A 72,089-nucleotide genomic window follows, 5' to 3' on the forward strand; every position below is an offset into this window, starting at 1 on the left:
GGATATGTTTCTTTTTTTTCAATAATATTTTTATTGGCTTTTTTTTAACATACATTACATACAGTACATTCACTCACTCACACACACACTTGCACTTGTATATTCACAAAATAAGTATCTAAATAAATAAATAAATAAAGATAAATATATAAATAAATAAATAAAACATTTGTAGTCTTTAGTTTTCAGTTCTGTTTCCTTTCCTCTTAAACAATAGTCTGTATAGTATTCATATATGTCTCCCACAGCTGGGCAAAATCATTCTGTCTGCCCCTAACTATATACGTAAGTCTTTCCAGTCCAATACAGTTCATAATTTCCCTTTGCCACATCCTCAGTGTTGGAGCGTCTGTGTTTTTCCAGCATAGTGCAACAGCTCTCCTTGCTTGAAGAAGTCCAAAATCCAAGATTTTTGTCTGGTTAGTTGTCTGTAGAAAGTTCTTTGGATATATTCCAAGTATACAGAGTTTTGCGTTTAGCGGAACTGTAGTTCTAGATATTTCCGACAGACACGTTATAACTCCATTCCAAAATATTTTCATTTTAGGACACTCCCACATACAGTGAAATAGGGTACCTTTCTCTGTTAAACATTTAGTACAAACATCTGGAATACTAGCGGACATATGATGGAGTTTAACAGGGGTTATATACATTCTCATTAACCATTTATATTGAAGTAGTTTAAACCTTGTATTTATGGTCTGTTTTTGTGCTTTTAAACATGCCTGTTTCCACTCTGTCTCATCGATGTCTTCTTGAATGTCTAGTTTCCAAGCATTTAATTTTTCTATTGTTGAATCAGTACTGTAGTCAACTAACAGGTTATAGTATACCGATATGCCTCCCTTCTCTTCTGAGATCAATGTTTTCTCAAGTATTGATAGGGGTGGTATATACATTATCCGAACATATTTTGATGAAATGTAGCTTTTTAACTGTAGATATTTAAAAAAATGTTTATTTGGGATTTGGTATCTTTGACATAAGTGTTCAAATGAGAGCATCACTCCATCAGTGTAAAGGTCCATTATTTTCTTGATACCTTTGTTGTTCCATAACTTAAAGCCTCCATCATTTTTGGCAGGTACAAACTGGTCATTGCCCCATATGGGAGTGAACTGGGATAGTGTAGGCATACCACCCATGTGTTTATGGGCGGCATACAGAACTGAGATTGTGTTTTTGAGGAAAGGATTTTTTGTACGTTTTTTTATTGTTTTAGCATCTGAGGAGTATAAATATAAGTGTAGTGGTAAATCTGGGATGGATTCTTGTTCGATGTTTACCCATATTGGGGGTGAGGTGTTTTTAAAATAATACGATGCACCCGTCAACTGAGCTGCCATGTAATACCATCTAAGGTTAGGCATCTGGAGTCCCCCTCTTTCATAAGGCAGATATAGCAAATTGAAGCGAAGTCTAGATTTCCTTCCGTTCCAAACAAATCTGCTAAATATTTTAGTTAAATTATCAAAAAAGATATTTGGAAGTGGTAATGGGATTGTTTGAAAATAGTATATAAATTTTGGCAGGATTGACATTTTTATTATATTTATTCTTCCAATCATGGATATGGGCATATTGGACCAACGGCCCAGTGTCTCTGTTGTTTTCTCCACTAGAGGGTTGTAATTAGCTGGGACCATATCCCCAATATCGGGGGTGATCATAACACCCAAGTATTTAAAACCCTCAGTGGTTGTCGTGAATGGGGTATTTACTATGGGACTTTGTCTTTCTTCCTTATTAAGGAGCATTAATACGGATTTTGAATTATTAATTTTATATCCAGAGAACTTTCCAAAGTGTTCGATTAGTCTGCTTAGATTGGGAATACTATTTTCTAGTTTGGTCACAAAGAATATTATGTCATCGGCATATAAAGAAATACGATGATCCACTGACCCAATTTTAATACCCGATATTGCTGTATGTGCTCTTACAGCCATAGCTAATGGTTCAATGGCTAGCGTGAACAGCAAAGGGGATAAAGGACAGCCTTGTCTTGTCGACCGTTGCAAACAAAAAGGTTTAGATATATTGCTATTAGTTAGTATTTCTGCAGCTGGGTTTGTGTATAATAGTTTAATCCATTTAAGGAAAGTTTCCCCTAGTCCATACCTAGGAAGTACTTCAAAGAGGTAGCCCCATTCTGTTCTATCAAATGCTTGGCTTGCGTCAACTGATAACATTGCGGTGTCCTTTGCGTTATGCTTCTCATATAGGATATTTAAAACTCTTCTAATATTGTGGTATCCTTGTCTTTTTTGTATAAAACCTTGTTGGTCTTCATTGATTAATTGAGGCATGTACTTATCTAGTCTTGTAGAAAGAGCTTTACATAAAATTTTCATGTCACATCCCATTAGACTGATCGGTCTATATGACGAGCATTCAGTTGAAGGTTTACTTGGTTTTAATATCACAATTATTGTAGCTAATCTCAATGAATCTGGAAGTATTCCTTTATTAAATGATTCTTCATACATATCAAGAAGTGGTTTTACAAGTTGTCTTTTGAAGGTTTTGTAGAACTCTATTGGTAGCCCATCTGGTCCGGGCGCTTTACCACTATTTATTTCTCCTATTATTTTGCTGAGGTCGTTAATTGTTAATAGGCTATCTAATTCTATTTTTTCTTCCTCTGATATAGTCTGGAATTGTAACTGATCGAAAAAAGTAGTCTGTGCCCTATTTATTGTGTGTTCTGATTTATATAGTGTTTTATAAAAGTCCCTGAATGAGTTGTTAATCTCTGTTGGGTCTATAGATATGTCACCGGATTTTAACTGTATACTATCAATTGATTTTTCAGATTGTATTTTTTTAATCCTCCATGCCAATAGTTTGCCTGCTTTCTCCCCTTGATCATAGTATACCTGTTTAGTCTTCATTAGACCTTTTGCCACTTTATCAGTTGTTAGCTTATCAAAATTCGCTCTCAAAATCGATAAATCATGTAATTTTCTAAAATCATTGTTCTTATACACTTCCTTCTCAGCTTCTTTAATTTGTTTTTCTAGCAATTGCAATTCTTCTTTCTGCCGTTTGTTTTTAGAACTTGTGTAGCTAATAATTTCTCCTCTTATATAAGCTTTAAATGCTTCCCATCTAATACTGGCAGTAGTTTCATCTGTATTTAATTCAAAATACGTATCAATATGGCTTTCTACAAAGTTAACAAAGTCTGGGTCTTGTAATAATTCAACTTGTAGTCTCCATCTTGAGCAGTGTTCAAGCTGGCCCAGGTTAATCTCCAACGACACTGCTGCATGATCACTGATTACTATGCTATTATACCAGCATTTTCTAACCTTAGTCCATAGGCCCCTAGAAATTAGAAAGAAATCAATTCGTGAATGTGTTTTATATGTACTTGAATAGCAAGAGTATTCCCTTTTGTCTGGGTTTTGGGTTCTCCATATATCAATTAATCCTAATTCTTTCATATAGTAAGTCAACATTTTTCTAGATTGTGTATGGGTTGTATCAATTTGAGTTGATCTGTCAATCTGCGGTGCGGGAGCGATATTAAAGTCACCCCCGATCACATAATGACCTCCCAATGCCGATATTGTTAAAAATAGATTTTCAAAAAAAGATGGGTTGTCATCGTTTGGACCATATATATTTATAAGATTAATTTTTTGTGACAAGATGAGACCATGTAAAATGACATATCTCCCACCTGGGTCCTGTATAGTTTTTATGATTTGAAAGGGTATTGATTTATGTATAAGAATGATTACTCCTCTTGCATGGGTATTATAAGATGCATGGAATACTTGGCCCGTCCATTTTTTACTCAAATTGTTTATGTCTGCTGCTATCAGGTGTGATTCCTGTAGAAATACTATTTTGGATTGGAGGTATTTTATCCTGTTTAATACTTGTTTTAGTTTCGCCAATTTTCTCATACCCCGAACATTCCAGCTTGTAATTTTAATATTTGAACAATTTTTCGTAGTTTTATCCATTCAAGATTGTCTCAGTATTTTATAAAATTGAAGAAAACTCTTGAAAAGAAAGAAATAAATAAAAGGAAAAATAAAACCAGAAAACCAAATATAACAATGTATATAGGCAGTGCAAGTGCCTTCATCCACGCACAAAAAAACACAAACGTACACCCATACACACACAAACACACACAAAAACAGTCCCACTATCCACCCCATAAACAAACTGAGGCGCCCCCCCTCCCCCCACGTGTAAAACATAAGGGACGTTGATCCACAGATACCTGAGGAGCAACTTGTGACTTATTTCAAGTCTACAATAACGTACTTAAAAGCCCGTTAACCGTGCATCTTGAATAACAAATATTTAACTTAGTATGAATCAAATCTTAATTCCAACAGATGTATTTTTTTTAATTATTATTTGGGCCAGTATCCTCTAATCTCCCCCAAAAAATGTAATAAATAAAAAGATCTAACTGGCTCCTTTTAGCTATATGTTATCTGTATATCACAGTAGTTTAATTTCTTAAATTAGGTCCTTTCCCCTAGACCCCCTCCCCCCCAATTCCCTCTCTCAAAAATAAATAAAAATAAGAAATGAAAAGAAAACAGCAACAATCAAAGAGAGCTATATCAGATAGAGACATATAACATAGCTAGGGAAATAAACTGCAGCGAGGTTATAATGCGCAGATGTTATACTTGCAGTTCTTTTTGGTCCCTTTGGGCACCCATACTCAACAGTTGTTTATCTCCAACTGGTCACGTGACCTGTTTGTCAGCTGTTTTCTCCCATGCTGTCTTTGTTGACATCCGTGAGGGGTAGAGGGGGAGGGCAGAGAGAAAAAAAAGAAACAGATCCGTGGCTGCTTTATTTCTCCGCCGTGTGATCTTCAGTGGAAACTTTATTCACTTTGGTGATCTTGCTGTAGAATTCCTGAGCCGCTTCGGGTGTTGAGAAGAGGTGTATTTTGTCTTCATGCAGCACTCTCAGTTTACATGGATTATGGTTGAACCCACGGAAGGCGTCGATGTCGACAAAGAGCTGGGTAACTGGATTAAATCCCCGACGGATTCGAACTGTGTCCGCCGACAGGTCCTGCGCGAATGTTAGTTTACTCTTGTCGTATTTGATATCCATCTGCTTTGCTTTACGGTACACCAACTCCTTCTCCGGGGACTTCAGGAAGCGGATCAGTACTGCTCGGTTCTGGCCAGACTTCTCCGGTGCCAATGTGCGGTGGACACGTTCCAAGGAAAATGACACGTCTGGACCCATTTCTAGCCACTGTGGTAGCATGCTATTAATAAAGTCAAAGAGTGGCACCCGTCCTTGTGCCCCCTCCCGCAAACCAAACAGACGTAGGTTTAATCTTCTGGACTGGTCCTCCTGGGCCACTGCTTTGGACTCAAGGTGAGCAATGCGTTTCATGGCCGATTCCAGTGCGATTTCTGTTTGGTCCAGTGTTTCTTCCGTTTTTAATATTCGCTCCTCAGCTTCCACAATGCGCGTTGCGTTGGAGGAGACTTCTTGCTGTATATTTGTCATTGTATTTTCCACTACGGTCAATGAGCTTGCCATGGTAGTCAAACGAGACTCGATATTGTCCAACTTTAAACCAAAGTCTGCTCGGAGTGATTTAATCTCCTTCAGAACTTCGTTCACGTTCATAGTGGCGTCTTCAGCAGGAGTGTTTGTTTGAGGCGTGGTAGAGGCTTGCTTGTTTTCCCCCCTGCTGCCCTTACCAGATCGTAGGAAAAATTCACAGTTCTTGCCAGCAAGATGTTTGGACATATCCAAAGAGATCCAGGCGTTTTTGGTCGAGAAATGATACCACTATCTTAGAGTTCATACATTAATACATGCACGGTTTTACAGAGCAGTGCCGCTATGCAGCCATCATGAATGACGTCACTTCCTCCTGCCACCCTGGATATGTTGAGGCTTGATTCGGTTTCATGAAAGTGATGCTACATTAGTTACCATGGAAACTAATGCTTTGGACTTAGCCTGCTCCGGACCAGGCTAACAGCCAGGTTTAACCTAATCCTGATGTCTTTACTGTTCATTAAGCAGTCAAACTGATCCAGATTTATTCAATTATTATGGGTTTATGTTGCCTTATTTGTATCGGTCTGCATTAAAGGACTAATTTAAGCACTATATAAAATCAAACCAAAATATTTAGGCTGCACAACATCATGACAGCTTGTGAGCTTGTAGATCAGCTGCTTTTGGTGAATGTTCCCCATGAATAGGTTTGCTGTCGTGCACGGTTAAGAAGAATTATATTATATTATATTATTATTTTATTTTTTGTAAAAGTGAAAACCACTAAATATTACCATTACTCATTGTTTTACAACATATTACCATTGTAACGTTTCACCCACTACTAGTCCTACATACTTACACCTAGAAACCCCATTCAAACCTATTTAGGTTCATCCTACGGTGGACATGTGTGCCTGAAAAGGAATCTTTGAAATGTTTCATAGTTTTAGAAATATAGTGCTTTCTAATTTGAGACATTTATAGGCAGATAGTGGCACTTCAAAAAATCACTTTCACCTAGAAACTCCATTCACACTTTGTAAAATTCAGTTATTTAACTTAAACGCCCAATGCATTCTCAATGGCAATAGCACAAACTTTGGCATGCTACATGAACCCATGACCCTCACCAGTCTGGCCCCTGTCTGGACAACAACCCCCTTCCCCAAAGGTAGGGAGTTATGGCCAAATATCACAATGCGACAATATCATTATTCTTACAATATTAAGAATTCTGTTTTAAGTTAATAGCAGTGGTAAAATGTAAACTATATTTTTGGGGTAGTTAATCATTCAGTCTATCACTATTGAGAGTATGTTCTCTCTTTAATTACAGCAGCAGTATTTATTTTAGAAGCTTAAGTCCTTGTATCAGTAAGTCTTGAATAGATTAGTAAAGATAATGAGATATACAGAAGGGGGCTGTAATGCAACTATTAAGGATGCAAACTGCCTTAATACCCCATGAAGAAGAAGGATCAGTAAATCTGTGATCCACATAATGGGTCTAGAGAAAAAAGCTCGCCAAATCCGCCAATTCTGAGCCTCGCTTGGCTTTAGTGGAACGGAATAAACCAGGCTGTAAAGACCAGGATTGAAAATGGCCTAAATCCTGGATTAGTTAATCCAAGTTTCGTGAAACAGGCCCCAGGAGCCCTGGACTGGCCACGGAAGAAAACATAGTTGTTTTCTGGTCTTCACCAGGTCGACCAGTTGCGACCAGGTCATTGCGACCTGGTCGCAGCTAGGTGTTTATTGGTCGACCAGGTCGGAACTAGTTTATAGGTCGGTGGAGAGGGTTTAGTGCTTTTACGCACAGGGAGTGCAAAAGTGGCTCCCGCCCGCTGTTCACCCGAAGTATCGTTTTCGCTTGATTACTGTACGTCTCATTATGTTGATAGTACTGTACAATCACGTTGATAGTACAATCCCCGACTGTGCCAGTCAGCTTCTTTCTCTTTATAGGCCTAAAACAAAACTATAGCCACCTCAGACCTCAAATAGCTTACATTGATTATATTGCCAAAGCATTACATACAGTGTATGAAACAAAATAATAAATTAGAATAATAATAAACAAGACAAGTAAAAACATAAACAAAATTACATTGATCTATTAATTGTAGTAGACTTATAGTGTTCACGCATTGTCCCTCATTTTGTGGCAGGCTGATACATATTTTGCTGCCAACCTGGAACATTCTAACCTGACGCTGCCAGATCCAAAAAGCTTGCTACACAAATTTGTTTCACAGCTTATTTGGATCTGGGATCTCTGAGGGGGTTGAGCTAACGCAGATCCGACCCGTACCGAACCAATCAGCGTGAGCTAAGGGCGGGATATGTGCGAAACCGGATGTGAAGCTATATAGACACGTCAATATGATTGGTTGTGTTTGCACGCCCACACGGTGATGGACAGACGCTCCCATCCAATCATCTACCATGTATCTTGAAAAAAAGAAACAGCCCCGTCATCGAATTTGATTCCGCGATCCCAGATCCCAATAAGCTGTTAAACAAATTTGTGTAGCAAGCTTTTTGGATCTGGCAGCGTCAGGTTAGGAACATTCAGCTTTTTCACCTAATAAGTAGGGGATTGCCTGGATAGAGTCAAACTGTATCCTTGTTTTTGTTATTTCTATTTAGGGTAGTATTCTTCTCTAATATGTTCATATATTTTTTTCATATCTCTCTCTCTCTCTCTCTCTCTCTCTCTCTCTCTCTCTCTCTCTCTCTCTCTTCCCCCCCCAATATAGGGCTGGAGTGGTTAATGTGTATTTTGTGATAATCTCCAAACTATGAACTAAAGTTTTCAAATAATTGTAGTGGAGTAAAACGTACAATATTTGCCTCTGACCTGTAGTGAAGTAAAAGTATGGCAATCCTCAAGTGTACTTAACTGCAGTACTTGAGTAAATGTACTTAGTTACTTTTACACCACTGATTTCAACCCCCTGGAGTTCTTATAAGGAGGTCACAGCATTGATTCAGACTCAACCACGGGGGATCACAATACAAGCTGACATGCAATTTTCCATTCTAATTTCAGTTATAGAGAGCGTGCGTGCGCATGTGTTGATGGAGCTAGAGGGCAACAGCTTACATGTGGAGGTCGTCACAGGAAGCTCCAACTCCAGCTACTTGAAAACCTCAAAGTTATGACCTTTAACTCGGGACATTTCTCTCTGCATTTCTATGTCTCTGTCTCTCTCTCTTGCTCTATTCATCTCTCATTCCTGTTGGGTATTACACAAACTTTATATGAACCTCGACTGAAAGATGTCACATCCCTTCTGCACGCATACATGCATGCATGAATGCGTTTCTAAAAATCACTCACGTAGTTCTTCAGCGTCCTTTCAAAGAGAAACATTCAGTAACACAGTCACATCTCCTGCTGTGTCGAAATATCATTGTATTTTAAAACCTGAGATGTCAGCTAAATGTCAGTGTCTTATTCTGTACCTCTCTTATTCTGTGTCTCCTTCCCTCATTAGCCAGAGCAATGTTATGAAATACGTGTGTTTGAGGCTGAATCCAGTAAAAAAAAAAAAAAAAAGACACGTAGTGGCAAGAATGTTTCTATATGCCCAACTCCGAAAAGGCAGCCAAGAGTGGTCTGAGAGAACATTATGTCTGAGGCATGACAGAGCACAGGCCTGAGAGAGCATAGGTCAGTAAAGTACAAACTCACGGCCAACTATAAAATTAGACATCCAGATGTGCTCACGTTTGGGCTGCCAAGAAATGGACAGTCCACCGAGTGCAAAGAAAGTGTTTACCAAAACAAATGGTGGAAGTGGAGAGAGCACAATTGCAACATTAAGGTTAAGAACAGTTGACAAAATGGCACGGTAACACCGGGGAAGACACACAAAGAATAGAATAAGAGAGAGGTTGGGATCGTCTAATTACTGCCAACAGGCAAACAGGTTGTGTTTACTGATACTGGAACGATGGAGATATGGAAAAGAACATTGTGAAAATAGCTAACAATAAGAAGACAGGTTGCCAAAATGTCAGGATGACAGATGTGACGGAAAAATAAGTATAAATAAGAGAAGCTTGGGATACAGTCTTTTTACCCGATCAAGTGAATACTCTGTTCTATGTACTACGCATCTTGCTGAATAAACCTACTAAGCTGATTCATAGTTTCTGCCAGTTCATTTCATCTGAGTATTGTTCTCTCTGGACTTCCACAAGCTGACCTACCAACTTCACATGCTATGTTTTTCCTACTATACATCATTTATTCTTGCTAGGTCGTGGCTACAGTCACACGCGCACACACACACACGTCCCCAAGGGAGGGGGAAATTGCTTTTACAACATCACTGATGTCTGCTCAGATGGCCCTGATGGGTGGATAATAGCATATGCATGAGTGGTATGGGGGGCTGTTAGGGTTTAAGTGTAATGCTCAGGGACACTTCAACATGTACACCCAGGGTGGAACTGATGACCTTGTGGTTCCCAGAGGGCCTCTCTTCCCAATCAGCTACAGCCTGTGCGTCAGTGGACAGACTGGACACCGCCGTCTTGCATGCTTACACTTTATGTGCATGCATCCATGTTTCAATGAATGCCTCGTCATCTGCAAGGTCGATCTGGTGGGGGTGTCACTTGGGCCAGGTGTCAGGAAGAGACACGAGAAACATATAATGCATATAGCTTCTTTTATATGTCTCAGCATAACTTTACTAGGAGTTCTACTACATTAAGCTACAGTAGAACTACAGCTTCTTCTTGTACCATCGTTTAAAATGGCTGATCTTTGATATCTGAACGAAAATGCACTGGATTTTTCTCATTTTGAAGATTGTGGATTTCTTAATGGGATATTTCATTCAATAAACTTTCAACAGTGGCCTGATTGCTAGGCAACGCCTTGCATACTCCCAGCACCAGGATATGTGCGCACGCACCCTATACTATAGGGTGCGTGCGCACATATCCTGGTGCTGAGAGCACAGGCCTCCACCCTATAGGGCCTATAGGGTGGAGGTTAAAGGATTAGGATCTTCCTTGGCTGTTATCTCTGAAAAGTGCAGTGCTGTCCGTGGTGATGATGATGATCCATCCGAGGTTCGGATCTGATTTGTTTATCATATCGCACCCGACATGCAGGGCCAGCCCTCCCATCAGGCAGAACAGGCAGTTGTCTAGGGCATCATGAGGGGAGGGGGGGCATCCACCAAGCAAAAAAAAAAACCCACAGTGCTTTAGAACACAAGGAGGCCATGGTCATTTTTCAAGGGGGCATCACGAAAAATCCTGCCTAGGGCACCAAATTTCTCAGGGCCGGTACTGCCGACATGTGAATGTTTCTGCGGAAAGATAAACATCGTGAGCTACTGCTAACATTAGCCGTTACTTAGCTGGGGAAATGGAAATGAAAGTAGGCCTACCCAAATATGTCTAGAATGCCTTGGCAAGGCTTACCTACTCTTTGCCCTCTGCGCCCTCGCTCAAATGCTACTTTATTCTTTTAAACAAGTTGTTCATGTTCACATTGATTTATCAGATGGCACTAAAACCACAGACGTAGCATTCCTGAACTTTTCCTCTTAAGCAGCACTGCAGTGCCTTGATGACAGCAAAGCCCAGTGGGTAATTCCAACATGAAGCATTGTCAGTGTTTGATCGATTCACTGGCTTGTCCATGTAGACTCAGCCAATCACGTTGGGGAAGAAAAGCCTGATCTTTTGGAGATTAGATCAGTCACTGTTTATCTGCGTTGGATTAGTCATTTCTGTCCTCCAGGGAACCATTAATAAGCTAGGATCAACCAAACTCTGTGGCCAAAGACGTTTCATTTTGGAATGTCAAATGGTGTTGCGTTTTATCTAATACCGGTAGATAGGGGATTAAAGGATTTTGCTCTGGTCTCTTCACCAGCCATGTAAGTATTTGGTTATTTGAGGTCATGATGAAGTATTTATTTGGGTTTTGTTTTACTTTTCAGAAGGAGGAGACCTGACGTCAGGGAGCACGTGCGTGCATGCGCAACATACTTAGTAGTTACTTACTTAGTAGTTACTGGAAAAAGTTATTACTTTAAGTAATAAGTTACTTTAGTTACATTTCGACAGTGCTTGTTTCCCATCCATGCTGTTCACAGTGCTCTTCACTTAATTATGTATTTGCTCTTGCACATTGTGTTGTTATGTCCTTGAGGAACCTAATAAACTGTATTTGTATAGGTAATAAAAAGTTTACACAACACAAAAAAGAAAGACGCAATACAGTCTTCAAATGAACACAGTCTAAGCCAAGGGGTCTATTTTCATCCATACTAAACCCGTTATCTCTAAACTACTTTGCCTTTTTTTCCACTGTTTTGAAAAAACATTTTTGTACAGTTAAAATAAAAAGCAAGGCTTTTGCACACCTACAGGCGACAGGTGCGTAGCAGAGGGTACGGTGTCCAACAATGAAAAAGGAACAAACTCCTGCACACTGCCTTCAAATGCAGTGACCAACTTTTAATAGGGAAACAGCAACGTTTCGGCCTTCATCAGGCTATCTTTTATATAGTTAAAATAGCCAATCTACAAGCTACAACGTGTCGATGGAGATTGGCCATTTTAAGAATTCTAAAAAAGACACGGTAGTTTAGGTATCGATAAGGGGTTTAGCATGGACAAAAATAGAGCCTTAATTGGTTCCCGTTACCTCCTGACCTAGCTGATGCACCCCACATAGAAATATAAATTGCATAAGCTATATAGAGATATATATTTCCTATTTATCCACATGCACATGAACCTGAATATAGCATACATATGCAGCATATACTTGCGATATATTGGCATATGTTAATATATTTAAAATTAAACCATAGCACCACCATTAGCCATTTTACTGTCACACACCCCTTAGAAGGCGTCGCGGGGAACCACAGGGAACCACTGCTCTAGTTAAAAGCCATTCTGGTGTTATAAGGTTTTAGAAGAGTTCTAAAAGTGGCCGTTCCATGATTTAAAAAGCAAATATTAGAAATTCAGTTCTTAAGTCAGTGCAGTGAGGCCAAAACAGGGGGGAACAGGGGTATTAACGGTCGTATTTTCAGGTTCTAGTAAAAACCCTAGAGAAATAATAAATAAAATATGTACCATGTCAAAACCTGAGTGAGAGTGAGGAGGCAACATAGCAAGAGAGTGACTTTCTAAACTGACACATTTATGTGAATTTATATGTATTCATCATGTCCAGCTAATTTCTCCTCTAAACACCTGTTTAATGAGAATGTGAATCTTCTGGCCTGTGGTCTTCACATCTAAAATATCCTCCCACATTCTTTATTTATACTGACGCTGCTGTCTATAAACAGGCAGGAAACACCACAGGGATTTATGAAGACAACACCTTGAATCAATTTACGGCTGTGAACCTGTGATAGATGCACACCAGCACACCATCTGACAATACTGTGACTGTGCGTGCGTGCGTGCAACGTGCGTGTTGTCACTGTCAGGAAGAAACATTGTAAATTACCATTTCATTCTTTATTCAGATACACATTAGCTTCCAAACTGTAATTGCTGGCCACTAATCTTCCTGATTGATTGAATAATGTTAGTTAGAAATATATGTACAAAGGAGAAAAAAGGAAAAAAAACTAAACAGCTGAGGTGAATGACACTGCACCTTTCGATGGGAAATTACATTGACCTCCCCTTGTGGTCTTTTTTTTTGGGGGGGGAGGGGAGTTGCAACACTCAGTTCACACGGGTGTGATTTTTATCCAACTTGGGACTTTTAGGAATGATACTACCCGACAGTGACAGGAACTTCTATGTTGCAACCATAGATATTAAAAATATATAGATGCCTCATTGGTCGCTGCACTTTAGTTGGAGAGACCCGTCTGCAACGGGAGGAGGAAGTCGAGCGGAATCTCGGAAGGCAAGTGCTTTTGGGAAAGAGGGAGTCTCGCCTCGTTAAGAAGAAAACTTTGGCAGTCCTACACACTGTCACTTACTGCTGTGTCCCCGATCAATTCTTCACAGCCGTTATCGAGTGTGTTTCATAAATATTTAACCAATGATAAGTATTAACATAAGCTTGTGACTGAAATATTAACTACACTGGACCCACTGGAAAATACAGGTCTTCTTTTCCATTTCCTGAAAAAGTATTGCTTTTCTTCTCTTTTTTTGGATAAGGTTTCTCCCCAGACAGAGATCATTATAATGTGTGTGTTATGTGTGTGCACTGCGAGTGAGAAAGCGAAAATCTGTCCACACTCCGCAGGATGCCGGTTAGATAAATCGCGTGTGCACGTGAGGCATTGACACGAGTGTGTGGTCTGCGGGGAGTGGGTGATGCATCAATGTCTGGCGAGAATTCCATTGTGTTCTCCTGCTGACTGCTGAGGTGTTGTCACCATGGGGCTGAGGTGGAGGGGGCTGAGGTGAACCACTGCAGCATGACAACAACAGACATCAATATAGTCTGTTAACACCATTCTGGAAAATTTAGTATGCCGTAGAACAATGGTTCTCAAACCTTTGAGGACCCCCAAATTGTTATGTCATTTGCCGTGGACGGACCCCAACCCCAAAGATGAAGCTTATGGGTAGGCCTAATAGACACCATCTGGTAATCAGAAGGTCACTGCTCTGTCCTGTGACATAACCAGTATAGACGGAGTGGTGCTCTGGGCGCAGCCATAGCGGAGCTGTCACAGTAAGCGAAGAATGACACCTCAGCATTGATTGCCTACACCTGGCCTACAGGGCACCGCTCAAGTGTCCCTGAGCGAGACCCCTAACAGCAGTCATCATGACCATCTGAGCATGCAGCCATCATTGGATGTCTGGGTGAAGTTGAAACTAAATCCCCCCTGTGGGATTAATAACGGTCTACTTCTCTCTCTAAGTCTCTCTCTCGTACACATGCATGCACGAAGTGTAGTATGCCATGGAAAATTGCGCTCATACCTCACTAAACTGTCTGTCATTGTCTTAGTGTTGTACTGGGCTGGGCCAAGTGGTGCAACTGCAATGTAACCTGAAACTTTGTTATAGGTCACTCACTGCTATCTGTTCTGTGCATTAAATACTCAAATTTCCAGGGATGAAAAAACACTGCAAGGTTTTTGGCTGACATAAATCACATGCACACACGCACATGCATTTGCATACATTCCATGCACAATGCAAATGTATTGTAGAGGATTGCACAGAGACAGAGAACAAGTGCATTCATCACAGCATGTCGCTGAAACATTCACTCTGTTGAATGTTAATAAGGCTCTTGTTTATGAATACCTGTATGAATATTCATGTACAATATGTAAAGACGACATGGAACATTTCGCTCAATCCCCAGGAGCAGAATTATGAAATTGCTAATGACTCGTCCAGAAATAATATTATCTAGGCTACTGTATGACATTAAATGTATAGTCATTTGTTTGGTTAAAAAAATTAGTTTAAAGTTCTATAGAATGCTGATAGAGATGTGATGCCTGCTAGGCCATTAATGAGAACTGCAAGGAATTCTGCACTTATATATTTTCTTCAGCATTTAAAAGCCACCCGACTGCCGCTTGGTTCACCCCTTAAGACATTACCCAGAATAGGAATTATTGTGGTTAGGCAAAGACAATATGGCCTCTCAAAGGAACTGGTTTCAAGAAACAGTCAGATTAAATACCTTGTGACAATAACCACCAACAATCAAGAAGAACCACATACTGCTGCCATAGCTCACACATATGGATTCAGTACCATTTTTGAATGTCTTTAAATTTGTCTGAACTTGCTGCAGCAGATGAAATGCATTTCAGATAGTGTCAGTTTAATGCAGAAAAGTTTACCAACCTTGAAACTTCAAGTAGCCATAGACTCACATACCTGATGACACGTTCTGGTGGTGTGGTGAGGTGAGGACCAAAACGCAGGACAGCAAGGCAGGCAGAGGCAGGCAGGCAAAATCCAATAATGGGGATTTATTCCAAAACAACTGAGAAAACATCACAATCACAAACTAACACTGGACATGAAGTGACACCAAACAATGTGACATGAGGGCTGATTACACATGAGAAACACCTGGGGAAGACAAGAACATAGAACCAAAACAACTAGAACACAACATAGAAATACAACACCTAGACAAGTGACTGTGACGCCTGAATTTTAACAGCCACATTAACAAAATTACAAATTCTGCCTACTACAGTACCTCCTTAAGAATATATCATGCATGTGTCTGTACAGGTCTTGGGAAAAGAATAAATCAGTCCCTATTAATACCATAATAATACCGGGAACTGCCCACTACTGCTGGTTTAATATAACACATTGAATGGTTTAGGGCCCATGTATACATACCGGTAGGTACATCTCTGATCTTGTACGGTATGCACCACCCAGACCTCTCAGTTTATCTGGCTGTTTATGTCCCTAGAATCAGAGATAAACATGGAGAAGCAATATTCAGTTTTATGCACATTATCGTAAACAGGTCTGCTACAACTCTGCTGCCTTTTGAGATAAAAACCTGTCTGAAGCCCAGGCGGTGGCGTAACCGTCTGGGCACCCGACTGGTAATCCAGTCGCAGTGTGCCGCGGGTTCGACTCCCGAGCCCGACACGGCCTTTACTGTATCTCTCTCCCGTTTCCTGTCAGCCTACTGTCTGTCCCTTCAAAAAACCAATAAAAAAGGAGTAAGCCGCAAAAAAAAAATTAAACAAAAATGTCTGAACGGAGTGGTGCTGTGTGTGTGTGTCTCTGCATGTGCGCGCACGCGTGTGTGCATGTGTATGGGTTTGTTTCCATTGTGGTCCAAACAGACAGACAGACAGACAGAATAATATTCTATACTACTTACTTACTCCTTTAAGAAATGCTTTTTGAGTATTTTGAGTACAGTATTCATGCATGCCTGAAGTGCATTGGTGGTATATATTTGTGCATTATGCATACAGTATAGCTGTATGCCAGGGTTCCCCAATTAATTTTCCTCAAGGACCATATTTTGACTATGGTACCAGGCTGGGGGCCGAGTCGGCACGCGCAAGGTCGAGGTCTTGCCCTGAAATTAATGTTCAGGGCAAGACCATATTTGAAAAGGACCCCCAGTTTGACATGCAGAGGCTACTGACCCCAATTTAATGCCATTTATATCTGGGTCCCCCCCCCCCCCCCAGAAATGTCTTCCTGCATTTGACGCGCACACACACACACACACACACACACACACACACACACACACACACACACACACACACACACACACACACACACACACACACACACACACACACACACACAGATCTGATAAGATATTCTTATCAGTACTCGTAATATTAAAAAAGATTATAAATGAGAAAAACAAGAGGAAATGGAAACAATCTAAAGTTAGTTTGAAGAAAAGTTACATACCCGGGAAATCATAGCAGGACATTGTTATTATTTCTGTTATACACTAAAAAATACACTAATCAGTCTGATAAATCACACAGGAAACACAAAAAACAATATTCACATAAATTTAATGGAATTAAATAGGGAAAGAATGTTTATTCGTCTGAAAACAAGCTGCACACCACTATACATAACAATATGACACTGATAAATATAGTTAATACAAAAACATCGATGTTGAAGCAATCTTTCAAAAGTTCCTTTACTAGAAAATGTAATTTTCAAAGTGCTTTTGATCAGTCTATAAGCACCAATTTGGGCATTGGGACGTAGAAGAGGCCAGCCTCTGAAGGAGGTCTGTACAGAGGACAGGTGGTGATTATGTGGTCGGCAGTCTGCTCCGGCTCGTCACACTCGCATGCTGCGCTGTCTGCCAGGCAGACTGTTCATGGCCAGACAGTACAGTATAGCGAGACATTTTGTCTGGAGTGATGCCTCTCTCTGTCCCTCGGGCTGTCTGGCTGCCCAGGCTGTTCCACTGGTTGTGCCACTCTGTAATCCTGGCAGGAGGTGGCGTGGTCTCCAGTTCTGCAGTGGCATCCAAGAAGGCTAGCTACTCCTGCTGGACTCCAAGCAGAGTGTTCATGGAGTTGGAGTGAGCGCTGGTTGTCATTGGCCTGCTTGTTGTGCTTGGCTTTAGCAATGACTGCTCTGCATATGTCAAGGGGAGCGATGCCAGAGAGGGTGTAAAGGCAGGGTATGTATGGTGGACACTGAGTGTGTGTGTGTGTGTGTGTGTGTGTGTGTGTGTAATTTGACAGTGATATACTGTAAACATTTGATATTCCATTATATATAATGCATGAGGAGTCCAAGCTGCTTCTTTTCACCTGACAGGGGAGAGTTTCCCCGGACGTATAGCACGTGGAAGGAACACGTTATTCCAACCAGTTCCTTTCCCCTCCATCTGGCACCCCGGCTGGCCAGGGGGAGGTAGTATTACTGCATGTTTTTGTGAGGGTACCTATACCCTAGGGGACACGGGGAGAACATGCAAAATAGCTGTGAGGCGACAGCATATCGACTGTGCCACCGTGCCCCGTAGATCTTTTTTTTTTAAAGAGAGAGAAAGAGAGAGAGAGAGAGAGAGAGGAAGAAACTAAGTGGCATGAATTATTCATCAGAGGCTAGTTAGACTATATGCCCCGAGTCAGTTAACCAAATTAATTTGTTTGGGGAAAAATAAAAATAACTATCAGAGGAAACATTTACATACCCCCTAATCTTCTCAAACTCTGCAGTTAATTATAGCAGCTCTAGATAAGGGCCAATCTCAATACTCCCTTCAAAATCATGAATCACATCCGAACTTCGGATGCATGATCAAAACAGCGCTCATAGTTTCAGAGATAATAGCCACAGAAGATCCTACGTTGACTGGAGCTCTATGGGGGCGGTGCGTAAAAGTCCTGGTGCTGGGGGTGACGAAGGCGTTGCCTAGCAACTGGGCCAATGTTAAAAGTTGATTTTCGCCGAAACTGTTTGATATTTGGTGTAAACATGTCTAGAGTAGTACGAATATGTTCATACAAAAGCACAGGAGAGGCAGAAAGACATGCACTCACTGTCCACACACAGTCTAAATGGCCATGAAGTATCAGTATCATCATCATCATAGCTGCTGTGATATCATATGATATTGGTGTAGTGATTGGTGAGGGCTGGGATCCCAGCCTCACAGTGAGATAAGACTCATCCAACCCACACTCACATTTGCATTCTACTTTATCTTCTAGTATTGACATTTGCAATAATTATACTATAATGCATAAAAACAATCAGTATTTGAGAATGGCTTGGTGACAATATGCACTGATGTACTAATGGTTTGTTCTTAAAATAAATACTGCTGCTGTAATTAAAGAGAGAACATATACTCTCAATAGTGGATAGACTGAATGATTAACTACCCAAAAATATAGTTTACATTTTACCACTACTATTAACTTAAAACAGAATTCTTAATTGTAAGCATAATGATATTGTCCCATTGTGATATTTGGCCATAACTCCCTCCTCTGAGGGAGCTACCTTTGGGGAAGGGGCCGGGGTTGTTGCTCAGACAGGGGCCAGACCGGTGAACTGTGGGTCATGGGTTCAATAGTGCGTGAAACTTTACAATGTTAATATGTTGAAAAACAATGAGTAATGGTAATATTTAGTGGTTTTCACTTTTACAAAAAAAAAATATATATATATACTATACTATACTATACTATACTATACTATACTATAATAATTCTTATTAACCACTTGCACAACAGCAAACCTATTCTGGGGAACATTCACCAAAAGTAGATGATCTACAAGCTGTCATGATGTGCAGCCTATATATTTTGTTCTTTGATTTTATAGTGATTAAATTAGTCCTTTAATGCAGACTGATTAAAACAAGGCAACATAAACACATAATAATTGAATAAGTGTGGAAAACATCATCGGTTTGTGATCAGCTTGACTGCTTAATGAACAGTAAAGACATCAGGATTAGGTTAAACCTGGCTGGTCCGGAGCAGGTTAAGTCCAAAGCATTAGTTTCCATGGGAACTAATGTGGCATTGCTTTCATGAAACCGAATCAAGCCTCAACATATCCAGGTTAACTGGCCAAATTAATCTGGCAAGATTAACCAGCTTTCATGAAACCGGTTAATCAGGCTATAATAAACCAGGATATCTGTTGAATCTTGTTATTTTCATTGGAGTTATATTATGTTGACCCTATACAACTTCATTTGTTGAAATCTTTTGTTAATGATTTGTAACTTTTTTAAATTAAACTTACTTTGAGTTTGAAACCTGTGTTATCCTTAAACTTTGACTGCTCGGTCCCTCACAATTTTCTAGAATGAAATAGACTTGAAACGCTTACTGTTATGCCTTTAAGTATACTGCCTAAAGAAGACTCATGGTGTCAATATTAGAGACAGATCTTCAATACAACCTGCAAGAGCAATACCTCACCTCACGTGTGTGAGTGCGTGTGCGTGTGCGTGTGTGTGTGTGTGTGTGTGTGTTTGTGACTGTGCGTGCATGTGCGCGTGCTCTGCATCTTATTAATGGACGAACTGTTCAGAATATTGCCATGTGATAAGCTTCTCTGAGCAGAAACCTGATGAGGCTTTCTGATCAATACTCCTTTCAACTAAATCCCCCACTCTGCAGGACACACAGATTGATGAAGATTTTTTCTTTTGGAAATACTAACAAACTAACAAAGAATTGAAATGTATATTTTCGGGCGATTGGGCGATGTGTCGGCCGATGCTCGCCTGCTGTTAAAACGCACTGTAAGAGTGATGTCCTACACAAGAAACGAAATGGACACAGAGGTAATTATTTAGTTCTCCCCTGTTCATTTTGTTTTGCCTTTCCTGTGTTGCTCAGCTGCTTGTTTTGTTTGTGAGCTCCGTTAACCCATTAAGACCCGAGGACCCGATTATATACAAATGTCTTTAAATCCTAACAGTCTTCTGAAAAACATATTTTCATGTAAAGGACCCCCACAATTATATGTATTTGGCCATGGAGCCCCATCTCAAAATACAGGATTTTCTTCCAATAATATGATTGACATTTTCCTTTTTTTTACCAAAATATATCACCTACATAACTATTTCAGCTGGTGCAACCTTTAATAGAGTGTAAATTCTGTATTGAACGAGAAATTTGAAACATTGAATGTTACACAGCGGGTGCAACACGAGGGAGGGCGAGGTGAATTACCGGCTGACCCGGTCGGCCCATGGGTCGGCCGGTGGCTCATGGCTTGGCCTGGTTTCTGAAGAAAACAAAATAGGAAGTTTGGCTTCAAAGTAATGAGGCAAAGTTAATCTGCCAAGTTGATATATATGTAAATTTTGAGCGTGCAAAATACAGTACATTGTTATTGATGTAGATAAAGGAAAGAGAGACCGCAGAGAAGCTTTTTCCAAACATGAAGTCGGAACCGGGAAGTGGTTTGTGCCGCCTGCTGTGAAAGCAGCACGGAGTGCAGAGTAATAAAAGGTGAGGTATTATATTTATTTAGACTTGTAGGCCTCTACTAAACTTTGATATTTGTTAGCAGCAGGCCAGTCAAAAGGAAAAGACTACGAGGGGACTGTGTTGGTTAGATAAAGGGTATAAAGCCCTAGTGTGATTTCTGTTCAACACAACATGCTAGGATTGCACAAGTTGATTCTCTGGAGTGAAAATGGTCACTTGAGTAAAATATGAATCTGTTCTCTGGATGAGCACTGCTAAGAGATGTCTGTGATGGAAACCCTGCCTGGACAATCAAACCTGCTCCAGTTGAAACAGCGAGCAATCAGATGGTATCATTTCTCATGAAAACCAAGCCTAAAACATGCAGAGAGCACGTACTGTAGTAGGCTACGGTTGGTTTGATGAATTACAAACTGACAGCAATTCAGTTAACTCAACAGCACCGAATGTCCTCTCCATATCAGAGACTGGGCTGTCATCTCTCTCACTCTCTCCTTCCCTCTCCAATGTCAAATGAATGTTCTCTTTAATAATAACCGGCAAGTGGTTGATGGACATTTGACTGCAGTGCCTCTTGCTGTCTGGTTTGTTGTGCAAGTGAGTGTGTGTGTGTGTGTGTGTGTGTGTGTGTGTGTGTGTGTGTATGCATGCATGCGTGTGCGCACATAAATGCGCACAGAAAGAGCATGTAGTAGGGAGTAGGCTATTTGATGGTAGATGACTCCATTGGTTTGATGAATTACAAACTGACAACTCTGTGTGTGTGTGTGTGTGTGTGTGTGTGTGTGTGTCATAAACTGGGTGAGCATGGGGGGTGGGGGGGGGGGGGTGGCAGTCTTATCCTCTGTGACCAGGTAACTCAGGTGGTTGTGATTTCTCTTATCTAGGACAGGATGGCAAGATACTCACGGCTCTCCCACAGTGACTAATGGTCTCTTGAAACAACACACTGAGGGCTGTATTTTGCGTGTCTTAAGTACCAGGTCTTATTACCTAACTTGAGTAAACTAAAGACCTGGAGGCGTGGTCAATGCTCTTTGGCCACTCAGAATAGCCAAATGGCATTGAACACGCCTCCAGGTCTTTAGTTTACTCAAGTTAGGTAATAAGACCTGGTACTTAAGACACGCAAAATACAGCCCTGAGTCTCCAAGGTACATGAACAATATCCTATTTGATATTTCCCCATGGGGTCTTTCACCTTGAAAGTTTGTCTTAAAGGCGTAGTGAAATGAAGAAAATATATACAGTGTATATATATTTTTTCCACACTTTTAGACCACATCCGTGGTCATCATATGAACATACCTGGATGCCAAAAAATTTTTTTATATATAAAAATATTTACATGAAGCAATATAAATCATTATGAAACACTATAGGAGTTCTAGAAAATCATCAATCTGGGAACCCATCGGCAAAAAAAATAAAAACAGCGTACGCTGTTTGTTTCCGTTCTTGAGAGATTAGGTTGTTGGGTATTATATTCAACACCTGGCTTTGTGAAGTGTGAACCCATGTGCCTACTGTTCCTCCCCTTCCACCACATCCCTTCTTTCACCTCCGCCTCCTCTCATTCTTACAGATCTGGAAGTGCATTCATTATCTTGCACCATTCTTGGGCCACAATCAATAGCTTTCACGAAAACAAAACTTCAGGTGACTCGATTTCTTTGGATTCCAAAAATAGGGGTACTGAAGTCAAATGTTTGTCCACTGCCCTAGGACCTTAGAGTATATATACTCTAAGCCTAGGACCCTGCCCTTCCAGATTAATGTCCACTGCCCTAGGACCCTGCCCTAGGACCCTGCCCTAGGACCCTGCCCTAGGACCCTGCCCTAGGACCCTGCCCTAGGACCCTGCCCTAGGACCCTGCCCTAGGACCCTGCCCTTCCAGATTAATGTCCACTGCCCTAGGACCCTGCCCTAGGACCCTGCCCTAGGACCCTGCCCTAGGACCCTGCCCTAGGACCCTGCCCTAGGACCCTGCCCTAGGACCCTGCCCTAGGACCCTGCCCTTCCACTGCCCTAGGACCCTGCCCTAGGACCCTGCCCTTCCAGATTAATGTCCACTGCCCTAGGACCCTGCCCTAGGACCCTGCCCTAGGACCCTGCCCTAGGACCCTGCCCTAGGACCCTGCCCTAGGACCCTGCCCTAGGACCCTGCCCTTCCACTGCCCTAGGACCCTGCCCTAGGACCCTGCCCTTCCAGATTAATGTCCACTGCCCTAGGACCCTGCCCTAGGACCCTGCCCTTCCAGATTAGGCCCCACTGGATTAATGTCATCATCCCCTAGGACCCTGCCCTTCCAGATTAGTAAAATGTTTGTCCACTGCCCTAGGACCCTGCCCTAGGACACTGCCCTAGGACCCTGCCCTAGGACCCTGCCCTAGGACCCTGCCCTAGGACCCTGCCCTTCCAGATTAGGCCCCACTGGATTAATGTCATCATCCCCTAGGACCCTGCCCTTCCAGATTAGGCCCCACTGGATTAATGTCATCATCCCCTAGGACCCTGCCCTTCCAGATTAGACCCACTGGATTAATGTCATCATCCCCTAGGACCCTGCCCTTCCAGATTAGACCCACTGGATTAATGTCATCATCCCCTAGGACCCTGCCCTTCCAGATTAGACCCACTGGATTAATGTCATCATCCCCTAGGACCCTGCCCTTCCAGATTAGGCCCCACTGGATTAATGTCATCATCCCCGCAAAGTTGATTATTCAAGACTCCATTATGGCTCGTACACACTGCACGATATTTGCTCCGACTATGCTGTCGGGGACCATTTTTGGCGCTCGCCGACAATACTCCCGATCTGACGCAAGATCGGGCATTGATCAGCAAGGTTTTGCTCGCTGTGTGAGAAAGGCTCTGCTAGAAGATATAGCGCCGACAAAAGCGCTCGCCGCCGCCTTCCAGAGCGTTTCTGAATATCAAGCAAGGTTGATATTTGGCTCTGTCGCCGAATGGACATCGTACAGTATGAACTGGGTTGCGATCACGTCCAGAGAAGTCCTGTATTACAGCCAATGAGAGCACAGGACAGCTGTGCTCACTGCTGTCTGTCTGTCTGTCGTGTCGACTGTATCGATAGATGTCAGATGATAATATATAACCTTTATTCCTTGAGTAAATCCCTGTCCTGTGTACATGGTAGCTATATTAGCCCAATGTTGCTGTTAAACCATGCATAACCAACTCATTTCACTTAAATAATGTTGATAAAACCGCATCGGAGCAAACTCTCTCTCTGTGTGTGTATGTGTGTGTGTGTGTGTGTGTGTGTGTGTATGCGCGGAGAGAGACGGGGAGTTATTTCATGAAAATCAAGATTTAACGTCCTGTCTCACTGCAGCCCACGTAGACTAGGCTATAAGTTACACTACACGCTGTCACACACATTTCGCCGTGTAGCCTGACTATTCCTGTGTGTGGCATGCAGAGAGAGAGAGAGAGAGAGAGAGAGAGAGGTGTCCTCTGTGTCGGTCTCGCGCTCGTATCATGGCATCCTGCACGTGCGTGAGATGTAAAGATGAATAAAATAAAAACGCAGAACGGTTTGCGGAGCGGTCTTGATATCGGAAGGTCACTAGTTCGTATCCCCAGACCGGCACGTTAAAATTATCACTGCTGAAGTGCCCTTGAGCAAGGCATTGAACCCCTACCATGAAATGTTCTATGAGCAGGGCCTGGCTGTAAACAAGACTTGAGCTTAGTCCAGTTACCCTGGGTAAACATGGTAACTTTGCTTTGGGTCTGGATCGCATCTTGTTGAACTCTTGCAGTGTGTGATGCCTAGTCTGCAACCAATCGTTTAGTGTGAAAGCCTCAACGATATAATGACAGACGATTACAAAAAAAAAAGGACTCCTGCAGTGTGAAATACATATACGATATGATGACTCGCCGACAACTTTAAAACTCAGTGTGTAGGGGCCATTATTCATATGGCTGTTACAGAGAGCATGCATGCTCCGCATTCTTGGGAATGTAGGCCTACTATCACTGTGTGTCATTCGAGCAACGATGTGAAATATGCGTTTGAGAAAAACTGTAATCCAGATGTAAGACTGCTTCATGTTTAGACTTGGAGTGATAACCTAGTTTACTAGAAGCTTACTGAGGAGTAGAGTATATGTCACAGCTATTTCAGATGCCTTATCAGATAATCAGTCTTCATATTTGTATCTGATAGCTCTCTGCCTATCTTTGCTTCCAAGATATGCTTCCCTATGTTTTCTAAGATAACATTTTGTCTGAGCAGTGAGCACATATTTACCTCAAGTCTATAGATTAGACAAATCACTTAAAGGATTAAAAAAGTACAGTGTGGAACAGTCTAAATGGTAAAGATTTCAACATTTGCACAGGAAAACCATGTTCAAATCCGGGCTAGAAGAGGAATGTTACATAGTGCTACTTTAACTATGTTAGACAAATCATTGAATTGAAAATTGCAAGGCTTCTCTGACATAAGCTTTTCTTTCTATTTAGTTATACTAAGGAAATTCCGAGCGCAACAGCCCCGCCTCCTGCTATTAATTTCAATGGAAGTTGCTCAATGGCTCTTTGAAGCACCCGGAAAAACGCTCTACTTCCGTATTTCCCCACCAAATTTTGGTGGGCAAAAATGCGGAAGTGCAAACAAGCGCTCAAGCAGCCAGTCTATGACGCCAGTAGCCTACTTTAATATTGATGACATCAGGGATCTCCACTCATAAAAGGGACACAGAGAGACCACCAGTGATAATCAGCATACTTCATGGAGATACAATCTGACCCACATTAACCCACTTTATTCTAATGCTACTCACCACTTTTTTTCTTTGCTCCCCTGCACCGCTTACACTTAGTCACACCAAATATAATGTCTAATGATTTTCCCAGTGGTTTTAATTACCATGTTCCCTTGGCCCAATAGTGCAAGTGATTTATGAAAGATTGGGCTCATACTGCATATGTTTTTGCCCACTTCAAATGCTGTGCTGTGCTACAACAGCTACACCAAAACTGATTCAAAGAAGGGTAATTAAGGGTATTCAAGAATGATACTGTACATTTGAGCCATATTGCCTGCTCACTAATGATTCTTACTTATATAGTAGAGTCAAGCATATAGGTTAAATTATGCTTACATTATCATAAAGTGAAATGTTGATAGTTATATAATTGCATGTTTGCCAATTATATGTTTCACTCAGATTGGTGCAGTGATAGGTAAAAATGTGCCAGCTATCGCCATGGCGGAGACAATAAAGGTCACTGGCTGAAAGCCAGTGGACTGTTTAATTTAGGTTTTTATCTCCTCCCGGCTGGAAAGCATGAAGGCAGAGATTGAGGTTGTGTTTATGCGCACGCGTGTGTGTTATTTGTGGTTATTCTTTATTGTAGGACATTCCAGCTTTGCTGCAGTCATATGGTATACTGCTATGTGGGGTCAATGGCTATATTCCTCTTCAGACACTGATATGTTCCAACATTTCCCCTATAGAGAAAATGGAGGAAGTAGTTCAGTGATTTTGTTCAGAGATTGAGAGACGTCCACTGAGATTACTCCACTGTAACAGAGCAGATTTAATATGACCCTTGCTTTACAAAGTAGGACTAACTGAAATGTATAAATAAAAGAGAAACTTCTTGTAACTGGAAATGTTGGAACACAATGTAAGCAAGCATGTATTATTAATATTCTGGAAGAGGCTCTCTGCATGCTTTAGGACTTATGGGTCATTCTGGCAATTCATAAACGAATGCTCTCTCAGTGCAGAGTGAAATAAATTGGCTCTAAAATCACCACCATATCAAATCTTTGCCATCTCAGAAATGTAATCAAAAACATAAAAAAGCAAACAATGCAACCATCAAAAAATGCCAATGTGGATTAAATCCACTCAAAATAGTGTAAACACATATATTATAACAGTACTGTATCTAAGTACTAAATAAAGTGTTAGTGGTGTACTAATTAACTCCATTGTTCTAATTTGTCATTGTTCCTGTACCGTTATATTTACTCCTATTTGCTGTGAACAATATGAAATCTCCTTCGACTACGACACCTCCCGATCGTCGCGAGTCTTATGGAGGCATGCCATTATGGAGTCAGTGTGAGGCCAGGATGAACTCGTAGTCTTTCTCTCAGGCCAGACTCACACAGCATGCAATGGGGTGGACGCATGTTGCACGCAAATGTGTGAGTGCTGGCCTCAGTCACCCTCCTTTCCTTTGCTCATTTAAACAGCAATCAGTGGGATGGAGTGCTTTGGGCAGGAGAGCAAAGCTCCAACAAGCTGGCCAGATGTATGGAAAACCAGGATGACTGGAAGCGACAATGGATGGACTTTCAGAAACAAACAGTCATTCTGAAAGACCAGGTCTTATTAACAAACACATCATCTTGGTCTACAGAGTCTAAGGTCTGAGGACGTCAGGACGACCTAGAGAGAGCTATATTAGGATTCATTGTTTTCTACGGGTACTTTGGGCAGCACCTGCTGCAGCTAGTGTATTGGACCCCTGGTAAATTTACAAATGCAGTGGGAATTGAAATCTGTTCCATTTCTCAAGGCGTGTTAACTTCTTAACATGTTTATTGTGCACCCTGGACCCGCAGCTGTGTCGGGACAGGCCTGGGCCAAGCTCCAGGAAGCAGCTTGTGGCTCAGCTCAACTCAACCCAACAGCCAAGTCCCACAGTGTGGGAAAGTTTCATTAAGCAAACACCATTCTAATGAAACCTTCTGGAGACAACAATATAGAGCATTAGTCTCCGAGGCATTGAAACCATGGAAAAATGATATTTATTTGGCCACGGAACCCCACTTTTAGTCCTGCAGCCCTTGTCGAGGTGTGTATGCAGTAGTTAGGTCTGCCTTGAAGGCCGACTTTAACCCAATCATGGTGTAGAATGTGGAGCTGGGACGGAGAATGAGAAAAGGGTAAGTATTAAAGCCAGACCCCAAACACAGAAAAGTATCAGTTGAGCCAGAAAGAGGGATAGATAAAGAGGCTGAACTAATGGATGCATGAATAAGCATACAGACTTAGTCTCATCCTTGAACTTCAGTGAACATCCACTTACATTCACCAGGCTGTTAGTAGCACAATTAATAGAGAAACTGCCTGCAAAAGTGTAATTATTTTCTGGACACGGCACCGGACTATGTTATTTCTGAGATATCAAATTGTATGTGGTCTCGCAACTGCTATGGTGCAGTGACCCAAGTAATTGCTGTCAATTTAGTTATTTGTTGATTATCTGCCTGTCCTCGCAGCGGTGAAAGGTTTGTGCCAGTTTTTTTTTCTTCCTTCAGATAAGTGACTTAATTCCGACTACATCAGCAGTATGTTTGTGTACGTATGTTTACTGCAGACGAGATAGATTCCATGATGGATAGATTCCTTTGGCCAAGGCCATCAGGGCATTGGCTGTCATCTACAGTACGCCATTTATCAAATCAAAGATGGAAGGAGAGAAGAAAAGTCTCCTATAATAAATGTCCTGACTGACAGAATGGTGATGATGGGAAGCGGTATAGGGCTCCATAAGCATTATACAAGTTATTCATGTCCCCTTTTCCGGCATCTTGGACACTTTCTATGTCAAAATGGACTTGACAATGTGTGCCTTGGACTTTCCTTGCATTAATTGTTTCTCTTGTGATTCAATCGGCATAAATGCAATTGTAAACATGCACTTTTTGTTGTCCAAAACAACTGGAAATAAATAAAACTAACTGAGCTGAAGTACATTTTGATTAATTTACCCGGCTTGCGGGTGGCCACCCAGTGACCGCCCAGTGACGCAGACTATAGGTTTGTTGTCTGCTCTCATCTAATCTTCCAGATAAGTCCCCCCCTCATGCAGATCGGCTACTTTCGGTATAGGGATTGGGTTTGTCATATTCCCACACGGGTATGGACTAGTATCATTTTATTAATTGCCCCATGAGAGATATCACCTTTTACTAATATTAACACTTTCTTCTGTGATAAGTGGAACCGTGTAGAGAGGATAGGTTGTTGTGTTGTGACAATGACTGAGAAAGATGTATTCCCTGGAAATGCCCTTTTATTTGGTACAGGAAATCTGGGCAAGGCATTAACATAGAATCCATGATAATCTCCATCCCTTCATCATACGTGAGGAAATATGCAAAACACCTCATTGGGATGAAGTCGAGTAAACTGACTGTGAAATCTGCACTGCAAAGAATTATATCCTCGAAGGAATAAACATGACTACAGAGAGAGAACATGAATAAAACATTTACAAGAGAATTGAAAGTGGAAAAAAGGCAAGTAGGATGAAATGTGAAGCAAAGATATACTTGTATGTGAATAATGTGAGAGAACGGTAGCTCACAAATCCCTTCAGTTACAGGATCTGTAACATAATTGTGTTTTTCTTGCGCCCCAATATGTACATAGGCTAAGGCAGGCCCCATTCTCAAAGTGGGTTCCGGGTAGCCTAAGATTTAGACTCTCGTAGATGTATTTATCGATTCTGACGTCATCACTCTATGAGACTCTACGACCTTGACCCATGGCTTGTGGTGGTCTGAAAATCCCTGCCTCAAAGTAACTCTTAACTTGGAATCTGGCGTCAATCCTCGATTGTAAATGCGCAACAGCGCCCCTAGCGGCCAGGGTTGCGACGCCAGTTGCACTCATTATGGGAGACGAGGAGAGATCCAAGATGAATGCCAGATTCCGAGACAGAGTGGATGAAAAACTTTTTTGTTGAAAACTATATGGATCTACGGGTTATAAATGCTTTCCACAGCCAACATTCGTATATACTCGAATATATATATTAGAGTATTGGAAATGGTCAAACTATCACAGAAGCATTCCGTGAAATCCTAATGGTCATCATGGTTTCATAAAAGCTAATGTTAAAGCCTCAATCTGATTTCTTCACCTGGTTGGCTGTATGTAGAACAGTGGGATCAATAATACAAAGTGTGAGGGGGCACAATTCACTGTTTAAAAAAAAATGCATAGAAAGCTGAATTTTGGCACAGTTTACCTGCATGGATTAAAGCTAAATAAAAACTCACGACTGAAAAATGGTGTCAGAATGTGTGATTTGGGGAAGACTCGCACTAGTGCTGTTTCTTTAAAAACACGATTATGTAAAATTATGATGATGTTTTGTATTATTGATCCCACTGTTCTACATACCGCTCATTAGTCCGCCCCCAAACCCTAACCATAACTGCGCCTTTTTGGGGGTTTGACTTGAAATTTAGACCTTACATTGTGGGGTTTTGACCTGAAATTTACCAGATTTCTTTTTCTGGCAAGCCTATGCGGGCGTTTCAGTTTCTGGGGGGTTCCCAGCAAAAGTACCTAGTATACTATAGCAATGATAGCATCACAATCATTTTAAACACTTCATCCATTTATGTTCTATTCAAAAACAGCAGATCTACAAGCTCACAGCGCGTCACTTCGAGCTGTGCTGCGTGCTTGTCTGAATGAGGCCTAAGGCCTGACTCACACCTTCACAACAGATTGATGTATAGCTGATGCATGAGACTTGTTTACTGATGCAAGCTCGCAATGCATTTCCAATGGGAGTCACATGGTTTGACACAACATTTTTGTTGTATGAGGGGGGCAGTCGAAACACAGCCGAAAGCCGTACAACAAAAATGTTGTGTCAAACCATGTGACTTCCATTGGAAATGCATTGGGGCGGCCACGACACTTACCCTTTGTTTACATCTAGCATCCAACAATGTTGTATGCTAGATGTGAAGGTGTGAGTGAGGCCTATAAGGCAGCGCTTCAGACCTCTCAAGAAGAGAAACAATGCTAAAGCACTTTCTTTCCTCTCACAAATCAGCTAACACTATAGTGCAGTCACGGCCAGCCAAATCTTATTGGGAGGATCACTCACAGAGGAGAAAAAACATCTGCACACTAGTTTCTAGAGCTCCAAGACTTACTTTTTAAGAGGCAACAATTGCAATGTTTCGACCTACTAGGTCTACATCAGGCAAATATGGCATATATTTGCCTGATGAAGACCTTGTAGAAATATTGCAATGTAGTCTTGTGTAGCCAGACAACTATTCCACAGCCTCTGAATGCTATAGTCTGGAACTACTGTACACATCCCGATGTCTGAGGCAGGAAACTAACACGTTTGTCATTTATGTTCATTTAAAATAAATGTCGTTGAACACTGGAGCACTATGACTAAAACATATTTTCTACTCTCATCTGCTCTTCTGTGGAGGGTCTCACCAACCAACCCTTGGGAACACAAAACACATGTTTACATCTGCTGAAAGGTCTCTCCAACAGACTGCAAATGGCTTCAATGACTATTAAACTGAAAGCCAAGCATTATCGCAACATATGTGTAGATTAGAACGCTGCAAAAATAAGTCTGCACACTGTTTTGAAAGCTCCCCAAAAACTTTATTTACCAAGGCGGGGTAAAAAACACAACGTTTCGGCCTCTGTGGCCTTCGTCAGGTATATTGGATAGCAGCGCATATAGTACAGGTATATATAGAGGTATAAGTGGGCAGACACAAATCAATGACAAGCACTCACACCTGTGGACAGTCCTTATTTGGGACTCAGGAGCGTTGTCTGCTCCAAAGAGAAATGTTCCACATTTATAATTTGAACACCCCCATACGGTCTAAAATGAAGAGTTTGATATCTATGATATATTATATATATATATATATATATATATATATATATGTATATAATATTATGTATATATATTATATTATATATGTTAATGCCACTCCAATGAGCTTCGCTAGTAATGTGCTACACTCGCCGTGGGGATTGTTCATGATCATTTAGCTTGCAGGACACGGGCAGCTACAAAGGACAAATTATACAGATACAATTAAACATTATGCATCACCAGTGCCCATAGATTCTAACATGACCTTATCAGCTTGTTAGCAGCAGGGCCGTCATTTGGGGTCCCATGGGATGGCAATTGCCACACACCCATAGCATTCACATTTTAAAGACCCTGTGCAATGGATTTTTGGGGCATTTTATTTAGAAGTTTCCCTCTGAAAAGGAAAGCTGTGCGTCTGAACCAATCAGAACATTGCATCCCTAGTATGGGACGTAGCTCCGCTATACATGCGCGTGCATGACGTGTGCATTGAGTTAGTTTGTTTAAATGTCACAGAGAGATGACGCGTGCATCAAGTTAGTTTGTTTACATGTCACAGAGAGATGCGGGCAGCAATGCTTGTTGCTTTTTTCTAATCTATAGTGTTTTCAGATACATATTTTAGCGTGATGATTACTTTTACGAGTAATACACTGTCTGGATGTCATTTTTAATGCGATTAAAAAGGAAGTGGTTCTGTAATCAAAACCAGCTGTGTTTGGACTAGGACACAGCAATGGGAATAAACCAGGTGAATGAAATCAAGATTAATTTTTATTCATACAGGACTCAACACGTTTTCGTTCAAAGAAATTAGATTTTATGGACTTTTGATATAAAAACGATGAAAATGTTCCCATTGTTTTGGCATAGATTTTGGCTTAGATTGTGAGGTACATATGATGATTATTTTTCATTTCTTTAAAGGTAGGGTAAATTATATTTTTTGGTTATAACAAAATGTTTTTGTTATGGTAAAATCAGTACATTCCGATTGCTAATCATTTCAAACGCAGATACTTTAAAATACTACAATTTAAAAGTAGGCGCGTGGCTTGCCAGATCACAGGCACAGATCCTTGTTGCCACTCAACAAGGAACGCTACTTTAGAATATAAAGTCTGATTGGAATGTTTTCCTTGACTGCTGGACATGATCCAACACAACACGGTGGCCTGATATATTCGCCTGGACACTTTTCTACATGATCACTGAAATGTATCATAATATACATTTTAAGCCGTTAATTCATGAATGATGTTTATAGAACACGTTTTAGTGAATTCCAAGTAGGCTACCAACACCATTCGTTTGGAAGTGGGGTATTATTATGTAGCCTGACGCAGCCACACTTCACGCGCCCCTATTGCCCCGAGGCGAATTACGTAGCCCAGCGCAGTGGTATATTAGTATCGCAACGCAAGGCTAATTATTATGCTAACCTGACTCCGCCAGATTGCGGCAGTATTGAGTTCACAGAGGAGGAACTCACTGCTGCCACCAGCTGGCGGAGTCAGGTTATTATTATGCATGAGTTTATAGACAAGCCAAACGAACCCATAGCGGTTTCAAAAGTACAGAAAATAAAGTTTAAATTAAAGCATGGCCTGGCAATGAATACGAGCTAAAGCAGTGTGTAAATCCTGCATGATATCAAACCGCACTTTGCTAAACGATAATGGCTCCATGCCAAGTTCCAACTGTCTCTAAACTACTTAGAATTCACTATAATGTGTTCTATAAACATTATTGATGACTTAATGGCTGTTGGTTTTTGATATTACATTAAGTTGAATTGATCATATCTATAGAGTGTCTCTACACAGGCGATTAAACACTGCACCACGGTATGTATTTCATTCTATGGCCACTCTCCCCGTCTTGGTTGAAATGGAATATGCATCCTCCTTTTTGGAGGGAACATATCCCATAATTCAAAATGCTGTTTAAATAATCACAGGGTGCAATTACAAATGTAAATGCTATTTAGGCATCAGTTAAGTTATTCATTAAGCCACAGGCTGTTGGCTTCACATATCCACCTCCAGCGACAGCCTCTAACAGCAAAGGAGTAACACTCTGTGATAGGGTGGTTCGCTGCTTGAATTATTCATCATTGCCTATTGGTTGGCTTTCTGTCAACGGTAAGTGAACTGAAATGTGCCTCCAACTAACCTCGGGTGCTCTCTGCAGTAATTTAAATCACCTCACACTAAAGAAAGAGAATGTGATGAACTCACACCACCTCTGGCTTATATAAACAGGGTGACCTGTAGAACATTGTATATTACACTGCAAAATTCCTGCTCAACATTGTACAGGGCTGATATATAGCCCAGAGTCAAACCGTTGAAATTTGAAGTTAAACAGTAGAGTTTATTGGCTTGAGTAAACAGTGGGTTTTTGGAGACAGAATTTTGCTGCAGCTTTGAATCTTGGTCTTGGAAGAAGAAAATAAGAAGATTTCTACATTTTGAACACACTTAGGCTCGGAATACAGACATGCATGCATACTACACATACTGTACAGTATAGGCCAGTATACATGCGAGGATTTGGGCTGTCTGTGCTGGAATATTTCCATGACGTTGGAAAGTAGCCTATAGTGCAATGCAGCTGCGGAGAGTCCCAACATGCATGGGTAGCCTATATATATACTGTACTGTAGCCTAATCTACAGCAGGCCAACAGTGTCTTTCTGGAGTTACGGTATATGCAATCTCCTCCTCGTTTAATAAACCTGACGTGTCACTGGAATGTCAAATGTGCCGTGCCAGCCCAGCGCAAGTGCATGGGAACCGCATCGGCGATAGGTATAGGCTAACCCAGCCAGTCAGCCCACCACCACCAGTACCATATATTTTGGCTGCACATTAATATAATTGACAGTTGACAGTCCTGCAGCCACTGCAGCGACTGCGAGGCAATTTAAATTGCCAGGACAGGAGGAGCACCTGCAAAACAGCAGCGTGTGTGTGCCTATTTGTTATTTTTATTATGGTTCAGGTTCAGGTTTTCGTTCACTAATATATCTTGTTGTAAATTAAAAATACTTTAATAATTTAATATACAACTAACAACACACAGTGAAAGTTGCTTGCAAATTGCGATATGTGCGTGCGTGCGTGGCGTGCGGGGGGTGAGGCGGGCAGCAATAAGGGAAGCGAAGCGAGAGGAGAAACAGACACAGGGCTTAAAGTTCTCAGTCCTGGGGACTGATTTCAGTCCTGAGGATCTCATAGGGGTCATTTAATGAGATCAGTGCAGATTTGCAAAAAAACATTTTCAGTCTTGGGATTGTTTTTGGCTTTAAGCCCTGCAGACAGCTTTATTTAATGTGTCATGTAGGTGCGTGCGTGCATAACAGCAAGGCAAGCGAGGTGAGAGGGAAACAGACAGGGTAGGCCTACAACTTTATTTAATTCGTGCAGGTGTTCGTTCTTTATTTATTTAACAACACACCAGTTAGTTGGGCTTGCAAGTTGCATGTGCGTGCTGTGCGTCTGTGCGTGTGTATGAGAGAGGGGGGTGAGGCGGGCAGCAGCAAGGCACGGGAGAAACGTATTTACGAGAAACGTTACCATGGTTTCAGGAAACGTATTGCCGTTTTCATGTCGCAAAAACGAGGGCGAGGCTTGATTTCATAGGGCGTGCCAGATAGATTTCAGCCGTCACATTTATTAACGTCAGAACGAAATTAAGGAAGAATCAGCTGTTTGCGATCACTTTATAAATGCCGTGGCGACGTGGGTGTACTACGAAACCTGCACTCGTATGACTCTGCTAAAACTGGGGCAGATTCTTGTTCAGCCCATTCTGTGTTGTGTGGACCCATGCTTAGCAGATGTTTTACTGACTCAGGGTCTCTTGTATTTGTTACTAAGAACTGCTGATGAAGATTTTCTCACACTCTATAGGCCCTTATTTATCAACGCGGTGTACACCGCGTTGATAAATAAGGGCCTATGTTCTCACAGAAAACACGTTCAGTCCCTACTTTCCTCCCCTGCAACTCAACTTCCTGTCAGCCCCCCACTGTAACCGGAGGCTCCACAGACAATGAAATTGAAACCGTATCGTCCACATCACGTCTGAGTGGTTTACTGGATAATCTTGTTTGATCTCCAGGATGTAGCCATACTTCTGTAATTGGTTAATGGATCATATGAAAAGGCATTAGCTGTGAGACAAAGCACTGCACCTTAACCACTGAAAACATAGATAGGTTTTTACTCAGAATGGTCTATTAAGTGGTCCCCACCTTTCCCAGCCTCACCAAATCTCTTAGGTGAAAATAAAACATAGGGCCTGTAATGAATGTGTGGGTATGAAATATGGCTGCAGAACTATTACTCAGTGATTGAGTGAGACCAAGAGTGTCATGCCAGATATAGACATACTATCTAGCAGAGCATGTACAGTGGACACTTTGAGCTCGGTGGTTCAGATATATCAGAGATATGAGTCTCATATGTGGCCTTTGTGGTTGTAAACTTTTATGCTGTGTACAGTATGTGCTCTTTCAAATAAATTCTTAAATTTATAGCATCTACTTCACTGAGCAGTAACATGGCCCATAGAAATACGACATAGAACAGACAGTTCATTGAATGTCAATGTCATGCAATCAAACGTGCACTGCATCCAGATAAGTCCTGTAAAGTAGACAGCTGCTGATGTTCTGGTTTTGATTATGTGTTGACGACAACATTTCCTTGTCATCATGTGCACCTGGGGGAAAGGGGGTAAAAACCCTGACAGACAGAAAAAGCATCAATACGCTCATCAGATGAGCACTCAAGGGCTTTACACGCAGGGAACCACGGTCCGCTTATCGCTATAGGCCTTCAGATTGCCTGCGTCTCCCCAGAGTCCCCATAGTACCTGAATGCTTGCCTTGAAATTGTATTACTAGGTGCAGCAGTCGCTTCTCACGTGGAATGCCCTTCATTCGCCATAATTACGCCGCAATTATTTATAATTTGAACTGCACTGCAACATTTGAAATGGAACGAGGTAGGTACCGTAAAACACACAACACAAATAAAACGTGCATGATAACACACGCTGGAGCTGTTCTTTGTGACTACTCTCGCTTCTCTCTGCTACTCGAGCACACAACACACAACACATGGACCTTGAACATGCCATTATAACGGGCACTCTACAGTGAGTAGTTTGTCCCTTACTTGCAGACATTGCTTTAGCAGATTATGTAACCTTTAACGCACGTCAATTTGTGTGGGTGGCCTTTTTGTGGGGTCCGCCCCTCATGCCATTTCACACCAGAAATGTAGTGGGCCTACATTGGATGTCTTATGCTAATGGAGCAAGATGTTCCACAATAACTTGGCCCATGTCATTGGACAGTAAAATAAGCAATACGTTCTCATTACAATGTAAACATTAAAATATATAATATTGATAAGGACCATATATCTTTTTTGGGTGGGAGAAAGGGGCACTTTGAGACAAAAGGGCAGGGGCTCAAGCCCCCTCCCCCTAGCCTGGTTAATAAACCAGACTAATATCGCACGGACCGCGGGATATTAGTCTGGGGAGGCTCAGCTTGGATTTCATTTCCAGGGCGGCGGGTTGAAACATTTTCTCTTTGACGCAATTGGTCAGAGCTGCTGTCAGTCAGAGGTCTCAAGCATTGAAAGTCACTGTACCAAAGCCCGCCCATATTGCATACCGTGTCCCGATTGGCCGCCCCATTTCTCTGGTGTAGGAAATGGGCGTACAATTGAGCCTCTCCAGACCGTAATCCGCCGGCAGGCAATTTTAGTTTTTGCCAACGGCTGATTCGGTCTGGTTTGTTAACCAGGCTACCCTCCCCACTCTGCACGTGCCTGGAGAACTTGAATTCTCTGACCATATACAATATGAATGCATGCAAAGCCCATGCAAAGGAACAGCATGCAAGTAGCATTGTGGTCCCAGAGCCTTGAAGTAGCCTAATGAAGTAATACATTTTGATCCATATAGGAAGCTAATTAGGTTGCGGTAATTTTAGTTGCCTTCAGGAGCATGTTCAAAGCTTTTTCTCATGCTTTTCACATCTGCTCATATCTCCTGCTATGGCTCAAACTGGAGGTCATCTCATTAATGTAGTCCATCAGCTCTCCCAAGAGAGTCTCTGAAACAATTAATCTGTCTACACACAGCACTGGAGTGACTTCCATGCTACAGATGAGGTCTCCACTGTATTCTTCATATTGGTAGAAAAATAGATTTGGGAGTGTGGCGTCATTCAAACAGTTACATGTTTCTCTGACAGAGTCTGTCGGATAGTGTCTCATAGGGCAGATTCACACATGAATCCCAACTGTTCCCGATTGTACGATTGCCTGGTCAGAGTTGCCCTGCCAGAGTTTAGAGCAAATGAATACAGTTTGACTGTGTTTCTGACATTGTCTTGAGTTATAATATAATAACATAACAACAGGGGCGTAGCACGACGCAGACAATGCGACTGTGTGGGGGCCCAGAGGCAATGGGGGCACATGGCCGCCCACCCGTGCCGTCTGAAAAAAATAATTATAAACACATACAGAGATGCAATGACAGTTGAGTTGAACAAAGTTTGGCGGAGCCTGGTGGTGTGGCTGCTGCTAGCACACACACACATCATAGGCACACACGTGCCCCGGGTGAAGGAAGTCAGTCATTCAGAAGTGTCTGTGGCGAGTGTGCAGTGGGCTTTCCCAGTCTCGAGTCCCGACAGCCAGGTATGTACGTTCACAAATCACAACTACAACTGTACAGTGCCCTAGCTGTTTATAAACCAACACGCAGTTTGGGCTTGTTTTTACAGGCTGCAGCTGTTGCTCTGATTACAATCGCGACAGGTACCGTCACAACTGCTGTACAGTGCCCCACTGCGCTGTTGATGGGCTACGTTCACCGACGGTCGTGCGGGTGGGGGGGGGGGGGATGCTGTCGGGGGCCCACTGACATTAGTTACACGTCTGCATAACAACAATACACAACGAAAGCAGTGTGCTCAGCACAGATTAGTTGTAACCCGCCACACAGGTCTAACTAATAGGATGTCTAACTTATAGGCAGTCCCCCAAACGCACACACATGCATGCCACATCCAGCGGTAAATCCAGGTCAGGAAGGCATCTTTGCATAGAAAGCAATTTTGCATTGAATGCATAATTTTGCTTCCTTCCTGTTGTGTGCATTATATGGTCTTCTTATACTAAGTGAATCCTACATCCTTCCTGAGACGCGTTGGGCCTCTCATGTGTTTCTGCTCTTTCCGTCCTATCGACTCTCTCGTCTTCTTTCTCCTCACCCTCTTCATATCTGTTTGTTTTCTCCTTCTATTCACTAACCCCCCCAGGTTTAGGCAACTCATACTTGTGTGGGTAAGAAGCAAGAACACAGGAACAATTATGATTGTGTTCATTCACTCTCAATGCTTCTCTGTTCTAAGTTCAGAACCGAGAAGCGTTGGGCCACTCATGTTACCATGTTTCTATTCTTTCTCATCCTTTTCATCTCCTCTTTAAGCCCATCTATTACCCCTCTCTTACTCTAAACAGTGTCCTGTAGTTGGCTGACTTGGTCAAAATAAAACCCTGTCACCACTCGCTTGACATGCCTGGCAAAGAGATTTGGTGAGGACAGAAAAAAAGTGATCCAAGTACAGACACAACTCAGGCTAACAAGTGTTAGTTAAGTTGTCTGCTGTAGCCCATACAGTCGAGCTGATTGAAGAACCTGTTCAGGTCATTGGCCCAAAGCCGGCACAACCAAGCTCGCAACACAACCCACTGGAAACCCCCATCTCCCATGAGCCTCTTTGTTGTGAGATGGATCATTATCTCTACCCCTATTTGGCTGTCAGTGTGTTCCAGGAGATCAAAGGTAAATCAAAGTCTTAGCTCAGTGACAGGTGTGTTGGTATAGGGCTGATCAGATGAGATATAAAAATCACACCTGTGTGAAGTGAGGGGTGCTCTTCTCATCTTACAACATGATGTAAAACAAACATTGAGACAAAACAAACTAAACTAGAACTGCACTCTGTCGAGTGCATACTTGCTTGTTGCACACTAGTAGGCCATAAATGGCCAACTAGTGCGCAAGCAGAGCATGCAAGTACTTTCGACCGCTGTAAACTGTCAAATCTCAGTATCTCTGTGAAGGAACGTTTGAAATGTATAATTATTAGGTGTAACTATTTGCTACCTACCTACCTAAAGAAAAATAAATCATTGATATGTGATGAAATAAAAGGTATATAAACTGAATTAAAATATGTTAGTCATCACAGTACATGGGATGACTATATAAATGATACGTATACATATACATATACTATATAGAGTATGTAGTTGATTAGCGGTATACTGTGGTTACTTTGCACCAAAAACCGTGCCAGCCAACCCGCCATTTGATGCGTATGCAAATAAAAGAGCAGATTTGTGCCTGGTTTGCTGGGACCAGATTACACAAATGACCATATTTCTTACGTCATCATTGAGAGCTAGTCATACATATACACACCACGTACTCTGGTCCCAGCAGATCAGGCACAATTTTCTATTTTATTTTACTGATTATGTATATAGTATACGTATGACTAGCTCTAAATGATGACGTAAGACATACGTATATACATATACATATACTATAGAGTATGTAGTTGTAAGTTGATTAGCGGTATACTGTGGTTACTTTGCGAAATTATTACTTGCGCGCTCTGCTTGCGCAAGTAATTAAACCTGTATATAGGAGGGGCTAGCACCCCTCAAAAATAGAAGAACCCACACGCCGTCTTCACTTGCTCAATACAATACTAGAGAAACCATTTGGTAACGTTCCGCTCATGGACCACAAGTAGTAGCACCACAATACAGCAACCAATCACACACTGCTCATTGATTGCGATAAGATCCCATCTGAAGTTACTCTGTACAATACACAATGACAGTGGATCATCACAAGCAAAATAATAATCGACTCCTCAAAACACCTCAATAATGAAAAAAAAGTAATCAAATGAAGCCAGAAAATGTGTTATGTCAACTTGTCAACATAATACATGGCCATGCATACATAGAAAAGCACATGGAAACAAACGCTTGGTACATTGTACAGTGTGCTAAAGATGATATCAAATCCAATCTATATTCCCTTTGAATGATCTCATCTGTACACGGCGTGCATACATACACGTGTGTGTGTGTGTGTGTGTGTGTGTGTGTGTGTGTGTGTGTGTGTGTGTGTGCGCGCAAAGCCCTAACCACACCAAAGGATCACCATGCAAACCGTCCAAAAAGTTGCAAGGAGTTAACGCCAAAACCGCCTTGACCCTTTAGTGTGGTTTGGGCCATTGAATTCCATGCGTTGAATCAATAGGGTCAACGTGGGTCAACGTGCAACAAGACATATCACACCGCAGGGACAACGCTAAAACCATCTTGACCCTTTGGTGTGGTTAGGGCTTTAGTGATGACGTGCTGTAACCCGCTAGGTCGGGTCGAGAAATGTTGACTTTTTTGGCAGGCCTGGTTGAGGTGGGTGAAATTATTCATGAATGCGGGCAGCCGCGGGTTTTGCTCACCAAGATTAGCATCACTAGTGTGTGTCACAGCTGCAGGCTTGTTACAGGCTCTTTGAAGTGACACTGAAGGGCCATAAAAGCCTGGTCTTTGCTCACAGGAGTCAGTTTCTCTGCACTGAATCATCAAGAAACAGTACCACTGCTGATGTCTATATAGCCATTATAACCGTCAAGAGTGACCCGTCACCAGGGCAACAAAGTAGTCACAGATGTCAGGAGTTGCCTCCATTTTATGTTTCACCCAATTTCTGTGTGATTCATTTATTTTCACTCTCAGCCCTGCTGTTTAATCATTCTGATCCCAGTCATCGGATAATGAGAGACATTCTCCAATCAGCATGCAAAGCATACAAGTGGACATACAGGCATGTATCCACTCGGGGTGGGATTGGCTGAGGTGAGAGGGCCGGTTAAAAAAATTCTGGTGTTTGTCATAACAGGATAATTGTTCCCTCTCTTTGCTCATTAACCTCTAAGTGGAGAGGCTTGTTTCCTCCTACAATTAAAATGAAACACCTGACTCATGACTGCAACCCTCTTGGTTTCTGTCTGAAGTAGTGTTGATTTCGTCGACTAAAACTAAGAGAAAAAATGGTGGTCAACTACCTATTTTCACTGACGAAAACGGAATGTAAACTAAATAAAAAACTAAGCTATGATGACTAAAACTAAGACAAAATGTACTGACCATTTCGTCAACAAATAAAAACTAAACTAAAATGTTAGGGACTAGTAGACAAGAGGTCCAGTATAAGTCAAGCGCGACGCTCTGTAAGCTTGTAGATCGGCTATTTTCAATGTCACACACACACACACACACACACACACTTACTTAGTGGAATGAAAACACCCCACCGGAAGAGGAGGGCCGAGGGCGGACCCAACATCCTGTTATCCACATCATATAGGGCAGCGCCCCAGAGGCAAATTCAAAGGAAACAAATAGCAGAGGGTGCCGTTTCTTCCTTTTTTGGCCGATGGGTTCCCAGATTGCTCTAACACAAACTTTTTAACGTCTAAATAAAAACCTAGCCGTTATCGCCTCACTCTATGAGAGCAGAGCTTGTAATTCAGCACATCTGAAGAGCGAAGCAGATCTCATACAATAATAAAACTCATGGTCTCCCTTCCACAATACTGAGGGGAGAATTAATAAAGAACGCATCACTCTCAATGATAACTCAATGAATTGTGCATCAACTGTGCCCACTATCTGCCCTGTCTTACCATTATGACCTGAGGCGGATTCTAAAAAAGTATTTTTAATTCAAATGTTGAATTTTGTTGCTACTGTATACAGTATGACTGGTGCTCAAACCTTTTCATGTCAAGGACCCCCACAATGATATGTATTTGAGAGGTTCCATCTTGGAGGAAAATCCTTACGGTGATAAAATGACCTTTTCCCCCTCACTGTATATGTTTTCTTTTCCCTTTTTACCGCCTTTATGACAATTTCCTGTTTTTTTGGCTATATAAACGTGTATATTTGTATGTCTCTAAAAGTTATGATGAATTGAACAAGGTGGACCCTTTTGTAAACAAGTGTAGTGCTTTATTGGGTCATCCAGTCACAGTGAACAGTTCTTTGTATTGAGTTGTGCTTGAAATGTACTGTAATTCTGCAAACTGTTAATAAACATTCTTCAATCAATCAATCATAACAAAGATAGCAGATCTACAAGCACATAGCGTGTCACGATATACTGTATCTGCTATTTTTGAATAGCCAAAGTATAAATTAATGCTTAAAGTGGTTCGAATAAAGCTAATAGCTATATAGATAATGGCACAGATACCGGTATGCAGCTTTCCCGGTTTCAATGGGTTACGGTCTGGTTCACAAAAGATATTGCTGGAACAAACATGCCCACAACGTTTTGTGGTTGAGGCTCAACAGTGGGACAGGGTCTCAATTTGTGGGACGCATGATAAGTCTTGGAAATTAGGGACTGTCCCACGTAAAGAGGGACATCTGGTCACCCTAGATTGAGTCAGCCATTGTAGTAATAACATGACTCCAACTGTGTGTGGCTATTAGCACTTATGTTTGCGAAGTGGATGTTGTTGATTTTGCAGTGATGCTAATTTGCATAGAAAGGGGCCAATGTGGTGCCAAATCTATGTAGAATTACCTCATTTAAATCCACACAAAGAGCACCAGAGCACAGAGATGCCATTTGCTGGGTGGCACATCATATTGTACGAATGCATTTCACCCTTTCTGGGGGGAAATGAAATGCTTGTTTTCTGTCTTATTTGCTCGTGTAATGGCCACAAAAGCCTCGCAGTCCTTTCGGGAATTCACCCCTTAGTGTTTATTGTGCCACATCAACAGAGATGCTATTCACGGTTTGTTGAAACTGAACCATAGTTGCTGAATAAACATCAATTTCAACATGCTAAATAGTTAATAGAAAATATGTTATAGATTAAATTTAGACAGAGATCTGAAACGTGAATAAAGATTGCACTACCCAACAGCCCCTAGCTCCTTTCACTCACACTCCAAACACCGTCTGCAAAGATCCAAATGTGATGTGAATGGATTTGTCATGGTAAGCAAGCTGGCGGACCCAAATGCATTCCATGCTGCGCTACGAGCTTGTAGATCTGCTATTTTATATAAATCTTTGGATAATATATATTCTTTTAAAGCGAAACATTTTAATTCAAATATTTGCCTCTGGTGGTCACTGAAACAAAATATAATACACTCCCTCTGCCAACCTGGGGAGAGCAACGGACTGACCTCATGCTAGGGGACACAGGGGAGAGCAACGGACTGACCTCATGCTAGGGGACACGGGGGAGAGCAACGGACTGACCTCATGCTAGGGGACACGGGGGAGAGCAACGGACTGACCTCATGCTAGGGGACACGGGGGAGAGCAACGGACTGACCTCATGCTAGGGGACACGGGGGAGAGCAACGGACTGACCTCATGCTAGGGGACACGGGGGAGAGCAACGGACTGACCTCATGCTAGGGGACACGGGGGAGAGCAACGGACTGACCTCATGCTAGGGGACACAGGGGAGAGCATGCAGAGAACAGAGAAGGGCCCTTTTTGCCAACACCATATATGGGCGCTGAGGAGAGAACACGCCCCCAGCATCCCCAGCTGGAATCAAACCCAAGACCTTCTAGCTGTGAGGCGACAGCCCTATACCGCCTGCAGAAATGTCCCAACAGGAGGGAGGTTTTACATTTACAATTAAAGCCACATCCAGTTCCAAGTGACACTTGCTAATAGTTTTTCAGAAAACTATTAGCATTTCGAAAACATTTGTAGAATCGACCTCAGGTCTACATGGGTTAAGAAACAGCAGGAACAGAAATCCATTTTCAGGAGGTTTCTCTCCAGATGGTCCAAACCGGTTGCCAATGCATTGTGGGCTGATGTTCTATGTTGAGAAGATCTCCTAATGACATGTGTTCCCCCTGACTCCCTCATTGGTCAATTGACCGTCACCAAGCTGTCTCCACACATCACTGGCTGTCCATCATGTCAACACACCAACACACTGCCGCCTCCGAGTAGAACTTTTTTCTGTCAGTAGTAAGTAAATCACTGTCAGATTTGTCTATATCTATTATATATCTAGTATATACTCTAAGTATATACTCTGTCGGGGGAAACCTCATATGTGCAAGCAGATTCAAATAAAAAAAATAGCAAAAACATTTGCATCGCATTCCTTCTTTCTCAAGCTTGTAGATCTTCTACCTTGGACACTTTTGTGTGACGCTGTAGTAATAGTATGATCAAGTAGGGTGATTTACAAAAAAAACAGTTGGAGATAAGAGGTTTCTGCCCGACATCACCGACATGCTGCCCACATATGTGTAAACCTCTTGAGGGTCTCTGTCTGAACTAGCTGGAGCGCGTTGCATCATTTGTTACAGTCATTAACTTGGTCCTTTAACAACAAATGTCAGATCTGTTGCCAAAGAGTTTTAGTTTCATCCAAGCTTCAACTTTTAGAGATTAACAAACTTGACACAGGCAGTGTAGAGCCCTAAAGCAGTCACAAAACATTCAGTGGAGCATGGGGGCGTTCAACTTAAATTGTTTTTTTCTTCCACACCACGGGCGCATTTTAGGATTCCTTAATGGTTTACCGTGTTTGAGCACTTCCGGAGTTATTTGGTGGAGGTTGGGAATAAAAACAACAACTAAAAAACATTCCTTACTTTGAATTTGAAACCTCATGCAATGAAATAACCCTCAAGTGTTTTGTACCTCAATACAACAATTGAACAAAAAGCTCAGCTTTGGTAGACTGTTTCTCTTCCAGTATAATTATGTTTCTCTCTCTCTGACTTCTCTCTTCCTGGAGCAAAGGACACAGACGATGTGTCTCCTGTTCTGTGCTCTCTCTATGATATTGCGTAATGTCACAGCTAGGGATCCCGATGTCCCAATCACGTTTTTTTTGCCCCCGATCCGATTACGATCATTCTGACGATACCGATTTTTCCCAATCTGATATGTATATTTCTAGAACACTTATGCCATATCACAATAGTACAATATCCAAAATCACAGACAGTGGCCAAAATCATGGGCAAAAAACGAACAAAAAATGCGGGTATGGAACATTGACCTTCATCCACGCACACACGCATGCAGCCATGCACGCAAGCACGCACACACACAGTCATATGTCTCTGACCATTTAGGTCTTGGTTGATTCTCCAGCAACATGGCCATTTTTGCGGATATTTTGAAATGCACTTTACACTGTATAGTGAATTATAGGGTAACAGCCAGCAGTAATGAAGTCCATTTTTCAAAGAGAATTTTAACAGTTGACCTTCCATTACAGGCAGTATCAGGATAATGGTTGTGGTCGCTACCATATTGACCCTGGGAAAGAACTGTTTTTATTTGAAGGTTATCTCACGCAATACTGACTAGATTTAAACAGGTCTACAATACATAAAAGTACCTCCCACCACTCTGCCATATGTTGAGGAGAGAGAGAGAGAGAGAGAGAGAGAGAGAGAGAGATGCGGGTGAAATAAATAAAAAATATCTCCCTTATCTCCCAAGCAGCAATATAACAATATCAGTCCCTTGTAAATTCCTTCAATGGCTATAACAGATATATGGCTGGCAATATAGTTCATGTTTTATGAGAGGCGAGGGGCAGAATTAAATCTGCCTTCATAAACAAAATTGTTTGCAGGATTCTGAAATTAGCTCTACCGATCCGTGGCTCGCCTTTCCACATAATCTATGAATGATTATCCACCTGTCTTCACCTCGTAGATCATTTACCTGGTAATTTTACCATCAATTAACCACTCAATACTCCAGCAAAGCTACGTGCTGTGCTCACTAGCCTATGAAATGAGGCACCAGTGTGTGGATTCCTCAGCATTAGATACATAACTGTTGCAAGTAATGATGTGCATGCATTGTGTTCTTAAATACTTCTTTGTCCAGCTGACAAAGATGTATCCCATCTACACACTCATGCATTGGGAAGTAGCCTACTGACAGTAGGGTCCTACCCCCCCGACCATTGGTCGGGGGGGTAGGACCAAGGGATTTGGGATTTGTTTATAAACATTTTGGTATTTGTTTATAAACATTTGTGATTTGTTTATAAACATTTGTGATTTATTTATAAACATTTTGGGATTTGTTTATAAACATTTGGGATTTGTTTACAAACATTTGGGATTTGTTTATAAACATTTGGGATTTGTAAGTCTCATGGGGGGGGTAGGACCACTACCAGTTGACCTGTAGTAAGTCTCATGGTCGGGGGGGTAGGACCAAGGGATTTGGGATTTGTTTATAAACATTTTGGTATTTGTTTATAAACATTTGTGATTTGTTTATAAACATTTGTGATTTGTTTATAAACATTTGTGATTTGTTTATAAACATTTTGGGATTTGTTTACAAACATTTGGGATTTGTTTATAAACATTTGGGATTTGTAAGTCTCATGGGGGGGGGGGTAGGACCACTACCAGTTGACCTGTAGTAAGTCTCATGGTCGGGGGGGTAGGACCAAGTCTCATGGGATTTGGGATTTGTTTATAAACATTTTGGTATTTGTTTATAAACATTTGGGATTTGTTTATAAACATTTGTGATTTGTTTATAAACATTTGTGATTTGTTTATAAACATATGTGGCCCCCACCTAGCTTCTTAATTTTGATCTCAAAGTGCACCAGATTGAAGCATTTTCATGGCAAATTTACAATTTTTATCCGGCGTGGCAAAGCAGGAGGGGGGGGGGCTCTGTATAATATGTTGCCTAGGGCCTCAAAAGGCCTAGAACCGGCACTGCCTACTGTACAGTATATCCATTCAGTTGACAGAACCCCAGTGGGAATTAAATAAAGACAACATGATTTGAATGTATCAATTCATTATGATTCCATATTTCTGTCTCACATTGCAACCTCTTTATGAGACTGCGTTTCCAAACATTATGGGATGTGTGGTGGATTTGCATTGAATACTGGGATAGTGTCTTATAGTAAAGCGACTTAATTTTACCCTGATTTTCACACATTGTTTTAATGTTTGCTGTACACAGCTGCACAACACAGGGTTGATTGTGTGAAACTAGACCCACTGAAGTTGTTCCAGGTTGAACCCAGAGATTCTGCCTTGAGTGACCTTTAAAAAACTGCCCACCCATCATAGCTGACAAATAGAGTTGACATTCACTATAGCTGTTTGCCACCACTATATTGAAATCCCTTTTATTTGATCTCTAGCATGCCGTGTACACCCACATATATGCAGGCCTACATGCACATTCTGGTCTTGACAGCATAAAGCTCCTTCATACTATCCAGGAGACTGCAGAGGTAAAGCATGATTAACCCATTAAAACCGGGAAAGCATCTGTGTCATTTTAGTTAAAAAGTATAGTTAATACAGCATCACAATCATTTTACCACTTTAACCCATTTTGGACAGAGGCCGATTCTAAAAACACTTCTAAATCCTGAGTTTGAGTTTGAAGTTTTCTGAAAAACTTCAAATATTTATATAGCGGCATCAATACTGTACATACTACTGTACAGAACCCCAAGAGGGGTTCCCGCCCAGAATGGTTAGAAGTAGAACACCAAAAAGGGTTCCCTCCCAGAATGGGTTAACCATAACTTGTACTTTGGCTATTAAAAATAGCAAATATATAAGCTCATAGCGCAGCACGAAGTAGAGCTGTGGGTGGTGTGGAGGTAAAGGTGTGGAGCTGTGGGTGGTGTGGAGGTAAAGGTGTGGAGCTGTGGGTGGTGTGGAGCTGCTATATACTTCAACTTGAAGCAAGGAGGAGCCAGGGAACCGGAAACGGTGCGTATATGTGTCGTCCTTCTCCTGACACCTCCTACACAAGTGCACACACGCGCACACGCACACGCACACACACGCACACACACACACACACACACACACACACACACACACACACACACACACACACACACACACACACACACACACACACACACACACACACACACACACACACACACACACACACACACACACACACACACACACACCCCCAACTGGAATTGTTGCTGTGGTTCTCTCGGGGGGCTTAATGTCAACTTGTGAATGTAAACATTTCTGTAACATTTCACAAGAAACATGTGATTTGATAATTATGATATAAACCAATGCAAGGCAGCCCCAAATAGGTACGTATTAAGAGAAGTGATGTCTCCAGCTGCAGCAAATTGGAAACATGAGAAAAATAATGTAATTGGCACATGAATACATCCAAACACAAAGGAACAGTGTTATAATGTAATATGTTACTTATTACTTCTTACTCCTAAGAAAAGTAACAATATTATATATCACTTATTACTTGGAATCAAGAGTAATATATTACTAATTATATTATATTACATATTACTTTTGAATAACTGAACCAACCAATTCATTGGAATAACAAGAGTCTCCAATCAGCCAAACTGAATAATTGCAAGGATATAAAACAAAATAGTCAACAGTCTCTCATCAGTCTTTTTCAGCTGCATATTCCACATTTGGGATTCAAATTGATCACACTGGCTGCAGCTACTATAAGTGTTTGTGTTCATTCATTAATTTACTGTATCATACACTATCAAATCACGCTCATTAGTAACGAGTAACGCAGCGTTTTACAGTGAGTAATATGGTATAATATTACTGTTTTGGCAGAGTATTCATTATACTACTCGTTACTGGGTAAAGTAATACTATTACATAATATATTACTAGTAACCTGTTACTGCCCAACACTGCAAAGGAAAACATGTACATGCACACACACACACACACACACACACAATAAAACAGAAGCATAGTTTTCATGCATTGAGAATATACTGTATTTGTATACCATAAAGCAGTGGTAACCAACCTTTTCAAGCCCAAGAGCCCATTTTATTCCCAATTGTAAGCCAAGATCTACCACTAAAACGTGTTAGAAAAAACACTTGTTTTTTTGCTATTTCTGACAGGCTCAATGCATGTGCACACATCCACACAAAGACTAAAGCTTAAATTAGAATAAATACTTATAGTAAGTTATATTATCAATGTCAAATAATATTAAGACAAATTAGAAATAATTAGTATTAGAAATATTTTGTTTCTCATTTCAATGAATATTCACATTGGCAGATGTTCAAATGACATAGGCATAACATGACCATATATATTTGCACAGATATGGTGACATACTCTCAGGGTCAGCCCACCTTTAATGAGACTGCTGTGACTGAACTTTATCTGCAAGCGTTTTGAAATCATATTTAGTGATTGCCAGTCTGAGGGTGTCATTAAGATGTGAGTCAGTCATACGAGTTCTATTTTCTAGATTCTAGATTTTATTATTTTCATTTGTGAAAAGGCCATTCTCTGCTCACAAGATACCAAAATTCCTTCTCTTTAGCTCTGACCTGCAGGTGACAGTCACTTACTAATCCAATAATCTCCATTTAAATATCTGAAGTTAATGCAAACACATCCTGCATTTTATCGGACAGCAGTTCAATGACAGTAGGCTCAGTAAAGAGGAAAGGAAAGCAGCTACTTGACTCATGCGTTGTACTTCAACAAGTTTTCATATTTCATATTTTTTGCTCTATGTGTGCATGTGTACATAATTCAAACTGTAGCGTTGATTATTGTCACGGACAGAAGTCATTCTTTCCCTTTGCATATGCCCTGGAGTGCACTCGCCTATTAGTTTGCATTGCAGACTGGTATATTCAGTATATTTTTCTCATTTTTATATTTTTGTTGTTGCTGCGCAGCAGTTGAGGAGAACGCAACTATGCATTCCTTTAAGCAACACAACTTCTGCAGCTGCATCCATATGTTTAGAATTTGCATCAATGATCAAATCCCAATAATAAAAAATATAACAACGAACAACGAAAACTGAAGTAGCAGCTGCGCTATCGGCTAGTAGTCCCAACTCTGTGTCTGCAGCCTGTCACGAGCCCGTAATGAACGCACGTTGTTCCGTATTTTAATGTCGGGTCGGAGAATAAATACAGTATGAATGACGGCGGGATTTATTTGACAACTCTGTCCTGCTTTCTTCACGAGAAGAGAAGAGCGCTCACAGCTGCTAATATGGTAGCAGCCCTGTGGCTGACCTGTCAGTTCTCTTTACGGCATGACGTAGTGTAGAATAGTTGAGATGTGAACCTGGGTCTGGGAAGCTCAGAGCTGCAGCCATTGGCTCATGATACGAGCACACGACCAATGGGACAGATCATTCAGTGTTGCTAAGATACCACCACCCCACCACACACGCACACACACCCTTGGACGATGGGGTCTATTCTCAAACTCAGAGCCACAGCGCTCTGCTCAAAATTTATTTGCATGTGACGAGCGGCACTGACATTATTCCAATGGGTCTGTCTGACACTTCGCGATCGACTGGAAACGTTCCCGCGAGCTACCGGTAGATCGCGAACCCCCGGTTGGTTACCCCTGCCATAAAGCATGGTAAAACAAAGCCAACCAAAAACGACTCTGGCCATGGTGCTGAATTCACGTTGTGGCACTGAGACTAGCTGTGACTCTGGCCATGGTGCTGAATTCACGTTGTGGCACTGAGACTAGCTGTGACTCTGGCCATGGTGCTGAATTCACGTTGTGGCACTGAGACTAGCTGTGACTCTGGCCATGGTGCTGAATTCACGTTGTGGCACTGAGACTAGCTGTGACTCTGGCCATGGTGCTGAATTAATGTTGTGTAGGGTCACCAGATTTTCTACCTCCGAGGAAAGCCTGATATTCATTCTAAAACTAGCCATGTGTTTAAAAAAGGGGGGGTTGGGGGGGAAAGAATTGTGGTTCCGGTGATTGGTTCTGGTTGCTGTCGCATTGTTTTTGTTCCCATAATGCGAATCCATTAGTTGCGCTAGTCGTGCTACAAGTTGGACATACCAAACGATTATTATACCAAAAGAAACAAAATTATTATACCACACTAAACAAAGTTTTAAACTAGTGGAATAATGTTAGAGATGCATACAGCAATGTATGTGGCAAATAGTAGGTCTTTAACCTTTTATATCCAAAATCACAGACATCCAGTCTAACATCATGATATAGATATAATATTGATACTAGTGATGTTCCCGATTCGCTCATTTGCTACCAATCCGATTCGATTATTTGAAAATGACCGACCCCGATTTCCGATCACGTGATCTAATCGGGACAACCCTAATTGTGGACCTTCTACTGTAAATGTGTGTGTACATCAAGTTCCACGTGGGATAGATAGAGATAGAGGGTTAGGTTCTCATTCACAGAGAAGAGAACCCAACTGAGATGAGAAAACTCCTGCAGTGCTCATTTAAATACAGAGCACTTGAGAGTTGCAGGGGCGTCGGCATGTATGTTGGGAGAATATTCATCAGCAAAGTGTGATACATTCAGAACGCTTTCATGCTGCTATAACCACATTTGTCATCATGCATGACAGAGAGAGAGAGAGAGAGAGAGAGAAAAAACGAATTTACATGCTGATAATATTTCATGGTAATTCTTTTATCTGTCTGTGATACATCCCGTCGATCAGGCGAGAGCTATCCAAACTTGGCATCTTCCAAATCATTTAATCCATTCAGCTAATCTTTTCATAAACAGACCATGAGAGACATACTGAATGTTGACACAGTTATTTCTTTCTGCCTGCAGAAATGAACAGCAGGGGCATAATGGATTCTCTTCGTCTAAACAAGACTCTATCATAATTTCCATTACCTGTGACAACTAGCTAGGTAAGGACATGACAAATGGAGGTGAATGAATCAGTTCACAATTCAAAAGGCCCATTTTGAGCTTTCCAAACAGTGCTTGGGTTCTGGGGGAATTGCCTCATGAACATCATAAACCAAATACATCGCAGAAGAATAAATAAGTAAACCACTAAAGCATACCATGTAAAGATAGTTGGATCTCTTTTCACATCAACTAAACTGCAGTCAAGGAACCAGATGTCATCAATCTACTGACCTTCACCCATGTGGGGAAGAAGCTAATTCACACATGACGAAATATATATATAATAATAAATATGCCCAAAAACATTGGGCATAACGATGTCACAGTGGACATAAAGGTGTCATAGTGAACCATTTATTTGGTGTGTTACTGGTGTCCGAGACTCCGAGTGTATGAGTGTCCATGCTTTACGGCCAGGCTATATGGAGCGCATGTGCTTGCGTACGTTTGCGCAGTCCGCGAAAATAATGCGCGTGCCAAACGCTCCTGGCTACACCAAATCTATGGGTGGGCGCAGATTTGCCCAATTTGTCTCCATTTTGTTATATATATTTACATATATTTGTTATATTTAAGAAATAGAACCAATCCTATTTTCAGATCATATGTATGCGGGGCTCGTCTTTCCCCGCGCACAAACACGCACAAACACGCACAGTCAAGTTCGGCCGGTAGACATCTCTTGACTGTTAAAAGGTGTTAACAGTTGCTTCATTACAGCTAACTATCAAGCTGCTTCTAGTCACACTGCAGATTCAATATACTAAATCAGGTGGTTGGTCCCTGGTAACGCCTGGCTACCACCGGTGGCGCAATACACACCTCACATTATGCAACCCATTTTGAAACACGAGACAAAGATTTTGGTGTGTACAGGCACTTTTAGAATCTAGAAAGAGTGTCTAGAAAGTGTCTAAAACTACTTCTTTAAAAGCCACCATGGGATGTGATCTGTGTGTGGAGCCACTAGATAAGCAGAGAGGAGGTTAGTGAATTGACAAAACTCTGTGGCGTGCATGCGTGCATGCGCTACCTTCAGGACACTGAGCTGCTGTCCACTTCACTGCTGGTTCTTGCCCTGTTCCTGCTTGAGGAGTTCTACTTCGTTCCTGTAGCCGTCCAGCTGGCAGCGAAGGGAGTCATTCTCTTCCTTTAAGGCCTCTGTCTGCAACAAAGCTACACACACACAACTAACCTATAGTGAAGTTGCCTTGAGGGCGAGTCGACCATGGACACAAACGTAACATCAAGACTTGCAAGGCGCTCCGTTTCAATCCGCACCAAACATGACACAAACACTGTTCAGGGGACTATAGTCACAACAGCACACTGCCAAACTCTTCTTTCAATGCACATTTTAACCCATTTAGACCGTGTGGGAACGTCATAACTAATCCAACCAACGGGTTGCTAGGATGTGTACACGTCCTTTCATTGATATATATTGAAAAATATTCTGATCTTTTGATGGATATACTAAGCTCTTCATTTCTGACTTCTGACCTGCCTCTCAAAATATGAACGCGAGGGATTATTCAGCGATTTCTTCGTAACGATAGCGAGGTATGCAAGCAAAAATATGTCTCCCGGTTTTCAAAGGTTTTATGCACCTTCAGTTTTCAAAGGTTTTATGCACCTTTGCTTGCTGTGAATGAAATCATATATTTTGGGGTCTGGAACGCAGTGCATGCGTTGGCCATTATGCTAATAGGAATGTGTGCTAGAATGGCTGACTGAACCTACCGCTAGCCTCCAACTCCACCTACAGGAGGGATGTTTGGGCAACAGTAATGTCTGAGCCTTCCAGCTCTGCAGAACCACTGAAGCTAATGGAGCAAGAGAATGGAGGGTAGTCAACCACACTGTGTGAGGAGACACATCACACATGGCAACACACAACACTGAGACATGGCGATGGTGATGAAAACAGCAATACAAGCTCCACACACTGACAACCTCTCCTAGGGAGATAAAGGGAGAAGAATATCCCAACAGTTTACAAGCTCATGCACACACACGCACACACATCTATGCTGGGTAGATTCTTTTTTTTAAATTATCTTCTAAACAAATACACCGTAACACTGATACATTGTAGCTGCTGTCTCCCAGCTACAGTAGAGTGGCCGGTAGAGCAACCAGTTTGATTCCGGGCTTCCCCGGAGTTAGTGTCGATGTGTCCTGGGGCACATTTACCATTTATTTTACCACTTTACATTTTCCTGCAAAAGGAAAAATAACATCTGCTGGACCATTAATGGAACAGCATGGCTTAAGAGAACCTGTAAATGGGCTTCAATTACAGTGCCGATTCCTGAGCCCTTGGTCTAACCACATTATCACCAACGTCAACTTGTTTGCGCCACATGTCCAGGTTATTGTGCTGCGCTTTGGATAAATGGTCCCATGCCTTTTGTTTGGAAGCAGCTTGGAATACAGACACGATCTGTTCAACTGTGGCAGGATGCAGGGAAGGACAGAGAGACCATCCAGAAAGACACAGAGAGAGAGGGAGGGGTGGGAGGTGGCGGCAGAGGAGTGAAAAAGTGGAGTCAGCTAAGGATGTGTGTGTGTGTGTGTGTGTGTGTGTGTGTGTGTGTGTGTGTGTGTGTGTGTGTGTGTGCATTTGTGCATGTGTGCGTGCGTTTGTTGATTTGTCCACGGACCTTGCTTTCCAAGATAAACATTCTAAGTAGGCCTACGAACCGTTACTTCGAATCATACCTTCATCAACCTTACAGATACAAATTATCTAGACTCATATTTGGAAGCCTTGGCCATATACAGTATATAAACTGACCACGAGTGGCCTAACAATTGCTTGCATGACAAAGAGCAAAGCCAAACGACTTGCTAAATATTGCTCCATTTCAACAGTTTGTCTGTGAGTGGAGTGTGATGTGTATCCTATAGGTGCCCACAAACTGTCAACCCTGTTATATTTGTTCCCCTGTAAATTAACTGTAATTTGTGGATTCAAATAAACAATTAAAATGTGTGCAGGGCATGCGTGAGTGCATGTGCTGCATTGTTGCACTTGATTGCTAATAGAACATTTCATTATTAACAGTGTCAAGTAGCACAACGCAGCTGATCGCCAAGGTTAAACTGCATGTACAGCTACATTTTAATTTAACACGAAATTCAGTTCAGCGAGCAATTGTTTCATGTGATCTTATGATACTGACTAAAAGGACAAAGCTCGGTCATGGTTCAGGTGAGTTGAACAGGGTGGCTGACGTGGATCTGTCCTTTCAGAGACACAGGTGTCAAAGTGGTAGTAGGACAGATAATTTGATAGGGGTGGAGCTTTGATCCCAGGTGCACCAGGGGAAGGCTCATCGTCTTCTGATCGCATGTTTAAATTAGCATGAACCGAGAGTGAGGCAACTCATGAATACAAATAAGTGTTTGTATGGATTACTGACATGGAGGATGGCTAATAGGAGAGAATTGTATGCTTACGCACGCACACGCACACACACACACACACACACACACACACACACACACACACACACACACACACACACACACACACACACACACACACACACACACACACACACACACACACACACACACACACACACACACACACACACACACACACACACACACACACACACACACACACTGTTAGCGTTCCATATTTCCACCTACCTTATGAAAATATAAATACCAAAATCATGCAAATAATTCTTACATGGCTGCCCTGCCAGGATGTTAGCACTCTAGTCAACATGTTGGTGAAGATACAGTACAGTATGTACTAGACACAGACTTCTGTAGGCACTGGGCAGTAGCTTAACACAAGAGCCTTTAAAGTCTTAAAGGGTGAGTCAGGGCACTAGATGTGGTTTGTTATGTCACCAAAGCTGCATTATTGATTTTTACTTTACTTTTTCTGTGACCTTCCACGGGACCAGACTAGTGTGTCAACAAACTAAAGTACACAGGGCGAAGCTGGCACAGCATCTTTAAATGTCTTGGGAGAGATGGAAAAATGACCAAAGCCGTGAATCCATAGAGATATATATTCCTCACACTGGAAAACAAACCTTTCACTGAGGTCAATGCACATGCGATGCGAGTCAGAGTTTGCTCTAGCCCAGTGGTTCCCAAAGTGGGGTCCGTTGCGATCGGTTTCGTCCTTTTTATAAATCAACTACCGGTAATTGATTGAACAGAGAACTCCATCCTTTCCGCTCAGGGTGTTAAATGATAGTTTGGAACCAAATGGACCCTTATGGGTCTGTAACTCTGAGAGCGTACAGATGGGTCCATTTGGTTCCAGAGAGATAGAAATGCCATTAAATGGGGGTCCGTAGCCCCGGGCGGTTAGCTCAACCGTCTGGGCACCTAGGCTGCTGACCCAGCCTGACGGCGTGCCGCGGATTTGACTCTCGATCCCGACGGCCTTTGTCTTTCCCCCCCATCTCTCTCCCCATTTCCTGTCAGATTACTTTGAACCTATAAAGGCGGAAAAAGCAAAAAAAAAAAAAAAGCAAAAAATTGGGGTCCGTAGACTAATGCATGTCAAACTTGAAATTAAACGCCAAAGTAAGCCTAATCTCCTTTAAAAAAATAACAATGAAAATCCAATATTGCCATATCAATATCTAAAGGCAGCAATAACAGTGACTAATGAAATGTCGTAAAGACGTTGTCTTGGGAGTATGAACTGTACATTGTGTTTAATGTTTACATTATATATATTCAAACTGACTATGCCAGTGTTTTCCCCTCCTGTATAAAGCCTGATATTGCAATTATGTTTTGCAACCATGTGAGCAATTAAATTTGTGTAAACATGCTCTCTGAGTGCGTGTAGATTGTGTTCTTACCTAATAAGAACAAAATGCCATGTAAGAAATCTTCATGAAAACTTCTTAATAAGAGGCCTTCTGAATGAGGCCCATATAGGATAAATCAGTATTCGACATTACAGAATTGTCCTCTTCTTTTTTGTTTATATATTGTAGTTTATAAAATGGGTTGGTCAAATGACGCAATTGGTTGATAGGGCAGTGGTGGCCGAAAGGTTGCCTGTTCGATTCCCTGGGCGGGCTGGGTCGGAAAGTGATTGGTCATCACTCACCCAACACCGCCGAAGTGCCCTTGAGCAAGGCACTGAACCCCCAAATGCTCCAGTGGAGCTGCTTAGTGGTCAACAGTATAAGACTGAGGTTGTACTGGTCAGCTCTTGTCGAGAGACAAGAGGTTAAAAAGAGACAATGTAGAGGCGTATTGTACAGGTCAATGTCACTTATCATTCACTGCCATCAGCGCGAAGCGATGCGTTGTAGATTGTAGATCTGCTACTTTCATTAGTTTGGGTCCCGGGCTAAGTTTGGGAACCTCTGGACTACACAATGTGAAATTCAATACATAGACTACACAATGTGGCATTGGGCTTTCACGACTAGTGATTTTTACTAGTTGATATTTTGCATAGCAGCTAGGTTGCCATGACAATGATATACAAAAACAAAAGCACGTGGGTGGGAACGCAACAACATTTCCCAATTGCCTCAAACCCACATCCAATTTAGCAAGAATAGTAAGAATTTAAAATTGGACAAACCAAAATGGTGTCTCTTGTTAAACAAAATAAACAATACATCTACCAGTGTGTCAATAACACAATGCTAGGCTACGCTGTCCTCCTGGCTCCTCGTTCTTTTTGATTTGCGTTAAGCAAGACCAGTGCATCAACGTGACAAGGCTGCAGAATTGACCGCTGTCGGGTGACTGTTCCCGGCCAGGGAAAAGACGCATTCGCTCTGAGTCCTGGTGGCTGGAATAGCCATTAGCCAGGTAGCTTGGCTACCTGGCAGAGAGCGTGGAAAGACCGGGGGAAATGCCTCATTACGTGACCAAACATCTACTAGATTATGTGGAATACATGAACTATTGTAGGTGGAAAAACATTACTAGACTGTTTGTTTTGTTTTTGTTTATCTGATGTGCCAGTAATGTCTGTTGAGATGCTTGTAAGTCTGCCCGTTTCCCTCTAATTGTAGCTGCGTGGGTTTATGGAGCCCATGTTTATAAATGCGGCAGAGAAAGACTAATTATTACTCTAGTGGACCTGACACTGAAACCTGCCTTGTTCCTTCCCTCCCTACTCTCTATCTCTGCCTCTCCATACCTCTCCCTCCACAAACAGCTCCACTAATGGAGCTGTTTGTGGATCTGAAGTGCAATCAAGCTCATGTAGTTAATTGATGGTTTAAATCACCATAGTGTCTGTGGAAGCTTTGCTGTGTTTGTGGCTTTTACCTTGTGCATAATGATTCCTAGCACGCACACGCACAACCCCCCCCCCCAAGAGGAGCAGGAGTATATAGTTGATTTCAGTGCTGCCCAGAGTTTCTGCTGCTTCAATATTTCATACAGGAGATGCCAGTGTGTAGTGCTGCTGTGTGTGTGTGTGTGTGTGTGTGTGTGTGTGTGTGTGTGTGTGTGTGTGTGTGTGTCTGTGTGTGCATGCGTAGGTGCGTGACTGTGTGTGTGTGCGTGCGTGTATGTGTGCTTGTGTGTTTCCATGGGCGTTGGGGATGTGCAGAGTCAGTATTGTTAATGGAAAAACCTACACAACATTTGGGCCAATACTTTACATAGGAGATTTAAGACTGGACTGGATTTAATTCTGGAGGCTGCTGGGAAATGGAGATAAGATAAGAAAGTCACGTGACTACCTTCTCCTCACTTCCCAGTTGATTCATGTCCTCTGTTCTCTGACTGGGAGTAGTGGGAGCCTCAATGTACTAAAACATCATTAGTGGCCTAAATAACAGCTGAGGCAATCTGCTCCTATTTGATCATATTGTATTTTATGTTTATGTTAATCTGCTGTAAGCGTGGAAATTAGCCCTACTAAAATTGTTGGGAGATCCTTTCGTGCAGCACCATGCATAGCAGACATGATTCATGCTGCATAGACAAGAGCTGAACGGAGTTAATCTGAAATAGATCAGGCCTCCTCTCACATGCACATGGAGTGAACCGGCTAATCATTGTAACACTCAGGGATGCTGATTGTGGCCAGCATCCCCATGTGGTACAGGCTTATGGAGTGAGAACAATGTGGACACTAGAGCCCGTCTGCAGGAATAGATGTGTCCCTGAGGACTGCTGTCTCTGTGGCCACTCACTGGTCTGATACACGAACCCATCAAGATAAGACATTAAAATATGACATTGTGATAAATAACCATTTGGCCGCCAGGATTAATTAAAGAATGATTACTATATTGCCAGGATATCCCCCCATTTTCCAGAGAAGCATAGGCCGGCGCCATTACAGCGACTGCTTTGCTCTGTGCAATAAGCATTGTTTTGACCAGAAATGCCGCCTGGGACGGGGAATTGGAGATAAAAGAGACTGAAGCGTGTGTGTGTGTGTGTATGTGCGTGCGAGCGTGCATGCGTGGGTGCACGCGCAAATCAAGAAAGCGCAGTCCAGTGTTATGGCTAACAACAGATATCCATCCGAAGCTAATGTGAGTAGCCTTTCGACTAGATCAGATCAAAACATTTATTCAACTGAATTAACGTAACTTAGGTGTATTGGCGCTTGCCGAGACGAAACAATTTACGCAGGTTACGTTGAAGTCTTGTCTCCCTGTGGGGGGCCAAAGGCAATCTCTGTTGGTGAAACACCACAGTGCTTCACAAAGACCTTCTTGACATTCTAGAGTAGAAAGGTTCCTACACAGGTTTGCTCTGAATCTAGCTTTGCGTCTTGCTCACCTCTGTCTTTCATGACACATACACTGCTGGTGAAAGATGAAGAAGATCATGAGGCGAGAATAAAATTGACGAAATTAGTGAACACAGCAGGGAGGACAGATCAGGCATCTAAGGGGTAGATAGTACACGGCTTGAAAAGCAAAACAAATGAAGAAGAAAAGGGGAGAGATCTGCCGTCAATGAATGGATACAGTAGGTCGACTCCCCATGCTGCCTTGGTACAGTATGATAAATTACATTCATACCCTATCGCTATCCCAAAAGCCCTGCTATAATGCTGCAAGGCAAGTTCTTAGGTGAAGGAAGAATATGACAAATGTGTGTCATTTCTATGTCTTTGTGTGATTTGGAGCATGTTTTCTATTCACACCATCAGACAGACAGACAGACAGACTGTTGTTGAAGAATAAGGATTGTATACAGTAAGTGTCTTCTGTGCTGAGCAGGTATTGTTTAAGCTTACCTTGAAGCAGATACATTGAGATGAGATTGAAAGAAAAGTGAAGTCCATAGACTCTAGAGACTTCTCTAGTAAAATAGAACTTAAAGTGTAGGGAGGGTGGGTTCGACCTTGGTACCCTAATTTCCATTCAAACTCTGGTTAAATGGAGAGTAGATAATATAGATAGAAATATTAAACTAAATACTATACACTCATGGCTCTCAATACATCTCCCTGCCACGAAGGAGGACAGGGGGGCTGAGTAGGAAGCCGTCACCTCGTTGGCCTGGCATAATTCTGTGTTAAGTGTTGTTTCTTAACAGAGGTCAAGCTTCCAGTAACATACAACTACTTGCCTCCCCTCTCCCCCTCTCTCTCTCTCTCTCTCTCTCTCTCTCTCTCTCTCTCTCTCTCTCTGGTGAAAGTCAAATGATGATGTATGTTCAGAAGAATAGCCTCTTAATCATGCAGACTTACTCAGGTTGGCAGAGAAGAGGGTGCATGCAGCTCTGACAGTGGATGATCTCCTTGATGATTGGTACATCCTGAGAGAGGGGCAGGGCCAAGGCCGGGCATCATGGGCTTCATGGGGGCGATGCCAGCCATCATGTCGAGGTTGGCGTCAAACTCTGGAAATTAATGTTCATGAGAATACACATTAGTAGCTGACTGCTGGGAACGCAGCCCAATTTACAGATAACACATATGAGATTTTTCTTTACATCAGTTTAACCCAAAGCTCATGTTCTATTTTACATTTTGTTTTATTCAGTGGTTGACTATTCTGTCAACGCCAGGCAGTGACACGCAAGCAACCTAGAAACAACAGAATACCACAGCTTCTCATGAATAAAAAATCATCTGACAAACATCATGCATATTTAACAAACTTTATCTTGACTCACTCTTATTTACTCCTGCTGTTACAAACAGGATCTACAGCAGGGGTATTCAATTAGATTAGGCCGGGGGCCACAACTAGGGATGGGTATCGTTAGGATTTTTTCGAGTCCGGTACCGATTCCGGTTCTGCTTATCGATTCCGGTTCTTAACGGTTCCCTATTTCGGTTCCAAAATGATATAAAAGAGGTCAAATGTGTATGTTAGTGCTGTCAGGCAATTAATCGCAAAACCTTTTTTGGTCTAAATTCAATGATGAACTGAAAGAAAACGCTGTATTGTAGAGATGCTCTGATCAGGTTTGACAACATTAATGTTACTTTTTTTATTTACCTTTTTTCCACATGACGTATGAAAACACAAGTGCAATGTGCATTTTTTATGGCTTGCCCATTTTCTCTCTTTTGAATAATTCTGTGCAATTAGCACATTCAACACAAACAACTGTTTCCATAAAACAAACTAACATAGGCTACTTCTCTATAAGCAGAATCATGAATAGGCCTATTTAATTTATACAAAAGGAGAAGAGAGAGAGCAATGTGTTTGTGGCTCAAACTTTGTCTAATATTGTTTTAGAGCAGTGGTTCTCAAACATTTTCATGCCAAGAGCAAAGGACCCCCAATATTTTTTCAATCTACAAAAATAATCCCCAAATCGCTTATAAATTAAATTAAATTAAATTACTTACTAATCGCTTATTTGGCAACACTGGCCAGAAACGACCAGTGTTGCTTCTTTTTGTCTTATTTTGTATAGACCTAGGTGGCTTGTTTCTGCCATAGAGTTATACTGGCAACACCTGGCTTCTAGCTAAGCTGGTGCTGCTGCTCTCTCTGTGTGTACTGTCAGTCCCAGCTCCGTGACTGGGAGATGGGACTGTCGATAGTCTGGATAGAACTTTCTGTTACAGTTAAATCAATATAAAAGTACCACACAACTGAAAAGTATTGCGACTGTGACGGCGATCATGTTTGGACATCTATGGACAGCTATTTTGGACAGCTATTTTTCGTGGCACATTATGTTTAATCACAACAACGTCACGTTTACTTTAGCTCCTCAATGTTTGGGTCGGGACATGTATGTGTCTACGTGCGCTCCAGTCTTAAGCATTAACATTTCAATGGCCGAGGATCGTTAAGAGTCTATTGTTCCGTGTTGTTGTTATTAGACGTGTGACAACGCAACAATAGGAAGCGATTACCACGGTCCATTCTGTTGCTGGCTCTCAGAGTAAAATGATCTGATTATAATCAGCTGTTTTATGTGCGTGCGTGCAGGGTGTCACCCAGGAACCGATAGAGAGAACCGAAATTGAATTATTGTAATGGGTACTCGGTACTCGAGCATGTTCGGTTCGGTACCGGATTGGTCCCGAGGTTCGGGACCCACCCCTAGCCACAACTGTAGAATGATTGTGTGTGGGGGCCCGCACAGTGTGCGCGCGAAGCGCGGAAATTTGTGGGTTCTCAAAATGCTTTTTGTGCTCAAACACGAAGATTTATGTATATTTCCGCACAGTAATGAGCAGGGTAATATGTCGATACAGGTATATGCCACCTTAGAATAGATGTAGGCCTAGACCTATTTGACAGTGAATAAACAGCATTGCTTTGACATTAACGACCATCAGCTGGACGGACACACACACACACACACACACACACACACACACACACACACACAAACATTACAAAGAGCAGTGATTCCAAAGTGGGGTTCGGGGTCCGGGGACCCCCAGGGTCCTTGAGGCAGTTCCAGGGGGTCCCCAGGGAAATGGTTTGAACCAAATGGACCCTTATGGGTCTGTAACTCTGAGAGTGTACAAATGGAACCAAATGGACCCTAACAGGGTTTATTATTGTGAGAATGATGGCTTCCATTTTCGCAACTTTTCAGGACTAGAAAGCCTGCAGTTTCTATTAGCTTGTGTAGAAAAAAACGTGTCATTTTATCATGATTATTAGTGAGGACCTATTATATGAAGATAGGTTGAAAAGTGGTCCTTTAATGATTACCGTCATTATGGTAATCTCACAATTAATATCGCACACACCATACCTGTAACTTTTATTAGCCCTATTATTATTCTCGCCAATTGAATATCCCTGATCTACAGTATGACATTATTTACATACATGCTGTGGAAGCCTAAAAGAAGAAAAAAAAGAAAAACATACATGCCAAAGGGATTATATTGACAAATACTGATTTAGACAGCAGCTGTTCATCAACAGGTGAGTGAGTGAGTGAGTGAGTGTACGTATGTATGTATGTATGTAACTACATGACCGAACACTATGAGGGTGTATGACTGTTCGGTCATATTGTATTCATGGAAATCACATTCCACCTGAAGGCAGGCCAGTGCTTTATTGAACCAGAGACATACAGTAACAACTATAGGAAATGTTTATTTCATGAGGTCACGTGTCTTATATTGACGGAGCGCTGTTTTGGCACACAGATAAAAAGATTGTATTACATCAGGGCTGGTTCAATTTGACTGCGGCAGTGCTCATAGTCTTCTGGTGTGTGTTTGTGTGCATGTGTGACGTGCAAACAGTACCAGTCAAGATTAGGGCTATGTTTGCACACTGATTAATTTACAAAGGGCCTCTAGTGGCTTTGAACTCTAATGGAACGGTCAAATTCTGTAGTCGCACGGGTGCTACAAATTGCATTTCACAATTCCCACTGTACTATTTTTACTATGAAATGCGAGTACCAGCTCGTGCAATGCCCGGGATTCGAACTCGGGTTTCCCCGCGTGAAAGTCCAACATCAAGCAGAGGCTCTGAACCACACTGCTACACTCGCACTGTGGAGCCCTGGATCCCGCAAGGGAATGTTTAATAAACGTATTACCGGTACGTGTAAAATAATCTTAATTGGACCCAGATCGAAGATCCGCGAGTTTGCATGCGAATAAACAACGATCGGGTATGAGAGAGGTAAAGGGAACTGTTTTTCTCCACACAGACAGAGAGAGAGATGATGAAGGACTCGCTTCAGGAAAAGGAAAACACATCAAAAGTGAAGCCTGTAGGTCTTTGTCTACCCACACAACACAACCCTGACCTGTCACCTGTATTGTCTATGAAACTTCATCTCTCCTCCTCCTCCTACAGGGGAGAAGAAAAATAGATTGAATTCTGTCTCTCTCCTCTCCAGTTGCTTTGCTTTTCTGTTCTTGCTGAATGTTAAACAATCTGTGTCCTGGAGCTGGTTTGTTCAAGCTGCCCAGTCAGAGGCGCAGGGAGGAATAAAAATGTAATTATAAAAAATGGACAAGTTTCACATTTGGTGAAAGCTCCTGGCTATTACTGTCACACTCATCATCCCCTCCTCTTCTTCTCTAGATGTCCAAGATCTCTTTTTCAAGGGAGCCCTCTTCAGACTGTGAGTCTGTCTGTCTGTCTGTCTGTCTATCTATCTATCTGTCTGTGACCAGCTAATCTTACGCACCACTGGACCATTCTGTGTGAAACTTTGCACGCACACTCCCCATACTAGGTCAAGGAAGAACGTTCATTCCCAAACTTTTCAAATTGTCCTCACAGCTATAGGTCACTTAATATTAATATATAATATAATATATATATAAGTCTTGAAGGTGAGGTGCAGTCTAAACGCACAGCCTTTGCGCGAAATTCCTTTTAGGTTCAAGTAAGGAAGCACAATCTACATAAGAGTGTCCATCCTTTACATATTTTAAGGTCCAACTAAAAGGATGGATCATGGATAATCAAACATGTTAACATTTTCACATGTTGACTAAAATGTAGGTTATTTTACACTAGTTTTACTGAGTCTCTGGTATTATTATCTTCTGTTTGTTCCCTTTAGTAATGTTTATGTGCTCTTTTTGTAATGTTGATATTATGTGGTACAAAAATGTTCCACAATTTTCATGAACAGCGAAATAACCAATCTCGTCGACACACATGAACACATCATGATGCATTGTGAGCTTGCAGATCGGCCAGTTAAGCTACTTTTGATACGATGCTTTTAAAGGTACAGTAAGGTTTCTGCTCGACAGCGATGATATATGCGATTCGGCACAAAGCCAGTTGTTCAGCATTATCCCTTCTGTTCTAACTTCCAAAGTTACAATGAGCTCTCCAACCCGGCCAAGAGGAGCCATAATCTTAAATGGTAGTCTGAAAGACCTGAATGTCCCAGAGGAGAAGCTCACATTCTTTCCTCTCCTACCTTCATGTAGAATACTTGCACCTGATCTTGCAGATAGAACAAAAAGAAGAAGTTTCCTGCTTAGCTAGCACTTCTGTTTTTAAGATACTAGCACATGGAAATACACAAGGAGCAAGGGGACATTTCTTCTTCTACTGTCTGGACATCATTATTCACACTTTTTAGTGGTCCACTTTTAATATTGCTGATAAAGGCATTTAAGTAAACTGCTGCACCACTCTAAATGGTTCTGGATGAGGGGAGTCCACTAAATGCCTCCAACAATGTAAATGTTTTTGGCCTCATTATTAAAGCAGAAATGAGCAAATCCACTATAGTTGCTACTAGCAGCTTTGCTCTCTGTTCCACTGGAATACAGATGAGGATCACGGTGCACTGAGTGCAAAGCTGAGCCATGAGAACCACAGATGAACACTGTGTATTCTAATCTGTCTGGAAATTACAGTTGCTGACTCAGACCTGATGAGACTTTTGGACTGGCGAGGAAAGGGGGCAGAGGGAGGGAGGATGTAGGGATAGACTGAGGGAGAAAGGTTGCAGGAGAGAGACAGAGGGAGGAACCAGCTGTTTTTCCAGGTGATGGATGAGGAAGAGACACAGCTGTCCTCTTCTTCCTGGTCTTCTCTCTCTCTCTCTCTCTCTCCCTCTCTCTCAGCACCCTCCTCTCTACTCCTCCCTCCTGCAATCGCTGCCACCACCTAACTGCTTTAATGAAGATGCATTACCCCAAGGGAGACTTCAACTGTTCTTTGGCACCTAGATTAAGAGCCTCCTTCTTCTGACATCACTGATGCACTTGATACACTTCAACCTAACTGCTGTAGATGTCAGAGACTTCCCCGAGTTTTACAGTACTCAGCTATATTTAGTTAGTTTTAGAAACACGCACTCACTCACTCGCACGCACGCAAGCACGCACGCACGCACGCACGCACGCACGCACGCACGCACGCACGCACGCACGCACGCACGCACAATTCTATACAGTGTCATGTTATACTGAGCCGGTGTCCATCTATTATGGAAATCTCTGGTATATCTGTGTGTGACATTTTGCGCACGTACAGACTGATTTATTTCTCAAGAAATGTGCTAAAGTGCAATTTAACTAAGATTTATAAGAGGAAACTATCCACAAAGAGACTGAGTGTAAAAGCATCACGTGATGCAGCTCGACAACCAAACATTAAAGATGGAGACATACATTGACAGGGTTTAACTTAATGTTATTACTGCAGAGTGGAACAGTGAGTTGTGAACCTCATGCTTCATAGTAAATGCTTCCCCAGCTTGTAATGAGCTTGGATAAATAATAAACCTGAGCAACGAAGCATATAGCGTTTTTCATTCATCTCCCCTCTTGGTTCTGAAACATTAAACCAATTTCATTAAACCAACGTCAGTGGAATGACATCGGTCTGGATGAAGAGGTGCTCGGTTGCCTCTCATGTATGCAGAATGCATAATTAATTAATCTGCATGGCAGGCGTCGTCTGCTCCAGGTCTGCTCATGAGGCGCGGGACACCACATTTAAAAATAAACTCAAATCTATTCTTTTGGGGGACCCTGAAACAAAATATTTTGATATGGGGGTCAGGGGCCAAATACAATAATTCTGGGGGTGCTTGACATGAAAGAGATTGACCACTGAATAGCAACAGAAGTCTCTCAGAAAACTAAGGATTTAGAAGACATGTGTATAATATACACATGCCATTAAGACCGAATATTATTCGGTCTTAATGGCTTAATATGGAGTCTTAGTAGAGTTGTATGTTCAGTGTGTAAACTCACTCCTACATTGATTACAACCCCAAATCACTATTGGGACATCCAAATGCCTAATCCATATTTTACAGTGGCCAATAGTTGAGTGGTTAAGGCGCATACCAGTAGTACCACATGTGCTCTAAAGCCTGACAGCAAGTCCTTAGTTTTCTTCCGGATGGACCATTTGCTGCATGTCAATCGCTATACTCTCTCTCCATATTTCCTGTTTCTCTCCACTGTACCATGTCAAATAAATGCTTAAAAAAGGCCCCCAAAGAGTATTTTCCAGTGCCGTACAGAACACAGAGCTACTTTGGTTGTCACAGAGTGTTGGTGAGTGCATGGTGGGTTCACGGTTCGAGCCAGATTGAGGGGCGAGAGCTGAACATGAAGTGCTGACAGGAGCCAGAGATCTGCCCCCACTTTAAGCAGGGAGAGCCTGCATTTACAACGAGCCACTGCTATCTTTACCTACCCCTAGGAAAAGGAGAGAGCGATTGAGTGGCTGGATATGGAAGGGAGGTTATCATGTCTCATTGGAGAGTTCTGCAGAACAAGTTTCGATTTACTTTTTCATTTAAAAGCTAGCGTAGCCTTAAGGGACGAGACCATAGACACTAGCCATCTTGTCAGAAACCCAGAGAGTGTAAGTGTCAGTCTAATCAGCCTCTGTCTGCCATCTTATGGATGGGTGTGTGTGTGTGTGTGTGTGTGTGTGTGTGTGTGTGTGTGTGTGAATGAGAGAGGGTGTGATTCTCCAGTCCTCAGACTGATAATAGAGTAAGGAACTCCATGTCGCTGACTCAGCTCAGCCTGTTCATTTCAATACAGTCACTCCTAATGGCCGACGCAGCCACACATGGGGAATGTACAGGATCACCCTACAAGTCCCCAGTATAGCAGAGTTCTCTACAGCAAACACTGGCATTGGCAACCTTGCTGATAGCGTACTAAATGACCCTACCGCTTATCAATAGATGTTGAAAACATCGACAACGACCCTACAGTACAATGTACATGCAGATCAAATACTGATCCTGCTGTTAATGGTAGAATATAACACTTTGTCCACACATTCCGCTATATAATTATATAAGTCACTTCTATGATTGGCTTTGTGTGTTTTCTTTTTTTTTAATAATTTTTATCCCACGATTTTGTAACCCATTTTTTCACCCCTGTGTCAATTATCTAATGTGATCCTGGGCTCTACACACCCTCCGCCAACCTGGGGAGAGCAACGGACTTGAACTCATGCTTCCTTCATGCCTGAGTGTCCAAGTTGCTCCTTTACACCTGACAGGGGGGGAGTTTCCCTGGTTGGACGTAGCGCGTGGAAGGAACACGTTATTCCAACCAGTTCCTTTCCCCTCCATCAGGCGCCCTGGCTGGCCAGGGGGAGGCAGTTTAGTGACCAGGATGTGTTTTCTATCCTTAGTATGAACACCTTAAATTACATTTCATGACAACGCAGCACACATACAGTATACTAGGGGTAAACAACTATATTAGTTAGAGGGCCACAACTGTAGCATGATTGTGTGCGGGGGGGCACACACGCGCACCATTTCTGGTTTCTCAAAATGCATTTTCCGTTTCTAGATACCCCTGCATGGAGGTCTTATTCAGAGCCGGATTTACATTGCTGAGGGCCCCGGGCTGGAGCAAATTTGAGGGCCCTTGGGGCGCGCGGCGGAGCTGCGCTCCCAGCGACTTGGCCGAGTGGCGCAGCTGCGATGCCGGAAAAAAATTGGGCTATTTTGTTTTCATTTTGGGGTACCCAGCAGGCCCCTAAAAAGAAAGACAGGAACACATTTCACTTGAATTGGATTTCAATTTTATAATAAAAATATATATTTTTTTTCCAGGCTGCAACCCACCCTAGCCCAACGGTAAGTCCGGCTCTGGTGTTATTCATTCCCTGTAATTCTATTTGGCTTATAACTTAACTAAAATGTTAATGTTACAGGGAATGAATAGGGACTGAGCCCTGACGCCAATCTATGCTTCATACATCTATGCTCAATTACACTCAATAAATATATATCTAAATTCATTCTAAGACTGTCTGACTGAACATGGATGCCTGATTAAAATATCACATTGAACCATTATCTAACCACAAATGAATGGCATGGAACATCCAATGGCAAAAGTGGAACTGCGTCACTGTCTAAGGAGAGACAGAGACTGAGTATGTCAGAGTGGATTGAGGGGAGTAGAAGAGAGGAGAAAACGTTTTTTTAAACGTTTGCTGAGAGGTTAACCTAATTGGCCCCTGGACACTTCCCGTCTAACTGATCTTTGACCTGTGCTGACCAGACCCGCAAAGCTCACAAACTCACTCACTCTCACACAGATGTGAGCACACCCATGCATGTGCACTGCACGTACAGTATGAACACAATAACTAATACACAACAGTGTGGAAATCAAGATTATTTATAAGTATTAACTACTTTTGTCTTATTGGTGATTATTCTATCAATTCCTCTTTTTGATTAATCACATAATTGAGAAGTGTGTTTGTCCAAACCAACACAAATACATTTAGGGGCAGCCGTGGCCTAAGGGTTAGAGGAGCGCCCTTGTTGCCGAAAGGTTGCCGGTTCAATTCCCCGGACCGTTAGGAAAGAATCTGGGTGGGGAAGTGATTGTCATCACTCACCCAACACCGCTGAAGTGCCCTTGAGCAAGGCACTGAACCCCCAAATGCTCAACCTGGAGCTGCTTAGTGGCCAACAGTATAAGACTGTGGTTGTACTGGTCAGCTCCCAGGTTTTAATGTGTGTGCGTGTGTGTGTTTCTATGTGCAGGGCGTTGCTGAAAATGAGCAACTGTGCTCAGCTACTTCCCTGGGTAAATAAAGAATGTATTATTTTAATGAGATCAGTCATGTCTTATATAACTAAATGTATTAGTTTGATTAACGTTTGCACCCCTATTATCATGGCAGTAAGCAAAAATTGTGATGCCATTGCTGGGGCACTGAACCTGAGGAAACACGTTCAGCTGATACCTACAAAACACACTTCTGACAAGTCTTGCATAAAGTAAAGAAAAGACATTCAGATCATAATGCTGTAGCAAAAAGCTATGGTCAAGTCTCGCTGCCTCTCAATGCTCCACAGCCTATTTCACAGCTCTAAATGTAAGAATGTCCGCCGTCTTTCTTAGACAAACGCGGCAAAATCATAATGTCTGTGTGGTCTAAGAGCTGAAGAGCTTTGGCTGCATCACAGAGGCTGACAGACAAGGTACATCAAGACAACGTGAGAAGTTGAACATCATAAAAGTTCATTATCACCTCCCTTTTTGTCCTCTTTTATCAAGTCAATATCGGTTTGAAACTGTCCTCCATTTTTCCCTTGGCTGCCATTGACACACAATGTGACAGGTAGACTGAATTAAATTCGCTCATTGGAGTGAGTGCACTCAGGTTGAAGAGTGACGCGCTGCATGCATGCCTGGCTGACATCTCACAATAGATGTCTTTCCACCACCTGAAGCTTAACACAGATAAGACTGACCTTCTCTTATTCCCATGGTAAGCCCTGCCCCATGCAGGATCTCATTATTTCCATCAATAACTCCCCGGTGGCTTTTGTTCCAACTGCCAAGGGCCTGGGAGTTGTCCTGGACTGTCCTTCATGGCACACTTGATTTTGGGTGTTTACACTTTCTAACCTCCGATAGTGGGATGAAAGGAGTCTGCCCAGCTCTTTATTCATGGCTTCAGTCATCTAAAAGCTTGACAACGGCACTTCCCTCCTTAATTGGCCTCCCGGCATGGTCACTTGCCCACAGTCAAGCGGGAAAAGCTTTGCCGTGTTTGGGTAAAGCTCTTCCTGCAGTGTGGTGAGCGCTATAAAAAAAAGTGCCTTCATTGAAAATTCCATCAACAACACCCCCCGGCTTAAAATGGCTCAGAACTTGCAGAGAGAGAATAAAGAAAAAAAGGGGAGATAGAGATAGACTTTTATAACTCATTTTAAGGGTGGGTGCTCGGGGACCAGCGGTGCGCCTAGTTCCCCGGGCCTGTTCGGAAATCACGCTAAGTATGGAGGAGTCCCAGAAGTGGGCGGTCCTCCGGGCCGCGGAACCCCACCTCTTAAGGACCTTAACGAATATATGATCGTAAAACAAAAATGATCCAGAATGCAGCAGCACCAGGTGTTCATGGTTTACCTGCAAGTATCCTAGTTTCTTTCAGCCACTAAACCACCTTCTCTCTCTGCAATCTAATTACACTGTGACTGCGTATTACAATTTCACCCTTGTGTCCGCTAAATGCCTACATTGTATATTGTAATTGTAAATCACGCACTATCCACCAGGTGGATAATAATCACGATTTGACCCTTTTCACATTGCCCAGTGTGACATGGAATGATTATACTGTAATCACAGTGTGCAAGGACTCTAATTGTCTCCTCGGGTTGATCCCTCTCTCTCTAACAGACGTGTAAATTGCTGTGAGACTGCAAGCGTCTGGAGG

This window comes from Protomyctophum bolini (assembly GCF_963924005.1).
Source record: "Protomyctophum bolini genome assembly, chromosome: 10".
NCBI classification, from domain to species: domain Eukaryota; kingdom Metazoa; phylum Chordata; class Actinopteri; order Myctophiformes; family Myctophidae; genus Protomyctophum; species Protomyctophum bolini.